The sequence below is a fragment of the Salvia splendens genome, chromosome 1 (assembly GCF_004379255.2).
Source record: "Salvia splendens isolate huo1 chromosome 1, SspV2, whole genome shotgun sequence".
NCBI classification, from domain to species: domain Eukaryota; kingdom Viridiplantae; phylum Streptophyta; class Magnoliopsida; order Lamiales; family Lamiaceae; genus Salvia; species Salvia splendens.
Genome location: NC_056032.1, coordinates 23,920,068 through 23,992,156, shown reverse-complemented (window position 1 = coordinate 23,992,156; position 72,089 = coordinate 23,920,068). Strand labels below are relative to the sequence as shown.

Below are 72,089 nucleotides of genomic sequence, written 5' to 3'. Positions count from 1 at the left end.
TCAACACGTTTAACATTTAGGCGCTTATTGAAACCAATTATATAAACAACATATTTACGTCACGTTTGATTTCTCGTTATTTTGATTTGCATGTACTCCCTCCGTGTATTAAGATATTTCTTTTGACCACATATTTTTAGGAGTGAAAAAATATAAAAAGAAAAAGTAGGAGATAAAATAAAATAAGAGAGAGATAGAATATTATTTTTTGCCTTAAAAGAAAATATCATATTTATAGTGAGACAACCTAAAAAGAATTACGTCCACTTATAATGGGACGGCGGGAGTATTTCTTAAATTTTATGCTCACAAGAAACACATCAATTATAGCGAAACGGAAATAATACTCCATTTGTGCTTCTATAGTAGAGTAGAGTAATGGAGTGAATAATACATAGAAGAGTCTTCTCTATATTATTCACTCCATAAAAGAAATTATAGAAAAGCCATGATAAAGAAGAAGAAAAGCTTTCCAAAAGTATATGTTGTATTTCACGTTTTGACATAAGTAAGACAGACCATTATATAGGTGCAAAGGAAGAGTCTAGAATGCATCCTATAATCCTAGCAGAGAGTACAAAAATAATAGGAAGATGATGAGCTGTTTGTAACGGAAAAATCTTCATAGCTCATCCTAAAGGTCTTCATCAATGTGTTGCTTCAACTGGAATGAAGGAATTTCATCCGATGACTTGCCCTTTATTTGTATCTTCTTGCTATTCTTTTTCTTATTTTAATGTAGATGAGATTGTTGAATAATTGCAGCTTCATTAAGATATGATAAGTTAACAATCCATTACCTAACTCTCTCTTCGTATAAACTATTTATTACTTCATCCGTCCCACAATAATATGCACTTTTGGTTGAGCACGAGTTTTAATACACAATTGGTAAAGTAAGATAGAAGTAGAAAGGGAAAGTAATTAAAGTATTGTTAGTGGAGAATGTGTCGCACCTCATTAGAGAGAAAAACGATTTCAAATTTAAAAAATACATATTCTTATGGGACGGACCAAAAAGGAAAGAGTGCATATAATTGTAGAACGAAGGGAGTATCATTTTATTAAAACAAGTACTCAAAATGAAACGTCACACAATAAAGGGACAAAGGGAGTACTCCCTCCGTCCCACTCAAAATATTTACATTTGGCTATGCCGTGATATATGAAATTAATATCGTTACCTTACCGAAATATTTCGATAAATTATTACACCATACCTTTAATTTACCGACACGTTTAAAATGCAATCTCTAAATCAACTTAAAGACACCGTTAAAATGAGTCCTAAATCAACTTCGAAACACTATTGTAAAACTTCTCCAAATGTAAACTAGATGTATGTAAAACTTCTCTAAATGTAACTTAGAGATACATCGAAGTGTGTTCAATTATAACATTAGTCTAGAATGATATTCATTATATCTAATAAATCTAAATTGACTTTTAAACAAACTACTATTAACACTTCTGCTATGCACGAGACATAAGACTTTCAAATAATAAATATAAAATATAATTAATATATCGAAAATAAGAATTCAAAGCAATGTGAAGATTTAAATAAACAAAAATGTACTTATATTGTCTCACTCTAAATGAAGAATTTACTACTACCTAATGAATGAAACAATTATACAATTTTAATTTATAATCTAAGTGAGTAAAAACAATAAAATTAATACGAAAAGAAGATGTGTGACTAATGATTAAAGAGTATGAATTAATTATAATAAGATATACAAATAAAGAAAATATGTGTGAGTGATGTTTATTGACAGTGCTATGCGAATCATTAATCCAAATAAAAGGTAAATTAATACTCCATTCGTCCCCAAAGAATATGCACTTTGAGTTTGATACGAGTTTTAATGTAAAATTGGTAAAGTAAGAAACAAGTAGAGAGAAAAAGTAATTAAAGTATTGTTAGTGGAGAATGAGTCTCACCTCATTAGAGAGAAAAGACTTTCCAAAATTTGAAAGTACATACTCTTGTAGGACGGGGGAGTATATAAATTTAATAGCTTAATTTAAAAAAAATTAATTTGAAAAATATATATGGAATATTAAACATATCCACATTAAATATTTGAATAATTTAAATCATTAAAATTTCAAACTTCTTAGAGATGTCAAGTTAGAAAATTTGTATTATCCAATAATCACATTTCAGTTGACTATTTATTTCTTATGTTTAATTTCAGACCATATCATAACTTGATATACATGGTCAATGACTAAACGAATTTTTTATATTGGAAAGAGTAATTTTCTTACATCCCGTCACATATACATGTAAAAAGTAAATTATCAATTAATAATGATAATATTTTATGCATCTTGTTTGTTTTGAATAATGTGAAAATTTACACTACTCTTTATATTAAGTAGTTATACAAACTTTATAAGTTAAATTTAATTTTAAATATATATAATTTTATCTTATTTCGTAATTTTATTTTATAAACTAAGTAGCATTGTTTAATTAATTAGAGGCTAATTAATATATAAAAACTTTAATTGAGTAAATATAGGATGAAAAATATTGCAATAAAGAATTAAATATCAATCTTAACCTAAATAAATGGAAGGCAAACTAAACTCTCTAGCACAATTCCAATTTTAACCCAAATAAAAGGCTAATTAATATATAAATTTAATAATTTAATTATAAAAAAATAATGGTAGTGCACTATTTAAATGTGTTTCAAAACTTCTTCAAGAAGCTAACTTATTTGTCCAATTGTTTTTACCTTAAAAAAATAATTAATTAATTATTTTCATGTTGAAAATATATTGGAAGACACAAAATAAAGTAAAGAAATAAAAGACACTCCATCTTTCTATTTTCCCTCCAAAAAGGGCATCAAAGTCTTTTCACCTAACTTGCACTTTATATTAGAATAGATAACCAAAAAATAATCTATATGTTCAACAAAAGCATAAAATTAATTAAATGTAATTCGAACAAATAATTCAAAATGCTCTCTATGTTCTAAAAAAACAAAAATACGTAAACATTAGTATGTCATAATGTCTTCATAGCCGGAAGGTGTCTCTATGCAGCGGCGGATGGAGGTGGGGTCGAGTGGGGTTGGCCGACCCCACCGCCGTCCCCGGAGAATAGCCAGAAAAATCCTCTTACTGGTTCCCGACCCCACGGTGATCGGAAATCGGCCCTTAATTTCGTGAATCTGTGTCTGGAATTCTGCCCTTGACTGTAAATTTGTAATACGCGTATGAGAAGGGGATAATTGGGGAAGAAGACTACAGTTGGGCTTGGGCCTTGTGTTCTACTTAATATAATTTGACTTCCGTTAAAAAATAGGGGGAAGAGGAGCATTTATCAAAAGAGATAAAATAAATTACTACTCCTGAATATCTTGAATATCTTATAAATATAATGCTATGCGACGCACTAAAAAGGAGTACATACAGTATGAGATTATATTTTATGTGAGCATTATTTATAATAATTTCTTATAAATTTCAGATTAAAGTAAAATTTTTGAAATTTTGTTCCACTGTTTTATTTTGTGAAATTGGAATTTTAAAAACCAAACATAACAATATATCAAATTATATTTGGTAATATTTTTTCCCTGATTTTAATTAATATGATCATTATTTTTATTTTTTTATTATTTGATTTGAATTACCTTTCCATTTAGATTGATGGATAAACTTTCTTGAAAAGACGTCAAATTATTATTAGTTGTTCTAGGTAATGTTGAACAAGAATTGCGACTAGAAGATCGTGAGATAGTTGATAATAATTCAAACAAGATTGAAATGATGAAAAAGAAATTAATTGTTATCTCAAATTACGAAAGTTTATTGATGTAAATATTCTGAATTGTTCATAAGAGCCAAATATCGCGTTTAACCTAAGATAAATATATTTCATTTATAATATATTTTTATTAAAAAAATATATTTCATTTATAATGTATTTTTAATAAAAAATATATTTAAATATTATATTTATTATCTCGTTCGACCCCACGATTTTTTATTCCTGGATCCGCCATTGTCTCCATGCACCAATTGTTGGTGTCATGCAGCGATGACTTGTTGCATTTTCAAATTATTTAGAAATAAGATACTATTTGGTCTATCATATGATTGATTCAGTTTATGTTAAAAACAATTAATCGCATGCTTGAACGCAGATGTTTCATGTAATAGGAATATAAAACCTAAATCATGTAATAGGAATATAAAACCTAAATCGTGAATTATGTGGTTTACATTAATATATCGATTGATTTTCTAAAGAACTGTTAATGGCTCAGGAATTCTTCACATATGGTGTTTATGTACTCTATCGCAAATTTTCTAATCAATTTTCCAAACTTGTTATCCGAACTTCGTGTTAGTAAAGCTTATTGAATAATACTCCCTCCGTCCGCGAATAGGAATCCCGATTTTTCATTTTAGTCCGTCCGCGAATAGGAGTCCCCCACTTTTACCATAAATGGAAATAGGGTCCCACCTTCAACTAACTCATTCCAACCACATTTTATTTCAAACTTTTCTTTCATCCACATTTCTTAACATTTTTTAAAATCCGTACCGCCAAAGAATGGGACTCCTAATGGCGGATGGAGGGAGTATAAACTAATAATAACAGAGACAAAACTTCATCTCTTACAAGGAACTAGAAATTTATATGTTCCCTGGAGAGGGAATATTTAAAATTTGAGAATGTAAGAGTAGTGTTTTTGTCTCATATCTAGTCTCCTATTTATAGAGTTGTAATTGTAATGGATCAGATCAAGGTTCATAGAGGCTGGACTGGGCCACCTATTAGGGCTATCTTTAACTAAATCAATTAAACTATAACTTAATTAATGCTCAAACAAAATATTATAACCAGAAGCGTCAGTAGAATAAATATTGACGGTCGTCCATAACCAAAATTATGAGTAATATGAGTTTACCTCTTTAATTAAATTATTTCTCGCATTTAACATAGCAATATATGTCAATTAATTTTAAGTAGCTGAAATATATGTTAATTAATTTTAAGTCTGCTACTAACTCTAATTAATTAACTTCATTTTACATAAGTGTTCTAATTCAAAAAATTCTAGTATTAATTATTCATTGAATACATTCTAATTGGTCATTTAAACTATATAATGACACAAAACTCTGAACACCTTATGGGAATATTATCAAACTAGGCTCATCGGGACGCGATTAGGTGCAATAACAAAACTAACATCACTAGATGTCAGTTATCACTTGATGCATTTTTTATTAGCATTAAAAATACCCGCACGTATACAGGATAGATCTAGCATAGCTAAATGTCAGTATCGGATATCGAACCGAGGGAATAAATTTACAGACTGTCTGCCACATACTCAGTCTCATTTACTATTTGGACACACGGTTGGGATTTGATTAAACAAAGAAAAACAGTAAATAAAAGCTAGCAAAGAAAGCAATTAAATGAAAACAGTTTCACAGTTTCACAGTTTGCAGTTAATTTGGTTTGAGAAAGTAGAAGAGACAAGGGAATCCTAGGGTAGTGATTTCATCAACTCAGTAGTAATTCTAATTATTTAGTTCTATGTTCATCCGACTTAAGCTGTACTAGTAGATATTCCTATCGTGTATCAATACTCATGTCACAAATATTGCATTGGCTTATAAAATATAAAATAATCAAAGTCATCACCGATAAAAAATTTACAATAATCAAGGTAACAACCAAGCAATTAATTAGTATAAACCAAAGAATAATTAAAGTAAAACGAATTATGAACATTAAACAAATAAAAAAACTACATAGAGTCAATTACTTTCATCCCCTAGGATTCTATAAATTTAGCTATCCATAGACAGATAAACTAAATAAATATAATCAAATAAGACATGTTCAATCTAACAAAAACTAGATAAAACCCAGAAGAATTAATCTTGCTCTTGCGTGATCTCCTTTAAATTCTTTGCTCCTTGTAGAAGATGGAGGAATGGAGGAATTTATGTGTAAGGTAGGAGGAGGAATGAGGCTTCTAAGATTGGGGAATATTATAAATTAGGTTATGGGGTATTTATAGGCTTAAAAAAGGTTTGGAGAAGGTAAATTTCGTGCCCCATGGGTTAAGGAAAAGATTTGGCTTCACAAGGTAATATCTTCTTTCCTTCATTGAATTTCGGTCTGTAGAACGCCCCGATTAGAATTCAGAATCGCTGGCATATTGGGTTTGAACTGAAGCTGTTGTGAGCAGAATTTCCAGCGACCGCTGGCATGGGCTCAGCGGGCCGCTGGAGAGAGTCAGAACGTTCTGGACTGTTTTTAGCGACCGTTGGCGTGCACCAGCGGTCCGCTGGGTTGCCCTCTGCTCCAGCTTCTGAATTTTGACCTTTTTATGCCCTTTTTAGCTCTATTCTGCACATTTCTTGTTGGGGTTTTGGTGCCCCTTACACAGCGGAAGACTTGTACAAAACAAATAAATCAGACGTAGGATCTATTTGACAGATTATGAGATTAATCAATTCACATGTTAACACAGAATTGCATGCTAGAACGCAAATAATTCATGCTTAAAGAATATAAATCCTAAATCATGAATTCTACAGTTTAGAGTTACCGATTTGATTCTCCAAAGATTCATCGATTGCTCGCGCCTTCTCCACGATGATCTTCAATACTAGACCACAGATCTTCTGACTGGTGTCCCGAACTGTATTCCGAAATCAGGGTGGGCTGATCTTATCGAAACACTAGGACTCGAATAAAGAAGACAGAACTTTCTCACGGAGGAGGAGCTAAGAGAAATTTTCGTCCCCTACACTGTAGAGAGAGGGACGGAATTTTTCTCATAAAAATTATTTTTTATGTCTCTTTTATTCTCCTATTTATAATAGTTCATATTTGGCCCAGTCAGGTATCTATGGAAGGTTTTGGATATGAGCTCCCCCAATTAGCTTTTTACTAATTAAATTGAACCCACAATTTAATACAAGCTTATATTGGAATATTACGAGCAGCCACTACAGAAGTAATATTGAACTCCCCATCCAAATCCGAATTATAAGTATTCCGGGTTTCCATTTTGTTTATTATTTATTTCTCGCGCTTAAGATATAAATGTCCATTAATTAATTAAAGTCTGCTATGAACTTAATTAATTAACATCTTATTAATTCAAAGAGTGGACTTAGCAAGAAACCCTTTTTTTTCCAAACACCATCATGGTGGAGGGTTCGTGGGTCCCTCATCCCTATATTTCAAATCGAAATAAGTACAGTTCGGGGCCACACCCAAAAGTGGTGTGCCAATAGAGACAATAGGAGTAGTAGGCGGTCCAAACCCACATGGGCGGACCTCATCATACTCCAACAAGAACAAAAACACGATCACCTATTCTAGGGAGGCTCTTCCCCTCGGACTCGAAGATTAGGGATTCCCACTTCCTCCATGCGGATCATGGCCTTCAAGAGCCGTGGAGCCGTGGATGTGGTCATGCGTTGGAATTCATCAATCTCGGATCCCATTTTGGCAAGGAAATCGGCCGCCTTATTTCCTTCGCGGTGTATGAAGGTAGTGCGGAGGGTGAGGCACCGCTTGTGTAGGGCGATATGTACCATGGCCTGTCGGATATTTGCGTGCCCCCAACCTTTTCCTTCCACCAATTTAATTGCTTGCTCGGAATCCGCTTTGAGCCATATTGATTTCGCAAATTCCTTAGCCATTGTCAAGCCATGGTGCATGGCTAATAACTCGGCCTCAAGAGCTGAGTGTGCGGTGAGCGGGAGCGCAAAGGCTACTAGCAACCTTCCCGAGTGATCCCGGATGAGGCCTCCGCCCCCGGCTTTCCCGGTTGCTTCGCAAAACGCACCATCCGTGTTAAGTTTCAGCCACGGTTGGTCCGGGGGGTTCCATTTGACCATCATGGCTAGTGGCTGCGGACTTCTTGGGGCGGCGTGACTCAGGATGTTGACTCCAAGCCGAACGCCCTTCCAATGCTTCGGCTTGAGGCTGCCGTTCGCCATGCTATTCCGGATGAAAGTGAGAGTCTGCCAAACCCCATTGTTCGCCTTGAATTGGACTTCTTGGTGCTTGCTTCTATTCCTTTCTGCCCAGACAAACCAGAAGATAACGTAAGGCATGAGGCGACTGAGATGTTTCCTACCCGGTTGCTATAATCTTGTCCCCCAGACTTCGAGCTTAGTTGGTATGGTATCGTTGATCCGAAGTGGTGGGGAGGAGCCTTCAAACCACCCACCAAATTCCCTCCACACCTTCGAAGCGCCCACTCCTTGGATGAAGAGGTGTTGTAGGGTCTCGGTGTGTGGTCTATGGGGGCAGCATTGACACTTGGATGCCAGCTCGATCTTCCGCCATTGGAGCTTCGAGTCGACTGGAATACGGTTAGACAAGAGTCTCCAAATAAAGATGGCAATGGTTGTAGTGAGGCCTGCCTTCCAAATATCTTCGAGTCCTTAGATGATGGGCCTTGTCACCCGGAGTGATTCCCAGGTTGAGGCTAGCAAAAACTCACCACGCCGGGATAAGGTCCATCTCGGTACGTTCGGCTCCCCGGAGAGAATCGGGGTGTTGAGGATATCGGTAACAATCTGTTGTGGGAGGCCGGCCTGGTCATGGAGTAACTGCAATTTAGGTTCATCCCAAGCACCTTCCGTGATGAACTTCGAGACTGTCGTAGCAGGGCTGCCCCTATCGTCAATGCAAAGCCTCCCTGAGTGGTTCGTTGCCCATCCAAATGTCATCCCAAAAATAGATCCTTCCAGCCCCAACAATTCATCGTATGTGCGGGTGCGCATGGCCCTAAGCTCTGGCCAGCCTCTTCCACGTTGGGCTACTCCTTCCCGAGGTTCTCGTGGTGAGAGGCAATGATGTTGAACAATACTTACACATCATGTAGCGTGCCCATAGAGAATTCTGTTCTCGGAATCGCCACCACAGTTTAATGTTGAAGGCTCGCAGCACCTCCTTGAACTTACGAATTCCACGCCCTCCTTCATTGGTGGGGAGGCACATCTGGTCCCAACTAATCCAATGGGTTCGTTTCCTTTCATTTGTCGAGCCCCAAAAGAAACGCGCCAACTGTTGGTCAAGGAGCTTAAGGGAGCCGATTGTTGGCTCAATAGCCTGAAAAATATGGATAGGGATCGCCTCCAGGGTACTCTTGATGAGAGTTAGCCTCCCTCTAAAGGATAGATGTCTATGCGCCCAACCGGAAATCCTTCTTGCAACCTTTTCCCGGATAAACATGAACATATCCGTGCGCTTGACTCCTCGATATAAGGGGACTCCCAAGTAGAGGAAGGGGAAGGTCCCCCGAGCAAAGCCACCTTCAGATTGGATTGCATGTGCCCATTGTTCATGAACTTCTGCGATGTAAAAGTTGCTTTTGGCGAGGTTGATCTGTTGCCCGGAGACTCCCTCATACCCATTAAGACATGCTCTAAGTTGGCGAAGAGGGGTCTCAGCCGCTTGTGTGAAGATAATGATATCATCGGCGTATGCTAAGTGGCTTATTTCCATACTTCGCCTCGAGGCTTTAAATGTCATCTCCCTCCGTCCGAGATTTAGCTTGTCAAGGCCCTCGACAAGTAATCCGCCGCCATTACAAACAAGGCAGGTGAGATGGGGTCTCCTTGTCGTAAACCTCGGGTTGATCTGAAAAAGCCAGCGGGGCCACCATTAATAAGAACAGAAAACCAACAGGAACCAACGCACCTTTCAATAAGGCTGATCCATGGCTCCGGGAAACCCATGCGTCGGAGTACTTTGTAAGGAAGCCCCACTGGACCCTGTCATAGGCCTTGGCCATGTCAATTTTGATCGCCACGTTTGGGGCCGGGGAACACCTAGCGATCTCATGGAACATCTCTTGGGCGAGGAGGACATTGCCGTTCAGGAGCCGTCCCTTCACAAAACCAGATTGATTGAGTGATATGACCTGTGGTAAAAAAGGAGCGAGTCTAGCCGTTAGTACTTTGGTGATGATCTTATTGAAGACATTACAGAGGCTAATAGGGCGGTAGTCGGCCCATGTCTCGGGCAAAGCCTTCTTTGGGATAAGAACGATGTTTGTGGCCGTGACACTCCGGGGGAGGTAAGCCGCTTTGAAGAATTGTGAGATTGCTTCCACGACATCTGTTTCAACAATCGGCCAACACGCTTGGTAGAACATGGCCGAGAAACCATCCGGCCCGGGTGCACTATCCTCGGAAATCTCAAAAACTACTCTCTTCACCTCGTCCAGACCCGGGGCCTTATGCATGTTCGTGAGGTCATTCGAAGGCGGTATTTGGTGGATCAAGTCTAGGTCCGGCTCCTCGAGCGCTGGAATGTCCGGAGCAAGAAGACCCTGGAAAAACTCAACTGCCGAATTGCAAATCTCAGCATCATCCGAAATCTCCCGGCCATTTGTCTGAATGGAGAGGATTTGCAACCTGACCCTCTTCTGTTTCACCCAGCTTTGATAAAATCTGGAATTCCTGTCTCCCTCCGCAAGCCACCTCAAGGCCACCTTTTGCCGCCAAAAATCCTCCTCCATCTTAAGTAAGAGGATGTATTCGGCGATGTTCTTGTTTATCTGGGTCCTGTTCCAGGGCGTGGGGTCAGCTTCAAAATTTGCTTGGGCCTTTCCTATCTCTTCTTCCATCCTCGTGAGATTAGCATGTATGTTCCCAAAGACTTCTTTGTTCCATGTCTTTAAGACTTTTTTGCTTTGTATCAACTTGATTTGGAGATTTAGGAGCCCGGCCGCCCCAGTGGGTTGCTCCCAACAGTCTTGGACTATCTCCATAAAGCTTTCATGTCGGATCCACATGTTTTGGAAGCGGAATCCACTTCCCCCGGTGTTAGGTCTCGTCATCTTGCACCGTGCGAGGATCGGGCCATGATCCGATGATACTCTCGGCAAGTTGGTCACCCTCGAAGCCTAAAAAATCTTGGTCCATGCCTCGCTCACAAACATCCTGTCCAGCCTTTCGAACAGCCCGTTTTTGGCCCACGTGTACTCCGCTCCATCGTAGCCCGGGTCAAGGAGGCGGCAATCTTCAATAGTTTCCACAAAATCAATCATCTCGCCCTGCCTATTGGTATCACTCCTAACCAGATCAGCATGTGAGAGAATCGTGTTGAAGTCCCCTCCAATTAACCATGGCATTCCATCCACTAGGTTCGAGATGTCCCTCATTTTGTCCCATAATGGGTATCGTTCCGATCTTGAGCACTTTGCATAGACGGTCGAGACAAAGATGGGGCAAGTCATGCGTTGGGAAGTTAACTTTCCATGTAGAATCTGATCTCCATCTTCTTCAATATCAAAATGAGCCCCTTCTTCGGTGAAGATCCAAACCTTGCCGTTTGTGTTAGCGCCTTTGAACTTTAGTCCGAGCGCCTTAGAGTATCGGTCCGGATTGGGGGTTGTGAGTGACTCCATTATTGCAAGAAACATAACATTGTGGCATTTAATTAATCTCTTTAAAACGTTTTGGGTCGACGCATTAGCGACTCCCCTAGCGTTCCAAAACATTAGATTGTAAGACATATTAACAAGTTAGGTTCGTACCCGGAAGGTATGAAGGCCCTCCTTGAAACAAGACAATCCGTCGATCTTCCTCCCTTGTGTGTTCCCCGGTGTCAATTTGCAAAGGGGAATCCTCGGCATGTTCCAAATGTGGTTGGATATCCATTGCCGCCACATTCTCCTCGCCACAGCCCTCAACATCGTACTCTCCATTGTCCATGAGAGTGTAGTATTTATTCGTACTCATGACATCTCTAGACATCTCGTCTCCATTCCATCCGTTCTCAATTGAGAATGGCCGAAATCCCCCACTCGAGCCTCCTCGTCCACCCTCGCGGGACTCCGGGGACATCCTTCGATGTGAGCCATCTCGATCCCATGTCCCGTCCCTAGGTCCATTAACCACCTTAGAATCTCGGTAGGGGCCTCTTGCATGCTTGGTTGCCGATCTCTCCAGTTGACCTCTTTTAGTGTTTTGCGGTTCCTTATCCAAGCCGCCCACTTCTCGGTCTTCTCCCACTATGTCCGGACCCTCCCACGCCGGGTCAAACCTCTTCTCCCCATCCGGTTTATTCCTTAGCGCTGCCCCTCTCCCCTTGTTTTTCTTTTGCCATTTCCACTCGTTGTTGTCATTGGATGTAACATTTGTGTTTGCTTGCTTTTCAGCCGGTCCATTTGCTCCTTGGGTTGTCTTTTGAAGAGTTGTATTGTTGTTGTAGTTTCTCTTGCTCGGCCTCTCGGTGTTACCCACCGCATAGCACATGCTACTTGAGTGCCCAACGTGCTTACATTCCCGGCAATAGGCAGGGATCTTATCCCATCGGACTTGTTGCACCACTTCTCTCCCACAAATGTCTAGAATAATTTCCTCGGGGGGCGGCTTTGTGATGTCAATCTCGACACAAATGCGAGCAAAGGACAGCCTTGTTTTGTTCGCGGTGGCTCGGTCCACTTGAATTGGCGTCCGTAGGAGCTTGCCGATGGCGAAGAGGGCTGATTGGTCAAACAAATGGATCAGGAGGCCAATAAGGTTACACCATATCGCTGCAATCGGGGACTCACAATAAGCGTCGAAGTCCGGAGACCATTTGAATACCCTCATTGGGTGGCGATCTATGAACCACACCGGCGTGCCCTTCGGGCCACCAAGGAGCCAAGCATAATCCGCCAAGTCCTCGCATTGGATAAGAATATGTTTGGCGTTAATGTATTTCCAAGTAAAACCACATTGAAATTTAATATTATTTAGAGCCTTTTGAATTTGTCCGGCTGCCGGGATAGAGTGTGAGAATTTACCTACAATGGCGTGCCCTACGGTTTCGGCAAGCTTTCGGATTTCCAGCCCCGAGAAGTAGATTGACGGTATTCCATTTGAAACTGATGTAGGTCCAATGTGTTGGATCTTGTCGAGCACGAACACTTGTGGTCCATTCGGGTCGGGAGCCCCCTTGATCATGTCCGCCATTGAGCGCCACGCGTTTGAAGTTTCCGGCCCCGCCTCGGCACCGTTGATTGATGTGTTGCCAATCGACCCAACCCCGGCTCCCTCATCTCTACGGATTTGTGGCCCATTCGTTGTGGCTGCTGGAGTGACCTTAAAAAGGTCAGCCATTACCCCGGACTTGGATGTTAATGACGGGCTCTCCCCATTTTTCGGGGACTCGGGCATACTATCCGGGACCGTGTTGTCTTTGCCCGCGCCCGACATGTTGTGCGTGTTAGGAGGTGCGTGCTGAGCCGAGAGCGAGCTCGGCACCGTCCCCGCACCTTTCGGCCAGCCGCGCTCAAAGGAATCCCGAATCTTCAAGGTCCGGCCTTTCTCCAAGGGTGGGAACTCCACTTGATAGGCTTTGAAGGCGGACGGGGGTGATATCAAGGGAGAGTTCGTACCGGATTGGGGTGCATGATTTGGCTCGGCCGCCAGTCGACCGCACTCCGCCGCGCCGGCGTTGAGAAGAGGTTGCGCCGCCAAGACATCTAGCATGTCCGCCGATTCCAAGGAGGCAACTTGGAGAAGAATGGTAGGCGTAGGCTGCAAGGAGGCTCCAACGGCTAGCGAATCATGTGACTCTCCATTGTGGCAAGGCACCAAACTACTTTCCAAAAGCAATTTTGTTCCCATACCCAAATCGGGTAAGTTGACTCTCTCTTCATCCAAGGCGTCTTTTGAATTTGCAGCACCTAGTGCCTTACTTTTGTCATGACCCGACTGGGTGTACATCATGCCGGGGCCCGCCAACTCCTCTCCGGCAACATGGTCGGGGTTATAGCCGGAAAATGGTAGGATGGCGGGGGGTTTGTCTAGTTTCACACACGGCCTTATCATTTCAAGCCCCTTGTTGATTCCATCTTGCTCTTGCTCCTCCGGTGGAGTGGTGGTCCCCGTACCATAGCTCGAGTTCACCGGAAAGATCCACTTGCACTTGGGACTTCCGGCCGAGGAGCCAACTTCCTCCCCAAAGTCGATCCTCTTTCGTAGTTGCTTGTCTTCGGGAAGTGGAGAGGGAACAAATCTCTTCCGGCCATTCCCTTTAGTAGGTGGCGCCGGGGTGCTCCGACGAGTCTTGACCTTTGCTCTCTTGACCTTCATAGCCAATTTCTTGGATAGTTGTTTCGGAGATGACTTCTCCTCCGACAAGAATACCATATGTTGATCTGATATGACTAAGGCCTCCTCGGGATCCGGTGGGTGACCCATTGAGCCTTCATTACGGAGTGGGGTCCAGTGGGTAGGCGTCTAGGTCGGCGGAGGGGGTGTTGTAAGACGAAGTGAGTGTCGTATTGTCGGGGGTGATGGGTAGGTGGTGTGAACGACCGGTGGGGGGGAAACCTTGGAGTTGAAGGGGGGAAACCGGCAAAGGTGGTGAACGGCGGGGTTGTAACAACGTGAGACAATAGGGGAAATCTAGAGAGAAGGAGGAGCGTCTCTCTCTACCTTTTTTTGCAGCTCCTCATACACCATCCCTCTCCTTTTCCGACTTAGAAACGGATTACCTCTCGGAGAAACTAGGGCTAGCCGTCGTTGGAAAATTCTCCCATTCGCTCCCAATTACTTACCAAATACAAAAGAGCCTCGACTTAGCAAGAAACATTTATTTATTATTCATGGAATAATTAAATTCCAACTGGCCAGTTTCCGAATAATAAAACCTTGTTCAAGCTCCTGTTGAGGACATTATCAAACGAGACTCACCTCGTGCACGATTCAACATAATAGCAATCCTAGCACCGTTAGATAATGATCACCACTACCCAATATACCTGGATCGTTGGGTGACGAAAAACCCGCACCTTTGGTAAGTCAAAGTAGTAGATAGTTAATGTCGTATGCTCAATGCTAACATATGTAGATTAAGAAATTAATTATCAAGACCTCGTCTTGCAGTAGATAGCATAAAGACTCGTCTTGCTGTTAGATCCATTCAGTGCTATACCACACCAACGTCATCTTATTTCAATAAGGCTTAGAAATAATCGGACTGACATTGCAACCTTTCAGGATAGGTAGCCAAAGCCTATCTAGGTTGTGAAATTCTTCTTTTCTTTTGCAAAGCATTGCTTATTACCGACTGTAGTACCTTAAAGTGAGCGCAGCCCACGACCAATCTACTAAGCAAAAGACATAGGCTTTGTTTACTTCTTATGTATTTAAATGTTTATAAAACATCTTATAAACGCACAAGCAAACACAATGTAATAATATATTGATTCTATTCGTGCAAACTGCTCGAATGATACTGAATCGGGTCCAAAGTGGATTGTAGAGTTTTTCCGTACACAAGCAAGATTCTATTCGTGCGAACTCGCTCGAAACATGCTTTTCAGTATACTAAACCTAACAATCTCCCACTTGTACTCAAAACATGCTTTCGAGTATACCCACTGCCAAAAACTCTCCCACTTATACACAAAGCAGGTCTTGGAGCTTGATATATCGAACTACCATTCATTTCACATCATGTTTGAAACATGTTGCCACAAAGGCATTTTCTGTGAAAAATCTGCTTGGTTGTTCTCTGATAATATCTTTTCCACTACTATGTCTATGCTGCGTACTAGATCTTTAATTAATTTCATCTCTCTATGTGAATTCTTAGCTTATGATCTTGTTTGTCCCTTGAGTTAGCCTTTGCTAGAGTAAAATTACTCATAGGCATACTCAAACTTACGATCAAAGCTACTAGGAGTATACTCCTAATGTAAACACATATAATGAGGATGACTTACTCGATCACTGATTAGTCATGAGACTTAGTCAGTGTAACCCCAAGGACATTACATGAATGACTGGTAAACTAGAATATAGCGATTAGTCTTTCTCAAGTACTATGGTATATCCATTACCTCAATCAAAGTCCTTTGCCATGGTTAAAATGATATGTACTTGCTATGCAAAAGCACAACTAATATCAAACTTAGTACACATCATAGCATACATGAGACAACTATCTGCAGAACTAGTCTCATAATTCTTGTTCTCACTAAGTGTCAAACGACACTTGACTAGAGACAAGACAATTCCATCTTGAATGGTAACAACCTTTTCATGGAATTTCCAATGCTAAAATGTTCCAGACAATGTATAGATATAGGATTCCTAAGAGAATCTCAACATTCTTTCTAGCAATCTTAAAGAATTAGATGCTTAGAATGTAATTAGTTTCTCTTAAATCCTTTATCTTAAACTGGGTAGACAACCAGTTTCCTACGCTAGATGTCAATCTTAGTTGTTTGCAACTTTTATAGATTTCATCATCGTAGAGTACCAATAATACCATATTAAATGCACTTTCAACTTCCTTGTGCTTACAACACGCTTAAGGGCACATGTCAAATTCCAAACATTTGACAATCTCGCTAAAACACATACTCTGATTTAGATGCATGCCTAAGACCATAAAGGTCTTCATTAGCTTTCAATCATGTGTTTCTTGCCCTTTATTACATACCCATTAGGATGTTCCATGTAGATGATTTCCTCAAGACTTCTATTAATAGAAAGCTATCTTGACAATCATAATACATACATTCTAATTTATGTAAGTTCTGATAGACATTAGGATCAAACAAATCTTGGCACAACGACAACGAGAAGATGATATTTCTCTTTGGGCATAGCCCATTGTCACGGTCTAGCCATTTGAGATCCATATTTACACTTGCAATTATACTAGCTCCCACTGACTGGCACAGCCTGTAGGTAGTATTGCAAGTCTTGTAAAACATGTTGTATATCTAAGATTGTAGTTTGGAATCTATCACCTTTTCAACGACGAATATCCAAATCAACCAATTCTACATTGTAGTTAAAGGGATTATGTTCATGTTAATCTAAGACAGAGTCTTGCGACACTCTTAGACACTCTTATAATCTTATATCATTTGGGAAAACCTTAAAACATGCCTGATCAATACTCAACTCCAATTACTTGGATACATTTCCAACATGCATTGGAACAACATTACACCTTGAGATGTGCTAGACTAGGGTCGCTCTAGTCCACAACTCATGTTTTGTAGAAGGTACTGATGATGGTAGTTTCTTTAAGGTGTATCTCGTTATATCTAACGCTTATCCCATCAATGATAAGATTTTCATGAGTAGAACTCATCACTTAATCAAACTTGTCTTAGAAAGACTTCGATTCCTTCTTACATAACTATCCCATTCTTCAGATGAACGCTTGGATTCGTCAATGGTGGTTAGGCTCCCACTACTGATCATAACCCATTGCTTGTTTCCTTATGGTGTAAACCATTGAGACTTGCTAGTCTTTCTATGTTGCACTTCTGTAAGCGATCTGAATCGAATGATTCTCACTTATAATGCATTAAACAGACATTCTCGACTTTCAAGCTATTTAACAAACAAATCGTTAAAATCTTGATGGTTTAGATCAGTCTGAACAATAGCTAAGTATTTTCATGGCCTTAAGACTAAGACCCTTAAATACTTTATCATTCATTGTTTAAGAAGTTGATGTGTTGTTTCATACCCAATCTTGTTGCATTTTTATCGTTTCAATACTATGATGCCTTAAACATCAACCATAAAACAATAATTGAGCAAAAATAGCTCACACTACAACAAAAACCTAACTGGATCAAGATCTCTTACTTAGAAGTTGCATTTCCATGTAAGTCATTGTCCTTCTTTAAAAGAGGTCAATCCAACTTACAAAACATCTTTACTCGCTTCAGACAAACTTTGATGACAATTCAGGCTCTCCCATTTCCATATCTAGTCTTTTGTTCAAATGAACTAGGACTTAGGAAAAATGCAGCCTTCATGAATTCGTCATCTATCATGTTACTTTCCTCTAACAGTAATATAACGACTAATATTCTGAAGATTTTCTACTTTTCAGTTAAACCTTATTGTAGTCATTTCTTATTACTTTAGGCGATGACTTGAGTCAGAAAACTATTTGAGTGATCAAAAGATTCCTCAAAACATTCTGTCCCTCTAGGATATTCCAATCGAATCATCTTGACAAATTCTATTGACATCCATCTTTCAATGTCACTAACCAAGACTTGTCGTGCTACTTAAAAGAAAATAGCTTGACCTTATTCCTCAAAGAACTTGTTAAGTACATGCAAGATGCATTCTCGAACAATCTTCGTGGAATTATGTCGAGGAAATGGAGGACATGAATCAGTGAGTATAAACTCTAAGTTTTAGCGATGAGAATCTTATCCATTTACGTTTCCAGTCTACATAATTTTGGCATTCGAGTTTATTTCTTTAAGGATCGCAGACAAGATACTGAATGACATAATGAAGATTTGGTAAATAAACTTATTATCACATACTTATGCTCAATACATAATCACAAATAACCACAAAACAATTATGTATCTTGCATCTGTAAAATTAAAATTTTGTATCCTCCAGAGGAGGTCAATACGCATTAAAATCTTACATTTTTACTGGTCACAATCATCGACGAATAGTCCAGAGACCACAATTGTGGCATGGCCGCCTAATGTTGCCTAAGCAAAACCACCGAATTTAGCATTACAGAGTCTCATTTCTACAACACACTCCCATAACAATGCTCATGTGCTGCTAGAAAGATCAAGCTATCTCATAAATCCTGTGTGAACTTCTGAATCTCGCAGTTTCTTAGGATTATTGTCCCCACAGAGCAGGTGACGATAATATTGGAAACCACATTCTAGTTCATACTATTTATTTTTGAGAAGTCCGCCCTCATCAACTCGCTATTTCTTAGGATTATTGTCCCCATAGAGCAGGTGGCGATAATATTAGAAAAAAAACTTCATAAATTGCAGACCAATTGATGGAGACCATATACAACGCACTTGTTGTAATTATCTCTTAGATATTTTGTATGGTTTTTGCATAATTATCACATAAGCAGATAAGACATATAATCCACTTATAAAGGTAAACACCAAATAAACAGATAAATCCATTTAATGCATGGCATTTAAACACACTGGATAATTAACGGCAATTATTTAATCTAGTCAAGGGAGAATCAACTAAATAATTAAGTTTTATCTTGGATAATGATTATCCAACTTCATTTAGGATTTATCAAGATAGTGTTAACTATCTAAATCCATTTAGGATCATTCTAGATTTTATTACGATAAAATCAAATCCTTTAATTCAAGATAACGTTGATCTAGGATTATCATTATTTAAATCGTTCTAGGATATTACTAGATAGAAACGATTCCATCATAATCCAAACGATAAATAAAATCAATCAATCAAGATTTATACAAATCTTAATTCTATTTAGAATAGACATCTAGAATATATCATATACTATTACTTAGGATTTCTTAGATAAATAAGTTTATCTAAATCCAATTAAATAAGAATTTTCTTATATATTATCTTTATCCTAATCTATCTAGGATATAAATCCAAAAGATAAGGATAACATGGATTAATATTTATTTTAATCCATCTAAGATTTGTCTTAATAGAATTAAATCTATTCAAATCAATAGGATAAAATAAATTAATATAAATATTTATCATAATCATCTAGGATTTATCTTGGAATAAATCCACATAAATCCATACAATTAGATAATATTATATTATAATTATTGAAATCTATCTAAGATTTACCTAGTAATAAATCCATATAAATCTATAAGATAAGAATAAAATATTATATTATCACTATCCAAATCCATCTAGAATTTATCTATGAATAAATTCATAGGATAAGAATAAAATAATATTATCATTATCTAAATCCAACTAGGATTTGTCTAGGAATAAATCCATATAAATCCACAGGATATAGATAAAAATTAGATTATTATTTTCCAAAATAATTAGGATTCATCTAGGAATAAAATCCATATAAATCCATTAAATAAGGAAAGAATCTAATTAATCCATGATTTGATATTAAATCAAATCTTATATAATATATAAAATCCAAAAAAGATATATTCAAATCTAATTTCATATTTATCTTGAATTATTTCCAAAATTGAATCCAAGGATTTGGAAACCCTAATCAAATTTGGAAAGCGAAGTCATGGAACGAGACATCTCGACGTAACGCATAGGGAAACCCTAATCTTGCGTCGTAGTACTCCCACTGAACCGCAACCGCTGCTTTCCATCTGCTCGCGAGGACGTACCTGGCGCTGCGTCGTCGCTACGTTGTAACGCTGCTGCGCCATCGCCCCCGAGCCGGATCACAGCTGTTGCCCGCAATCTGCTGTCTCGTTGCTGTTTCTGTCCGTCGACGACACAACTGCTGTCCGAAGACGAAGCAGTTGCTGCCGGAGCTGCTGTCCTTCGCCAACTCTCTCGCTTGCGTCGACTGTCGAGTCTGGGGACTGCCCACGAAGGACTCCCACTCGACTCGCGAGCTGGCCCAGCTCGACGTCTCCTACGCTGCTGCCCGAAACTCCACTGCCATCGCGCTTGCAGATCGCCGCTGCAATCGTGCTGCTGCGTCGCTGCTCTCGCTGCAGCGTTAGGGCTGTGGTTCTTATGGCAATAACCGCGAAATTCTCCACATACAAGTATGTCGAGCGGCAATTACATAGCAAATTCTCATGTAATTATATATAATTAAACTATTAGTCACAACATGTGACTACACCTTATAATTAATGCAATGATTACATGTATTCAAAGAAACGATTTGACAAGGAAATTAATGCCCAAAATATGCACCGCAAGACACACTTTTCTTTACATTCAAGCAACTCACGTAACATGAAATTAATCCACATAATCAGAGCCAAAAACCTGGCTCTGATACCAATTATTGGGGTTTTGGTGCCCCTTGCACAGCGGAAGACTTGTACAAAACAAATAAATCAGACGTAGGATCTATTTGACAGATTATGAGATTAATCAGCCCACGACCAGTCTACTAAGCAAAGGACATAGACTTTGTTTACTTTTTATGCATTTAAATGTTTATAAAACATCTTATAAACGCACAAGCAAACATAATGTAATAATATATTGATTCTATTCGTGCAAACTGCTCGAATGATACTGAATCGGGTCAAAAGTGGATTGTAGAGTTTTTCCGTACACAAGCAAGATTCTATTCGTGCGAACTCGCTCGAAACATGCTTTTCAGTATACTAAACCTTACATTTCTCACAAAACACGTCAAAATACCAAAATGGATAAAATATGCAAATAATGGACATGAAATGCAACTGTGACACTCAAAACAGACTTAATAATGGCCTTAAAACAGTGCAAAATCTGAGCGTATCACCACTACCTGACTTATCACGATTCTTGTCTTACGAAGAGTCTACACATTTTGATAAAACAAAGTAGTGCATAATTAAACATCGTATGTCCAATGTTATACACAAAGATTAAGAAGTAACAATTTCTTAGACATTTTATTTCAGTACATAGCAAGAAAAATTTATCTCTGTGTTAGATCCATTTAGTGATATACTAAACCATTATTCTCATATAGGTAAGACAACCTTGAGCTGACAATGTGATGAGTCTCGTTTTGTGCCTTGGTTACTGGACAATTTATCGTGTTTTAACAGATAATATGCGCATATTATTTGCTAAATGCGCAGGAAATAGTATAAATTAAGTGAAAAAAGCAACAAAAAATTGTGCAAGCAGGTCAAGAGGCTAGACTGGGGAGTTAGAATGAAAAAAAAGTTCCTAAAGGGAAAAATTATCAAAGACAAAGAAGGAGTAACCCTAGGGATTTGGATTATACCGCCTTATAAATAGGAGCATGAACATGAAGGAAGAGAGGATCCATCATTCACACACAGTTCTCAGTTCCGCCACCTTCCATTTTCACCATGTTTCGAGTTTCAGACCCCAAGTCTCGGCCACCTACCAAAGGCGACGTTAGTTAGCAGCTTCATTCCAGCCAACGTAACCATTTCTGCAGCAATTCACAGATCAGAAGCAAAGACACTTTGTTACTCGCTTTCATTTTTCGTTTCAGTCTTAGTCCTTGTTTAATTTAGCTTTCCAGATTTCTGTAGCTAAGAACTAAAGTTAATCTTGTTTCGTTTGTTGAATCACGTTTGATTTCATCTTTTTTTACTTTGTACCGTAGATCTCATTTTGTTTCAAGCAATGAAGTTTGTTCGTTCTTTTCGTACATCGATCTAGTTTAGATTTAGTTGTTTGTTTCGATTTCACTTAGTTAAAGTAGATCTAATGTTTCTTGGTGTTTTACATGTTGCGGTCGACGTAGTTACAAGCTATGCATGCTTTTAGTTCTGTTCTATTTCCGTCACCCTTGTCTGTTAGCCAATTTACCTAGATCTGAGTTTGTTTCAATTTGTGTTTTTCCGATTTAGATCTTGCATTCACATTTTCGATCTTTAAGGTTCATCCATGGAAGTGGTTGATTTTTGTTAGTTTTGCTTGTTGAAGAAGAAAATACACTGATCCACGAGTGGGACCAAAAATATGCTTTTATGCTTTTGTACCTGTCGCCTTTTCAACTTTTTTGCATTAGGTAGTGATACGCTCAGATTTTGCACTGTTTTAAGGCCATTATTTGGTCCGTTTAAAGTTCAAAGTTGCATTACATGTCCATTATTTGCATATTTTATCTACTTTCGTATTTTGACGAGTTTTGTGAGAAATGTGCAAAATAGAGCTGAAAAAGGGCATAAAAAGATCAAAATCAGGAAGCTGGAGCAGAAGCGCAACCCAGCGGGTGTCACTGAAAACCAATCCAGAGAGCTCGGAAGCTGTCCAGCAGCCCGTTGGGCCTATTGCACGCAGCAGCCCCAGTTCAAACCCATTTTTCTGCCGATTCTATAGTTCAATCAGAGTGTTCTACATACCATTATCTTCGTCTTTGAAAGAGCTTCGTGATGGTACCCTGGACATCTCAATCGGAGTTCTTTGGACAAAGTTATGACTATTCTACGAACGTCGTGCAATGCTGTTAAGTGCTGAATTTAGGCAGAAATTCAAGGAATGAAAATTTTACCTTGTGAAACCAAATCTTTTCCTTAACTGATGAGGCTCGTTTTGCTCAGGTGTTCTGTCATAAAACTATATCAAATTATGTGAACTAACGTCTAATTTTGAGTTGAGTGTATATGAAAGTCTGCCATTTTCATAAAACGAGTTCGTCAAGGTGTTGGACAAGGAAGACCCGACTCTAGAGTGAGAAGCTCCTCCTTCTCTCTAAAAATCCTACCCTCATTGTTCCACGCCAATTCTTCCTCTCCGACCACCACGCCCCTACGGCGACCTTTCATTTCCCACCTTACCTCACGTTCCCACCCCACCGCCGGTCATATCCCATTTCCCCGCCTATCGTGCGGCGTCCCCGACGGCACGGTCATTCGGGTGAGTCCACGCCCTATACCACCCCACCGACCCTTGCACCAAGCCGGGATGAATTCATTCACCTCGTCTCGGTTGGCCGAACCAATGGACAAGCCACCAGACCCCGAGAAGGTGGAGATCATCTCGGATCAAAACATGACGTTGAGCTCGAAAGAGGCGACGTCCCCAAAGCAACCCTCCAAGAAAATGGCCTTGAGAATGTCGAAGACAAAATTCAAAACGAGAAGAAGCACATCGGCACCTCCAACCAAAGGGGATGGTCGGAAGCGATTTTTCCACTCTCTACTTCCGGAGGACAAGCAACTCCGAAAGAAAATCGACTTTGGAGCGGAAGATGGCTCCCCCCGGAAGCCTCAAGTGCAAAGGCCCCATCTTTCCGGCAGCCCCGACGCGTGAAATGGGAGATAGAAAACATCCGGAAGACTATGACCAAGACCCGGTTGCTAAGGATAGCGGTCCGGCCATTCCTTGTGGAGACCTTGTTGACACTACCGCAAAAAACCAAATCTCCGACCAGGATTCCGGGCATGGCACCGGCGCCGAACCAACCACCGTCGAGGAGAAGGATGTCCAGCCGGATCATGACAACACAAAGGTACAAGATGCAGCAAAAGCAAAAGGAATCTTGGGGGAAGAGAGGGTCAACTTACTCGAAACGGACATAGGAACAAAAGAACTTTTGGAAAGTAGTTTGGTCCCTTGCCGCCTTGAGCCTTCACATGTTGGCCTAGCCGTTGGAGGGGTAATGCAGCCAAAAACGCCCAATCTCCTCCAACTAGCATCATTGGACGAGGCGGATATGCTCGACGTCGCGTCCGCACAGCCCCTACTCGTCGCCGGCCAGCCGGAATCCGCTCCGATGATTGCCGAAGTCTACTACACCCAAAGGCCGAAGGACGAACTCGTTACGCCCATACCCTCGGCTGTTTTTGCCCCTCTCTTGAGGAATTTCCCCCTCTTGGGAAAGGACGAACCTTAAAAATCCGAGACACATTCGAGAGTGGTATGCCGCAACCAAGGTCGTTCGTGGCCTGGTCTAGGCCGTCGCCGAGAGACCAAGCGCACCGTGCCGCTACCTCTAGTGCGAATCCGAACCTGGCCGGAGCCGACGCCATGTTAGGCGCAACCTACAACCATGGCGCCGACGGAAATGGGGAGGTCCTAACACCCAAATCCACACCACCGGCCATAGCCGACCGGCCTCGGTTGAACCCAACAACACCAACGATCGGCAATCTCGGCAAGCCAAGGGAGGGAGCCGAGATAGGCTCGGCTAGCAACAACCAGGCCGGGGGGGCCGAGACGGGTCCGAAGCACCCCAACACTCGCTAATCGTTGGCGGACATGCTTAAGGAGAACCCCGATCCCAACAGACCGCAAGCTTTCATGCCGGACAAGATTCAACACATTGGGTTCTCCTCAACTTCAAACGGCATTCCGGCCATATACTTCTCCGGTGCGGAAATTCAAAAGCTTGCTGAGAATGTTGGACACGCCATTGTAGGTAAATTTTCTCACTCGATCCCATCAGCCCTTCAAATTCAAAAGTCACTTGGCAATATTAAACTTAAGCGTGGCTTTACTTGGAAGTATATTAATGCCAAACACATTCTCATTCAATGCGAGGACTTGGCGGATTATGCTAAACTCCTAAGCGGCCCAAAAGGAACACCCGTGTGGTTGATCGCCATCCAATGAGGGTATTCAAATGGTCCCCGGACTTCGACGCCTATTGTGAATCCCTGATAGCGGCAATATGGTGCAATCTAATTGGCCTCCCAATTCATTTGTTAGATCAATCAACCCTTTTTGCTATTGGCAAACTCCTTGGGACGCCAATTCAAGTCGATAGAGCCACCGCCAACAAATCGAGGCTGTCCTTTGTGCGCCTTTGTGTTGAGGTCGACATAACCAAACCGCCCCCGAGTTCGGTGGGATAAGATCCCCGCTTATTGTCAGGAGTGCAAACATGTCGGGCATTCAAGTAAAGTATGTTATGCGGCGGGTAAGACCAAAAGGCCGCCAAAGAGAAACTACGACATTGCAACTCCACAAAGGGCAAATCAAGGGGTGAATGGTTCGGCCGAAAAGCAAGCAAACACAAGTGCAATACCTAGTGACAACAATGAATGGAAAGTGCAAATGAGAAACAAAGGAAAATGGGCACCACCAAGGGTTACACCGAATGGGGAGACAAGCTCCGACCCAGTGTGGGAGGGCCCGGACATCGTGGGTGATGTTCAAGATGTTGGTGAAATGGAATTGGACTCACAAAACCTTAAAAATGATCGATTCGAGGAAGTGGCTCACAAGCACAAAGTGGCCCGTCCCGGGATCCCATGCATGTAAAAGGGAATAGGGATGGGGCATGGGAACATGATCGCTCACACCGACGGATGGCTCCGAGCTCCTGCGGGGGCGCACGAGGGGGTTCGAGAGGAGGGTTTCGGCCGCTCTTGATTAAGGGCGGATGGAGTGGAGATGATGCGCCTAGAAATGTCATGAGTACGAATAAGTACTACACTCTCATGGCCAATGGAGAATATGATGTTGATGGGTGTGGTGAGGAGGATGTGGAGGCGATGGATACCCAACCACATCACGAACAAGCCGAAGACACCCCCTTGCAAATCGGCCCCGGGGAAAACACAAGGGAGGGAGACCGACAAATTGTCCTATTTCAAGGAGGGCCTTCAATCCTTCCGGGTATGAACCTCCCGTGTCAATATGTCTTACAATATAATGTTTTGGAACGCGAGAGGAGTCGCTAATGCGTCGAGCCAAAATGTTGTAAAAAGACTTATCAAATGTTACAATGTTATGTTTCTCGCAATAATGGAGCCACTGACAACCCTCAACCCGGATCGTTACTGTAAGGTGTTTGGGCTACAGTTCAAAGGCTCGAACGCTTCCGGCAAGATTTGGATATTCACCGAAGCTGATGCCCATTTTGATATCGAAGAAGATGGGAACCAAATTTTCCATGGAAGGCTAACCTCACACCGCATGGCTAGCCCCGTCTTCATCTCGGCCGTTTATGCAAAGTGCTCCCGATCGGAAAGACACCCATTAAGGGATAAAATGAGGGACATCTCGAACCAAGTGGAAGGGATGCCATGGCTGATCGGAGGGGACTTCAACACGATCCTCTCGCATGTCGATAGGGTAGGGAGTGACACCAATCGACAAGGTGAGATGATTGACTTTGCCGAAACAATAGAAGATTGTCGTCTCCTTGACCCAGGTTACGATGGAGCGGAGTTTACGTGGGCCTAAAATGGTCTGTTCGAGAGGCTGGACAGAATGTTTGTTAGCGAGGCATGGACCAAAGTGTTTGAGGCCTCGAGGGTGACCAACCTTCCGAGAGTCTCTTCGGACCACGGCCCGATCCTCGCAAGGTGCAAGTTGACGGGTCCTACCATAAGGGGTAGTGCCTTCCGGTTCCAAAACATGTGGATCCGACACGAAGGCTTTAAGAAGATTGTGCAAGATGCTTGGGAGCAACCAACCGGGGCGATCGGGTTACTAAATCTCCAAATCAAGTTGGTCAGAAGTAAAAAAGCCTTAAAGGCCTGGAATAAAGAGACCTTTGGGAGCATAGATGCTAACCTCAAGCGAATGGAAGAAGAGATTGCGAAGGCCCAAGCAAACTTTGAAGCCGATCCATCGCCCCAGAACAGAACCGAGATTAACAAGAACATTGCCGAATACATCCTCCTACATAAGATGGAGGAGGACTTCTGGAGGCAAAAGGCGGCCTTGAGGTGGCTCGCGGAGGGAGACAGAAACTCCAGATTCTATCAAAGCTGGGTGAAACAGAAGAGGGTTAGGCTGCGAATCCACTCCATTTGTGCAAATGGTCAGAAGATCACGGATGAAGCTGAAATTAGAAATTCGGCGGTTGAATTCTTCCAAGGTCTCCTTGCACCGGGGCATGGCTTGGGATACTGAAACACTTGATTAGTCAAGAGTGAGAAGCTCCTCCTTCTCTCTAAAAACCTCACTATATTGACCCACCGGAATTTCCCACCCGCCTCCACCTCAACATCCCGTCGACCAACAATCCACTTAGCCTCACGCCATAACAACCTTGCCGACCACCACCTTCACCGGCCGAGACAACCCCATAACTACCGCCCTCGATCCCAAGCCTTTCCCGAGCAACCCCATCGCCCTCCCGGCCATGCCGGACGACCCGACGAGCGAGCCACCCCCTCTTGAGGGAGAGCAAACCCCCTCGGACCAACAAATGAAGTTTTGCTCGAAGGAATCAAACTCCCCGAAGGAGCCGTCTAAGATAATGGCGTTGAAGGCTGCTAAAGCAAAGATCAAGGCTCGAAAGAGCACTCTGGCCCCGACTACTAAAGGGGATGGTCGGAAGAGGTACGTACTCTCCCCACTTCCCGAGGACAAGCAACTAAGGAAGAGAATCGACTTTGGGGAGGAAGATTGCGCCCCGGTTGTGAGCCCTAAATGCAAAAACTCGATTCTTCCGGTGCTTGTAAATCCCAACATGGCGGACGCATTGCAAGAGGGGGAGAATGTGCAAGGAGAAGTTGAAGAGGAGATAGAAATGGAAAGGCCACATGTGGTCCGAGGCGCAACTTCCGACCTGGTACTTTTCTCCGGCCAAGATTCCGTCCAAGTCGCCGGAGAGGAGACGGCCGACCACGACATGGAGCCTTCTCAACCGAGCCTTGACAAATCCATTGTACTTGGTGCTGCAAAAGTACAAGGAGCCTTGGGGGAGGAGATGGTCAACTTGCCCGATAAGGATATGGGAACAAAAATGCTTTTGGAAAGTAGGTTGGTCCCTTGCCAAAATGGAGAGTCACATGATGCACTAGCCGTTAGTGAGTTTTTGCAGCCTAACCCTACCAACCTTCTCCATGTTGCCTCCTTGGATGCGGCGGACATGTTAGACACCTTGGCGGCGCAGCCACTTCTCAACGCCGGCACGGCGGAGTCCGGCCGGCCGGCGGCCGAGCCAAACCATGCACCTCAATTTGGTATGAACTTCCCCTTGCTATCACCTTCAACCGCTTTCAAGGCCTACCAAACGGAGTTACCACCCTTGGAGAAAGGTCGAACTCTAAAGCTACGTGATTCCTTTGAGCGTGGCCGACCGAAAGGTGCCGAGTCCGTGCTCGAGCCAGCACGATCTCCCTTACACGCATGTCAAGCCGGGTGCGGGAGAAGGCCCCACGGTCTCGGCCAGCATGCCCGAGGCCCCGAAAATTGGGGCGAGCCCGTCATCATCTCCTAATTCCGGGGTAATGGCTGACCTCTTTAAGGTAACTCCATCAGCCACAATGAATGCACCACAGTGTAGTAGAGAGGAGGGAGCCGGGGTCGGTTCGAACGGCAACTTGCCGGCCAATGGTGCTGAGATGGGCTCGGTAACCACAAATGCATGGCGCTCAATGGCGGACCTGATCAAGGGAGCCCCCGATCCGAATGGACCGCAAGTGTTCGTGGCCGACAAGATCCAAACCATTGGATTAGCATCAGTCTCAAATGGGATACCATCAATCTACTTCTCCGGGCTGGAAATCCGGAAGCTTGCCGAAAACGTAGGGCACGCCATTGTAGGTAAATTCTCACACTCTATCCCGACAGCCGGACAAATTCAAAAGGCTCTTAATAACATGAAATTTCAATGTGGCTTTACTTGGAAATACATTAATGCCAAGCACATTCTTATTCAATGCGAGGACTTGGTGGATTACGCAAGGCTCCTTGGTGGCCCGAAGGGGACGCCGGTGTGGCTCATCGATCGGCATCCAATGAGGGTGTTCAAATGGTCTCCGGATTTTGACGCCTATTGTGAGTCCCCGATTGCAGCAATATGGTGTAACCTAATTGGCCTTCCGATCCACCTATTCGATCAATCAGCCCTCTTCGCCATTGGCAAGCTCCTAGGGACGCCAATACAAGTTGACCGAGCCACCGCGAACAAGACAAGGCTCTCCTTTGCGCGCATTTGCGTCGAGATTGATATCACGAAACCACCCCCCGAAGAAATCATACTTGATATTTGTGGAAGAGAGACGGCCCAACAAGTGCGGTGGGATAAAATTCCAGCCTATTGTCGGGAGTGTAAGCACGTCGGCCACTCGAGCAATGTTTGCTATGCTGTGGGAAAGACCGAGAGGCCAACATCCAAGCCCCTTGGCCTAGCGGTAAAGGGTGCTGGATACCGCGTTCATCCTGGAGGTCTTGAGTTCGAACCCTGGGTGGCGTAATTTGTCTTCCCTCCTTGTTATAGGAGTTGATTTGTAATTTCCTCCTTCATATATATGATATAAATATATGAAGTTAATTTAAAAAAAAAAAAAAAAAAAGACCGAGAGGCCACCGAAAAGAAACTACAACAATGCAGCCCCCCAAAAAGCAAATCAAGATGGAAACAGTCCCACGGAAAAGCAAGCCACGGAAAAGCAAGCCAATTTGGAGACCAAGCAAAATGATAACAATGAGTGGAGACGGCAAAGGAGAAAGAAAGGAAAGGGATCACCCCCGAAAGCTAGGCAGAGTGGAGAGGAGTCGGTCTGGGAGGGTCCGGACATTGTGGGCAACCTTCAAGAAGATGATGGGCTTGGGAAAGGTCAACTTAACACAAGGCCGGTCCAAGGTGAGGAAGCTGCTACTAAATACTCAATGGGGCCGAGTCGAATAAAATCGAAAGATGAGGAATCAACGGGTGTGCCGTGGGAACATGGAGACACAAGCCGTCGGATGGCTTTGAGCTCCCGAGGTGGGTCAAGAGGGGGCTCGAGAGGGCGAGGGCGACATCCCTCATCAAACCATGGAAGGAGTGAAGATGAGTGGACGGGCAATGTCATGAGCACAAACAAGTACTACTCGCTCATGGCTAACGGGGAATTTGACGTCGAAGCATGTGGCGAGATGGATGAGGTGGAAATGGATTTCCAAACCTTTGGTGCACAACCTAAGGATGCCTCGCAACAAGTTGATGCCGACAATCACTCGATGGATGATGACCATCAGATTGTCATATTCCAAGGAGGGCCTTCAAACCTTCCGGGTACGACCCTATCTTGTTAATCCTGTCTTACAACCTCATGTTTTGGAACGCTAGGGGAATCGCTAATGCGCCGACCCAAAACGTCCTTAAAAGACTAATCAAGTGTTATAATGTCATGTTTCTTGCAATAATGGAGCCACTCACTAATCCCGACCCGGATCGGTATTCCAAGGTGCTGGGACTAAATTTCAAAGGATCAAATACGTCTGGTAAGATATGGGTATTCGCCGAGGAGGGTGCCAACTTCATCATTGAGGAGGACTCGGACCAAGTCCTACACGGAAGGCTTACTTCGCACCGCATGGCGAATCATATCTCCATTTCGGCCATCTACGCTAAATGTAGTAGGTTGGAGCGACACCCTCTGTGGGATAAAATGAGGGAGATATCATTCAGGACGGAAGGAACCCCGTGGGTGATTGGAGGGGATTTTAATACGATCCTTGCACACGAAGACAGGGTTGGTAGTGAAACCAACCGGCAAGCAGAGATGATTGATTTTGCCAAAGCAATTGAAGATTGCCGGCTTTTGGACCCGGGATTCGATGGTGCGGAGTTCACTTGGGCTAAAAATGGCTTGTTTGAGAGGTTGGACAGGCTGCTTGTTAATGAGGCATGGTCTAATGCGTTTGAGGCAACAAGGGTGACTAATCTCCCTAGGGTTTCCTCGGATCATGGTCCGATTCTTGCAAGGTGTAAGATGCCGAGGCTTCCCTCCGGGGGCAGCGCCTTTCGCTTCCAAAACATGTGGGTCCGGCATGAAGGCTTCCTGCAGCTTGTGCAAAATATTTGGGCTCAACCAACAGAGGCGAGTGGGCTATTGAATCTCCAAACTAAGCTTGCTAGGAGCAAAAAGGCCCTCAAGGCGTGGAACAAGGAGGTTTTTGGCAACATTCACGCCAATCTCAAAGGAATGGAGGAAAGAATCGCGCAGGCTCAAGCCGACTTTGAGGCTGATCCAACGCCACACAATAGATCCGAGATCAACAAAAGCATTGCCGAGTACATCCTCCTTCTCCGGATGGAGGAGGACTTCTGGAGGCAAAAGGCGGCGCTTAGGTGGCTAGCAGATGGAGATAAGAATACCAGATTCTACCAAAGCTGGGTGAAGCAGAAGAGAGTTAGACTCCGAATTCACTCTATCAATGTGAATGGCCGGGAGATTGCAGATGAAACAGAGATACGACACTCGGCGGTCGAATTCTTTCGGAGCCTTTTCGCCCCGGACACCCCGGACCTTGAGGACCCGGACCTTGATCTTATTCAACAACTCCCCCCCTCAACGGATCTTGAGGAGCTACACTACCCACCGAACTCCGAGGAGGTGAAGAAAGCGGTTTTTGACATCTCCGGGGACAGTGCTCCAGGTCCGGATGGCTTCTCGGCCGTCTTCTACCAAACATGTTGGGGGATTCTTGGAACGGATGTGGTGGAAGCCATAAAACAGGTCTTTCTTGGGGCCTACCTCACTCGGAGCGTTACGGCCACAAACATTGTCCTTATCCCGAAGAAGGCCTCGCCCGAGACATGGGCCGATTATCACCCCATAAGCCTTTGCAACGTCCTCAACAAGATTATTACAAAAATTCTAACCGCACGCCTTGCGACTTTTTTGCCACAGGTTATCTCCCCGAACCAGAGTGGATTCGTGAAGGGGCGGCTCCTACATGACAACGCCCTCCTCGCCCAAGAGATGTTCCACGAATTAGCAAGGTGCTCCCCTGCACCGAATGTGGCCATTAAGATCGACATGGCCAAGGCGTATGATAGAGTGCAATGGAGCTTCTTGATCAAGGTGCTTCGGCGCATGGGTTTCTCGGATGCGTGGATCGACCTGATTGAAAGGTGCATTGGTTCTTGTTGGTTCTCGGTCCTTATTAACGGTGTCCCAACTGGATTCTTCAAATCTACTCTGGGGCTCAGACAAGGAGACCCCATCTCTCCGGCGTTGTTTGTGATTGCCGCAGAGTATCTCTCCAGGGCCCTCGACAAGCTCATCCATGGTAAAAAAGAGATGACCTTCAAAGCGGCCAGGAGGTGCATGGAAATCAGCCACTTAGCATATGCCGATGACATTATTATCTTCTCTCAAGCAGCTGCAACCCCATTGCGTCGGCTAAAAACACACACACACACACACACACACACACTCTCTCTCTCTCTCTCTCTCTCTCTCTCTTAACTTAATAAATCACACACACTTCTACACACAGTCAAGCAAATCCCGCGGCGGCAATGGCGGAGGAAGGCGGCGGCGAGGAGTACCTCTTCAAGATAGTCGTGATCGGAGATTCAGCCGTGGGGAAATCCAACCTGCTCTCGCGCTTCGCCAGGGACGAGTTCGACCACAACTCCAAAGGCACCATTGGAGTCGAGTTCCAGACGCAGGTCGTCCAGGTCGACGGCAAGGAGGTCAAGGCGCAGGTCTGGGACAGCGCCGGCCAGGAGCGCTTCCGCGCCGTCACCTCCGCCTACTACCGCGGCGCCGTCGGCGCTCTCATTGTCTACGATATCACCAGGAAGACCACTTTCGAAAGCACCAAACGCTGGCTCGATGAGCTCAATACTCACTGTGACACTGCAGTGGCAAGGATGCTAGTGGGGAACAAGTGCGATTTGGATGACATCAGGGAGGTGAGTGTGGAGGAGGGGAAGAGCCTTGCTGAAAAAGAAGGCTTGTTCTTTATAGAGACCTCTGCCCTCGATGCCACCAATGTGATGAAGGCGTTTGAGATTGTCATACATGAGATCTATGACAAGGTTAGCCGCAAGATACTCAGCTCGGACTCATACAAGGCCGACCTCTCGGTTAACCGGGTCAGCCTGGCCAACGGGGTTGACTTGTCGAAGCAGAACAACGAAGTGGTGTCTTGCTGCTCGAAATGAGATCCTGAGTACGTTTCTCTTACATCGGATCTCTTTCTTCTTTTGTCTCCCTCTTGAGCTGCTTCTTGCATTATTATTATTTTCGATTCTATGCTGTCGTGAAACATGGAAATGAAATTTATTTATGTTTATGAAATAATCATATGATGGATTTGTCCTAAAAAAAAAAAAAAAAAAAAAAAAAAAAAAAACCCCATTGCGTCGGCTAAGAGAGTGCCTTGACGGGTATGAGAGAGTCTCCGGGCAGCAGATCAATCTTGCAAAAAGCAATTTCTATATTGCTGAAGCGCACGAGCATTGGGCGCATGAAATCCAAAACGAAGGAGGCTTTGCTCGGGGGTCCTTCCCATTCCTCTATTTGGGAGTCCCTGTATACCGTGGAGTCAAGAAAACCGAAATGTTCATGTTCATTCGAGAGAAGATCGCTAGAAGGATTTACGGATGGGCGCATCGTCATCTTTCTTTTGGAGGAAGGCTAACTCTCATTAAGAGCACTCTTGAGGCAGTTCCTATCCACATCTTCCAAGCCATTGAGCCCACGGCCGGAACCCTTAAGCTACTCGATCAGCAATTGGCTCGCTTCTTTTCGGGCTCGACGACTGAGAAAAAACGGACACATTGGATCAGCTGGGACCAAATGTGCCTCCCCACCAAGGAGGGAGGGCTCGGGATCCGAAAGTTCACAGAAGTTCTAAGAGCATTCAACATTAAACTCTGGTGGCGGTTCAGAGAACATAACTCTTTATTGGCCCGGTACATGATGAGAAAGTATTGTGCCAATTCCTCGCCACTTTCGCCAAGGATCACGGGAAGGAATAGCCCGACGTGGAGGAGGCTGGCCAAAGCTTGGGCCCACGCTCACCCGCACATTCGTTGGATTGTTGGTCAAGGTAAGATCTACTTCTGGGATGATATATGGCTTGGCAACGTCCCTCTTAGGGGGCTATGTTTCGACGAGAGGGGCAGCCCTACAACGATTGTCTCGGATTTTATCACGGATGGTGAGTGGGACGCTCCAAAACTCCAAGTTCTCCATGAGCAGGCGGGCCTTCCCCAACAGATCATTGATCAAATTTGCAAAACCCTGATACTCCCCGGGGAGCCGGACATCCCACGATGGACGCTCACAAGGCGAGGAGATTTCTCGCTAGCCTCGACTTGGGAGACGGTCCGGTCGCCTCAACCCATCATCCAAGGGCTCGAGGAGATTTGGACGGCTGGCCTTACAACTACCATCGCTATCTTCAATTGGAGGCTCATATCTAACCGCATCCCTGTTGACGCAAAGCTGCAATGGCGCAAGATTGAACTCGCATCCAAATGCCAGTGCTGCCCACACAGGCCTAGTACCGAGTCCCTCCAACATCTCTTCATTCAAGGAGTAGGTGCAACAAGAGTGTGGAGGGAATTCGACGGGTGGTTCGAAGGCTCGGCCCCCACTCTCGTGGTCAATGACACGATCCCAACAAGAATTGAGGTATGGGCGAGAAGAGTGCAGCAGCCGGGAAGGAAGCACCTCAGCCGAGCCATGCCTTACCTTATCTTCTTGTTCCTCTGGGCAGAGAGAAATAGAAGCCGCCATCATGATGTTCAATTAAAACCGAGCAATGTGATTTGGCAAATCCTCACTTTCGTCCGAAACAGCATGGCCAATGGGAGGCTTAAGCCAAAGCATTGGAGAGGGGTTAGGCTCGGAGTCAGTATCCCAAGCCATGCCGAACCTCAACGGCTACCGCGACTCGCTATGATGGTTAAGTGGGAACCACCGGATCAGGCCTGGATCAAACTTAATACGGACGGGTCCTTTAATGAAGCAACAGGAAAAGCTGGGGGAGGCGGCCTCATTCGAGACCATTTGGGTAAGGCGCTCGTCGTCTATGCGCTCCCTCTCGAAGCACATTCACCACTCGAAGCCGAACTACTCGCCATGCACCACGGCTTGATGCTGGCCTCGGAGCTTGAGAAACCAATTTGGCTCGAATCGGACGCCGAGCAAGCACTCAATCTCATTAAAGGGCCAAGTTGGGGGCCTGCTCACACTCGCCAAGCCATGGCCCACATGACCTTACACAAGTGTCAACTCACACTCCGAACTACCTTCATCCACCGTGAAGGCAATAAGGCGGCTGACTTACTTGCGAAGATTGGTGTCGACTTGAGTCACAGTCGAGTCTTGGAGGCCCAAGACTTACCGAGAGCCGTCCAAGATGTCATTCGAATGGAACAAATGGGGATTCCGAACTTCCGGGTCCGTGCCGAGGAAGATGCTTAGGAGGACACCGTAGAGTAGGCGGGTGTCGAGCCATTTGTAACACGACCCCTACATACTCTTGTGGTGATTTGGCCTTTTGATTGTCCTTGTTTTGGTTGTAATAGTTAGCTGTAATAGCCGCTTGTAACCCTAAGCCTCGAGCTAGGCTAATTGTAACCGAGAAATATTTTGCTATATAGGGATGAGGGACCCACGAACCCTCCACCGTTAAGGTGTTTGACAAAAAAAAAAAAAAAAGGTCTCCTTGCACCGGCCAACCCAGCGCTCGAGGAGCCAGACCTAGACCTGATCCATCAAATACCCCCTTCGAATGACCTCGCGAATATGCATAAGGCCCCGGGTCCGGACGAGGTGAAGAGAGTAGTTTTTGAGATTTCCGAGGATAGTGCACCCGGGCCGGATGGTTTCTCGGCCATGTTCTACCAAGCGTGTTGGCCGATTGTTGAAACAGATGTCGTGGAAGCAATCTCACAATTCTTCAAAGCGGCTTACCTCCCCCGGAGTGTCACGGCCACAAACATCGTTCTTATCCCAAAGAAGGCTTCGCCCGAGACATGGGCCAACTACCGCCCTATTAGCCTCTGTAATGTCTTCAATAAGATCATCACCAAAGTACTAACGGCTAGACTCGCTCCTTTTTTGCCACAGGTCATATCACTCAATCAATCTGGTTTTGTGAAGGGACGGCTCCTGAACGGCAATGTCCTCCTCGCCCAAGAGATGTTCCATGAGATCGCTAGGTGTTCCCCGGCCCTAAACGGGGCGGTCAAAATTGACATGGCCAAGGCCTATGACAGGGTTCAATGGGGCTTCCTTACAAAAGTACTCCGACGCATGGGTTTCCCGGAGGCCTGGATCAGCCTTATTGAAAGGTGCATTGGTTCCTGTTGGTTTTCTGTTCTTATTAATGGTGCCCCCACCAGATTTTTCAAATCAACCCGAGGTTTACGACAAGGAGACCCCATTTCTCCTGCCTTGTTCGTAATGAGGGCCCTTGACAAGCTCATTCTAGGGCGGAGGGAGATGACATTCAAAGCCTCGAGGCAATGTATAGAAATCAGCCACTTAGCATACGCCGATGATATCATTATCTTCACACAAGCGGCCGAGACCCCACTACGCCAACTTAGAGCATGTCTTAATGGGTATGAGGGAGTCTCCGGGAAACAAATCAACCTCGCCAAAAGCAACTTTTACATAGCTGAAGTTCATGAGCAATGGGCACATGCAATCAAATCAGAAGGTAGCTTTGCTCGGGGGACTTTTCCCTTCCTCTACCTGGGAGTCCCCATATACCGAGGAGTCAAGCGCATGGATATGTTCATGTTTCTCCGGGAAAAGGTAGCTAGAAGGATTTCCGGATGGGCGCATAGACACTTATCTTTTGGAGGGAGGCTAACCCTCATTAAGAGTACCCTGGAGGCGATCCCAATTCACAATTTTCAAGCTATTGAACCAACAGGTGGCTCCCTTAAACTCCTTGATCAACAGTTGGCGCGGTTCTTTTGGGGCTCAACCAATGAAAGGAAAAAAACCCATTGGATTAGCTGGGATCAATTGTGCCTACCCACCAATGAAGGAGGGCTTGGAATTCACAAGTTCAAGGAGGTGCTGCGAGCCTTCAACATTAAATTGTGGTGGCGCTTTCGAGAACAGACTTCTCTATGGGCTCGCTACATGATGAATAAATATTGTTCCACATCCTCGCCTCTCACCACGAGAACCTCGGGAAGAAGTAGCCCAACGTGGAAGAGGCTGGTCAGAGCTTGGGCCCATGAACACCCTCACATTCGATGGATAGTCGGCTCAGGAAGGATCTACTGTTGGGATGATATTTGGCTGGGCAATTCACCACTCAGGGGGCTCTGCATGGATGAGAGAGGTAGCCCTGCAACGACCATTTCGGAGTTTATCAGGGAAGGAGCCTAGGATGAACCTAAATTGCAGCTATTACATGACCAGGCAGGCCTCCCACAACGGATCATCGATGATATCCTCAACACACAGATTCTCTCCGGGGAGCCGGATTTACCGAGATGGACTCTATCCCGACGCGGTGAGTTCTTGCTAGCCTCGACATGGGAAACAGTCCGGACGCCAAGGCCCATCATCCAAGGCCTCGAAGATATATGGAAGGCAGGCCTCACCACAACCATTGACATCTTTAATTGCAGGTTCCTATCGAATCGAATTCCAGTCGACTCAAAGCTCCAATGGGAATATTGAGCTTGCGTCCAAGTGTCAATGCTGCCCTTATAGGCCACAAACTGAGTCCCTACAGGACCTTTTCATCCAAGGAGTAGGTGCGTCTAAGGTGTGGAGGGAAGTTGATGGGTGGTTCGAAGGCTCTTCCCCCCCACTTCGTATCAATGATACCATACCAACTAGGCTCGAAGTATGGGCGACAAGACTGCAGCAACCGAGTAGGAAACACCTCAGTCGACACTCATGCCATACCTCATATTTTGGTTTATCTGGGCAGAAAGGAATAGAAGCAGACACCAAGAAGTCCAATTCAAGGCGAACAACGTGGTATGACAGACCCTCACTTTCATTCGGAATAGCATGTCCAACGGCAACCTCAAGCCGAAGCATTGGAAGGGTGTTAGGCTTGGAGTCACCATCTCGAGTCATGCCGCACCAAATAGGCCCCAGCCACTAGCCATGATGATCAAATGGAACCCACCAGATCAACCGTGGCTGAAACTGAACACGGATGGTTCATTTTGCGAGGCAACCGGAAAAGCCGGGGGAGGAGGCCTCATACGGGACCATTCGGGAAGGTTGCTTGTAGCCTTTGCGCTACCGCTCACTGCACAATCAGCTCTTGAGGCCGAGTTAATAGCCATGCATCATGGCTTGACAATGGCTAAGGTATTTGTGAAACCAATCTGGCTCGAAGCGGATTCTGAGCAAGCAATCAATTTAGTGGAAGGAAAAGGATGGGGGCATGCACACATTCGCCAGGCCATGGTGCATATCGCACTTCACAAGCGTCATCTAACTCTTCGCACTACCTTCATCCATCGCGAAGGAAATAAGGCGGCCGACTGTTTGGCGAAAATGGGATTGGGGTTGAGTAGTGGCCAAGTTTTGAATGCCCAAGCCATGCCGAGAGGCCTCAACGATATCATTCTAATGGAGCAAATGGGGATCCCCAATATTCGAGTCTGGGAACAGGATGGAGAGCGTGGGTAGGAAAGGTTACTAAGGAAGGATTCCACCGATCTCGTCCTCAAACGCCAAAGAGTATGTAGGTGTCGAGCCATCATCGGCATGTCCCTTACCTACTCTTAGGGTGTAAATGTTCTAGAGTTTTGTACATGTTTTTTTACCTTCTAGGCATAGATAGGGTGATCGGTTGTCTTGTAATCCTAATTTGTATCCTGTGTTTTTGGAAATATAGGGATGAGGGACCCACGAACCCTCCACCGTGAAGGTGTTTGATTTAAAAAAATTTCATAAAACGAGTTGATCAACTGGGTGGACAAATGGATCAAGAGAAGGAATCAAATTTGCTGCACAAACGGATCAAGTTGGATCAAATGGCAGGCAGCAGAAGCATCTAATTAGAAGAATGATGCGTCACATAAGAAAGATCCCCAAGGGTAAAGGGTAAAACAGACTTTTCAGAGAACAAATGCCTTAAGGATCAAGACCTCTTGCCTTCCTATAAATGGAAATAGAGAAGGATGAAGGAGGCAGCTTCCAACCCGTGACGTTCATTAGTTTTTCAGCTCTTTTCCAGAGCTGAAATGGGGGTTCCCGACACTCTACACTCCTAAATTCCTTCACATACACGCTTGGTTCCTGTTTTAGTTTAGTTTAGAAGGTGTTTGGTGTTGGTTTTTGTCATCTTCATCTTTTAGTTCTGTGATTCCGCTTCGAGAATAGGCGATGAAATAATTTCTCTTTTGTTTTGTCTATTTTCCGTTTATGCTTGATGTTACCAACTCTTGATGCTTTTGATATAGTTAATTTAGTGTTATGATTTTGAATCTCGTTGATCCGTTCTATTTACCATGCATGATATTTCTGATCTACTTTCGATTTCTGATTTATGATACATATCTTAGCTCCAGTGTTCTGTTTTGATTTGGTCCGATCTGAGTATTAAACGTATGTTTTGTTCAGTTGCGAAGGGAATTATGGATGAAGTGTGTTAGGATGTTTAGATCTGATAGCTGTTTGTGATTTCTGCATGGTTATGGCTCGATTTCTTAATTCCGTAGGTGTAGTTTAGAACTTAGGAGTAGAATTAAGTTTATAAGTTGTTATGATGTGTCGTTGTTCGTAATTGTTCAGATATACTTTTACTCTGCTTTTCATGTTGATTTTGTGAAAAGATAAAGTTATTAGAAAAGTTTTATTTTATCGTAAGTTTTGCCGGTGACTGACAGTCGTCCACTTTATTCTGTTTGTCCATTTCAGGAAAGTTTTAGTATGAGTTGATCAAGTAGATTTCAGTTAAACCTTAGCAAGTGGATCAGTTTAAATAGTTTAGTCTTTCAAGTCAAGTAGTTTAACTTAACCACCCTGGAAAGCGTGGTCGCAGCCATTCCCATTCGTGTCCGCAAACAAATTTAAAACACATCATCTCTATGGGATCGATCCTTACTTCCCTATACTGTTGGGGTTTGGTGCCTCTTGCACAAAGGAAGACTTGTACAAAACAAATAAATCAGATACGGATCTATTTTGACTGATTATGTGATTATTCAATTCAAATGTTAAACTGATAATTGCATGCTAGAACACAAATAATTCATGCTCAGAGAAAGTAAATCCTAAAATATGAATTCTATGTTTTAGAGTTACCGATTTGATTCTCCAAAGAATCGTCGATTGCTTGCGCCTTCTCCACGTGATGATCTTCAATACTAGACCATGGATCTTCTGACTGTTTCCCGAACTGTATCTCGATATCAGGGTGGGCTGATCTTATTAAAATACTAGGACTCGAATAAAGAGGAGACAGAAATCCCACAGATTGTGGGAAGAGGAAAACCACGTCCCCTAAGAGAGAGAGAGGGATGATTTTTCTAGTAGAGAAAATAATAATAACAATTATGTCTCTCCTTTATTCTCCTATTTATATTAAGTTGCACATTGGACCCAGTTAGGGATCTATGGAGGGTTTTGGATATGACCTCACCCAATTAGCTTTTTACTAATTAAACTGAACCCACAATTTAATATAAGCTTATATTGGAATATTACGAGCAACCAATACAGAAGTAATATTGCACTGCCCATCCAAATCCGAAATTACAAGTAATCCGGGTTTATATTTTGTTTATTGTTTATTTACTGCGTTTAAGATATAAATGTCCATTAATTAATTAATCTCTGCTATGAACGTAATTAATCAACATCTTATTTATTCCAAGAGTGGACTCAACAAGAAACACTTATTTATTATTCATGGAATAATTAAATTCCAATAGGCCAGTTTCCAAATAATAAAACCTTGTTCAAGCTCCTCTTGAGGACATTATCAAACGAGATTCATCACGCGCGAATCAACATAATAGAAATCCTAGCACCGCTAGATATTAATCACCACTACCCAATATATCAGGATTATTGGGTTGCGAAAAACCGCACCATTTGATAAGTCAAAGTAGTGCATAATTAATACCGTATGCTCAATGCTAACGTATGTAGATTAAGAAATAGTTATTTATCAAGACCTAGTATTTCAGTAGATAGCATAAAGATGCGTCTTGTTGTTAGATCCATTCAATGCTATACCACACCAATGTCATCTTATTTTAGTAAGACTTAGAAATAATCAGACTGACATTGCAACCTTTCACGATAGGTAGTCTAAGCCTATCTAGGTTCTGAAATTCTTCTTTTTCTTTTGCAAAGCATTGCATAGAACCGACTATGTTACCTTAAAGTGGACGTTGCCCACAACCAGTCTACTAAGCAAAAGACTTAGAATTTGTTTGCTTCTTATACATTTATATGTTTAAACAACATCTTATAAATGCACAAGCAAACATAATGTAATAATATATTGATTCTATTCGTGCAAACTGCTCGAATAATACTGAATCGGGTTAAAAGTGGATTGTAGAGTTTTTCGTATACAAGCAAGATTCTATTAGTGCTCGAAACATGCTTTTCAGTATACCAAACCTAACATATACTAGTTAATAGTATTGTGGGTTAATGTTTTGAAAACGCTTCTGAGCTTTTCTATTCATCTCACTCGAGTAGGATTAAGTTGAGTTGATCAGCCTCAGTCTCCACTGGATCCATTCACCGGCAATTACAGGTTGAAGGCGTATATAAGCCCGATGGATCAGCTTGACAATCCAATTTGAGCAGTTCACAACGATAAGAAGAGAAGAAAGAAAGCATGCAAAAGAGAATCCAGTTTTCATTAACCTATGGAGCACAAAATTTACATCTCTCCTACTACTTGGAGGAAACTTTTTACCAAGTTTAAACCTTTTTCAAGCCTATTTATACCCCATAACCTAATTCATAATATTCACACATACATAGCCTCCAAAATTTGGGAGTCCCCAAGGCTCCTCCTCCACTCTTCAACCCTAATTCCTCCATCCACCATTCTTGGAGATTGGAGCAAGGCAAGAGAAGACTAAAGATTTCACGACAATCCATCCTTGGTGTTTTTTGCTTTTTCTTTATGTTTTGTACTTTAATTTGTAGCTTTTGCTATTTATCTTTGAGTAGCTAAAATATACGAATTATTGGGATGTATATTAGTAACTTTTATTGATTTATATAATTCCAGTTTTTTGTATCTGTTTTGTTCATTGCATGCTTCTATTCTAAGTGTTGGATAATTGCTTCTTGTTTGAGTGACACATTCTATGATGATTTATTGACTTGCAACATAATCGTGAGAGGAGGTTTGCAAGTTAGAAGAGCTTAGTTGACACTACAATTAATTCCCCTTAAAACGGTACTGTTAATTGAGAGTGAGGATATCTTGAAGGTCTAATTAAGCTTTTGGGAGTTGATAATCTAAGATTGATGACCTTAGTGTGTAACCTACTTTGTGTCGCATGGACAATACTTATGTGACTTTTTTTTTATCAAAAGCAACACGAGGGTGGAGGGTTAAGGCGGACCCACACCTGTGCATTACTAGGGACAATTGCAACGGACAACCAAGATCACCGAGCCGCCCAAAAGTGGCGACTCGCCATAACCAATTAGAGTACAACGAGGGCCTCCCTACCAAAAGTGGTCATCAATGTACTCTTCACTATTCTATTACAATTGACATGGTGCAACCTTAACAACACAAAATCCAAGGGCCGTCACTTAATTGAGGCCCGCAATAAGGATTCCCCCTCGATGAACGATCCCTCCCGGATCAAGTTCCTCAATGAAGCCTTCCTTCTCCCGGTTTGGGAGCTCACATGAGACATTCATTGCGCAAGTTCTCGGCTCGTTCGCACTATAGTCATTTCGATCGAATGACACCGTTGCGACATTGTCTTTCAAACGCAAATTGTCGATGTGTAGAGCTTTGGAGTGCATGTCTCCCTTATGTGCCTTGCCTTTCCTCTTCCTTGACGCCAATTGGAATCCGTCCTTGTCCATGCTTGGTTGACTCCCAATGGTCGCTCAAGGAGCCAACGGATCGACATCCACTGCGCCCTCCTTGTTCTTCTCTTGGTTGCCACTATCATTTTCCTTGTTCGTGTGATCAATGTTCGGTAAGGTGCCAATCCTAATCGCCGCCTTCGGACGCCATTCTCGACGGAAGATCTTGTGGGCTAGGATAGAACTTCTTGATTGGTGTTCGGTAATCCTTGCCTCCAACACGGCCCTTCCTTCCCAACGCATGACACTCATCAATGGCAAAACAATGGGATACGGTCCCAAGCTACTTTGTGTCTTGATTTTTTTCCTAGGATGTTTAGCATGATATCCTCCGTCGGGGGGTTGGAGATATCAATCTCAACACATATCCTAGCAAAAAGAGAGTCGGGTTTGATTGAATGTGGCATGGTCCGCTTGTAACGGCTTGCCTAGTAGCTTGCCAATCGCCATGAGGGTCGATTCCTCAAAAAGGTGAGCCGGTAGTCCCATGATATTGCACCAAACTGCAACGATCGGCGACTCGAAGAATGTGTCAAAGTCCGGAGCCCACTTGAACACCCTCATCGGGTGAATGTCAATAAGCCACACCGGATTCCCATAAGGGCCGCTTAAGACCTTAGCATTCAAGTATTTCCAAGTAAATGAGCCCACTAGCCCCATACACCCTAAGCTTTTTAGAATTTGGAATGTAGACGGGAGTGAGTGGGAAAACTTCCCAACTATGGCTAGCCCTAGTTTCTCCAATAGATATTTCGTTTCTAAATCAGTAAAGGAGAGACATGGGGTACCTTCAATGTTTTCGGCTGTCCCCAAAGGTGTGACCTTGCCGGCGTCAAGTGTGATTGGCTCGGCCTTTCCGGAATTAAGCGGATTTGGGGCTGCCTCCAAGGGTCTCGTTCCTCCATGTGGGAAGAGGTCTTTAGCCTATTTCCAAGCATTCGCCGATAGAATCAGGTTTTCCGGCGAGCACTCCGGCGGCGGAGCCACGGTCTTGCCCATGCAAAGTGTCCTTTGTGTTTTCCTTCTTTCGTGGGTCACATGTATCCCCATCCTCCCATGCCAATCCATCCTCAATCCTAGGCTTCACGTGGGGGGATGTACCCGTCGGCGGCACCGCCTTTTCCGGCGAGGATTCCGGCGACCGAGCACCGGGTGGTCGGCCCCCTTTGTGTTCACTATTGACGAGAGGAAGGGGGAAGGGTTGTGTTGCACATGGGGCTGAATTTGAATTCAAGTTGTCATTTACCAAGAATGGACCAACATTTCCTTCCCCATGCAAAGTAGGTTTTGGCATTTCCTTCTTTTGTGAGGCACATGTATCCACCTCCACACTTGTCACCCCATCACCTAGCTTAGAGATAACGTGAGGGCTTGTACCAGCCATGACCGGTTGGTTGACCAACTCCATCTCCATGCGTGGTTCAACATGATCCCGGCCAGCCGGCGCCGGCAAAATTCCGGCCACCCCCTCGCAATCGGGTCCAGCCATTTCGCACTCTGGGGCATTCCCCTTTTTAGCCATTTAAGCTAAAGAGCTCAGCATCTCCCCAACCAAAGCTTGCTCGTTTCCCGGCGACCCCTTTCCCTCTCCATGGAGTTCGGCGTGAAGGTTGTCCACCAATTCGAAGACCATCCTCTTCTTGGCCTTACAAACCTCCGAACCAGATTCGAGGCCGGCGCGTTTGAGGGCTCGTTGTGCTTTCTCCGGGTGCGGCGTGCCCACCCTCTTTGCTTTTGGCTTTGCAATCGACGAGAAGTTCCATTCCGGTGAGGAGAGGGGCTGCCTTGTTTGTACCCAGGTCAAGCCCTCCCCCTCCGGCATCATTCCACCGGACTTCACCATGTTTCGGATGCAACAATCATATTTCACCTCCCTCAAAGGGGAGGGAGGGAGAGAGGGCGAATTCTAGAGAGAAGGGAGAGCTTTTCTCTCTATCACAAAAATAACTGTATGGAGAATCTTAATACTTATGTGACTTGTTCTAGTAATGCATGTACTGTGCTAGGGTATCATAACTATGTTTTGTGTAAACTATAATTGTGAAAGCTCTATCCTTGGAATTCACTCTTTTCCTGATTTACTTTGGTTGGTTGAATGTTTTATTTTATTAGCTGTATTTATTCTGTATAGTTAATTAATCCAACCAAAACTTTTATTTCTCTAGATAGTATATGACGTTGAGTACATCATTGCCAGTTGCATTTATATTCCCCGTGTTCGATATCCCGGTACTGACTTTTAGCTATACAATTTTTGCCTTGTATACTTGCAAGTATTTGTAGTGATAAAAAATAGTACATCAGGCAGTTAGTTAGGATATGTGTTAGGATTAGTATACTGAAAAGCATATTTCGAGCATGTTGCACGGATAGAAATGCTTATATACAATAAACTCTACAATTCACTTTTAACCCAGGATGAGAAGAAGTTATTTTATCGTATTGGAGTTTGCTTATGCATTTATAAGATGTTTCTTGAACATTAAATGTATAAGAAGCAAACAAGTCTAATTCTTCTGCATAGTAGATCGGTCGTGAACGACGTTCACACAAGGTGACGCAGTCGGTTCTTTGTAGAAGAGAATTTCACAGAAGGACCCGTTGGATATATTGATCCAAGAACCCCACGTATAAGGTTTGGCAGCGGACTCCCTTGATTGGTAATCTAGTTTGATCCACTTCCAGAGCTTAGTAAACCTCGACCCGTTGGCTATATGATCAGCCAAGAACCTCGGTATAGTTTAACGCCACAAAATAGACCCTTCATTGCGGCTGCTCCAACTTGGACGAAAATGCATCATGTATCATCAATTTGGGGTTCCAAAATGTGATATGTAGTGACTCCAAACTTCAAGCCTTGGGCTGCCCACAAACTTGAATAATATTCACCACTTGGCCCAATGTAGAATGATCTTGTAATTGGGCTTTTATTTCAACAAATAAAAGCAACATGGACTCTCTTATCTTCTTAGCTCTAGCTCTTGTAATTGGCCCACTTAGAATGATCAATGGATCCATCTTCTTGTCCTTGTAGATCAGCTTGGGTGTGTCTCCATCATTCCCTTCTTCTTCAAGAGGATTCGTCCTCGAATCTAATTCACCAACATAAGGAGATAAATCAGAACCATTGAAAGTAGCACTTACATTAAACTCACCAGGTAAGTCTAGTTTGTAAGCATTATCATTGACTTTTGCAATCACTTGGAATGGTCCATCTCCTCTTGGCTGCAACTTGGACTTTCTTTTCCAAGGAAATCTCTCCTTTCTCATATGCAACCAAACCCAATCTCCCGGCTCAAAGATGACTTATTTCCGACCCTTGTTGGCTTGCTTTGCATATTGTTCTGTCCTCTTTTCAATGTTGAGTCTTACCCTTTCATGCAATCTTTTCACCATTTCAGCCTTAGCTTTTCCATCAAGACTTGCACGTTCTTCAATAGGTATTGGAATCAAATCTAGTGGACTCAATGGATTAAAACCATACACAACTTCAAATGGAGAAAAGTTAGTAGCAGAATGAACACTTCGATTATAAGCAAATTCAGCAAAAGGTAAGCATTCCTCCCAACTTTTCAAGTTCTTTTTAACTAAAGTTCGTAGTAATTGAGACAAAGTCCTATTAACTATTTCAGTTTGTCCATCAGTTTGTGGATGACAAGTAGTAGAAAACAAGAGTTTAGTTCCCAACTTATTCCACAACACACGCCAAAAATGACTCACAAATTTAGCATCTCGATCACTCACAATTGATCTAGGAACACCATGCAAACGGACAATTTCTTTAAAGAACAAATCAGCAATATGAGATGCATCATCAGTTTTGTGACATGGAATAAAATGTGCCATTTTTGAAAACCTATCAACAACCACAAAAACGGAATCTCTACCTCTTTTTGTTCCTGGCAAACCAATGACAAAGTCCATTGAAATATCCTCCCAAGGTGCACTAGGAATTGGTAACGGTTTGTACAAACCATGTGGGTGTGATTTAGACTTGGCTTGCATGCAAGTTATGCATCTTTTACAAATTCTTTCAACATCCACACGCATTTTAGGCCAAAAGAAATGTTCATGCAAAACATCCATTGTCTTATGGACTCCAAAATGCCCCATTAAACCACCACCATGAGCTTCACGCACAAGCAATTCACGCATATAACCTTTAGGAATGCACAGTTTATTTTCTCTAAACAAATAGCCATCATGCCTATAGAACTTGTCAAATGCAGCATGCTCACAAGCTAAATAGATAGAAGAAAAGTCCGGGTCATTTTCATACATTTCCTTAATCAACTCAAAACCAAGCAACTTAGAACTCAAAGTAGTGATCAAAATGTACCTCCGAGACAATGCATTAGCCACAATGTTTTCTTTTCCCTTTTTGTATTTGATTACATAGGGAAATGATTCAATGAATTCCACCCACTTAACATGTCTCTTGCTAAGCTTACCTTGACCTTTCAAGTACTTGAGAGATTCATGATCCGTATGAATTACAAACTTCTGTAGGCCACAAGTAATGCTGCCATGTTTCCAAAGCTCTAACCAAAGCATATAACTCCTTGTCATACGTTGGATAGTTCTTTTTTTTTAATCAAACACACCCCAAAGGGCGGAGGGTTGAGGCGGACCCACACCTGTGCATTACCAAAACCATTGGTTACAAACAAACATACACCGAGTCGCCCAAAAGTGACGACTCGCCAAGGCATGACAAATTAGAGTATAACGAGGGCCTCCCTAACAACTAGAGGTGGTCATTTATATACTCTCAAAATCCAATTACCATATGATACAACCTTTGTATCCCCAACACTTCTATCCATCACCTAGCTAAGGCCCGCAATAGGGATACCTCCGCTAGGTACATGCCCTCCTGGATCAAGGTCCTCGATGTGGCCCTCTATCTCCCGGTTGGGGCGCCCACATGCGACACTCATGGAGCTAAAGCTCGCGTCATTCGCACCCGATGGGACACTCCCAAATGTCACCGTAGCAACATTCTCCTTCAAATGCCAATCATCCAAGTGTGGAGCCTTGGTGTGCATATCGCCCTCATGCACTTTTCCTTTCCTCCTCCTCGACACCAATTGGAAGCCATCCTCATCCACATTTGGGTGACTCCTACTAGCCACTCTTGACTTCGACGATCCCGCACCCGATGTACCCTCGATGTACTCCGCGTGATTGTTACAATCTTTGGACTTCTCCAACTGTCCAATGGACGATGGAGGGCCATTCGCCTTTGGGCGCCACTCACGGTGTATGATCTTGGCGGCATGGCTTGAAAGGTTCTCCTTGTATGATGCTCGGCGCCTTGTCTCTACCCCGATACTTCCTTCCCGCTGCATGGCAATCCTCTTTCTCATGCCCAACATGTTTACAATTATCACAAAATAATGGAATACGGTCCCATGCGACTTTGTACCTCGAGTCTTTGCCTCGGATATTAAGGATGATCTCTTCCGTCGGGGGAGTAGAGATGTCAATCTCTACGCAAATCCTTGCGAAGGAGAGTCGGCTTTGATGAATTGTGGCATGATCGGCTTGTAGTGGCTTGCCAAGGAGCTTACCGATTGCCAAGAGGGCCGATTCCTCATAGAGATGAGTCGGTATACCTAATATGTTACACCACACGGCAACAATTGGCGACTCAAAGAACGTGTCAAAATCCGGCACCCACTTGAACACCCTCATCGGATGGCAATCAACATACCAATTTGGACTCCCATTAGGGCCATTTAGCACCTTAGCATAATCGGCCACCTCTTGAAATTGGAGTAAAATATGCTTAGCATTCAAGTATTTCCATGTGAATGCTCCAACTAGCCCCATGCCACTAAGACTTTTTTGAATTTGGGTTGTGGACGGGAGTGAATGGGAGAACTTCCCGACAATAGCTAGCCCTAGCTTCTCCGAGAGAAAATCCGTTTCAAAATCGGAAAAGGAGAGCGATGGCGTACCTTCAAAAGAGCCGGCTGTACCCAAAGGCTTGGTCTTGCCGTCGTCCAAGGGGATTGACCCCGGTCCCCCCGCGGTTGGAATGATTCGTTGCCGCCTTCCACACATTCGCCGGCGGTGCCAGCGTTTCCGGCGAAGATTCCGGCGGTGCCAGCTTTTCCGGTGATGGCTCCGGCGGTTGTCCCATGGGGGCACGGTCTTCCATGCGTGCATCAGCCTCAAGGTGGAGGTAAGTAGCACATGGTATTGCTTGTGAGTACAAATTGTCATTTTCCCCATTTGGAGCAACACCTTCTTCCCCATGCAAAGTGGTCTTTGTCTCTACCTCTTTTTGCAAGTCACATGATTCCAACACATCACATGCCACCCCATCATCTAGCCTAGGACCCATGTGATGTATTGTACTTGCACCGGTTGGGTGGTGGTCCAGCTCACTCCGGCTCGCCGGCGCCGGTGAAATTCCGGCCACCTCCTCGGAGTTGAGCATTTCCATTGCAATCTTCTTCTTCTTTTCTTCCATCTTTGCTGTCGACTCCTTCATCAGCTCAACTACCTCCCGGAAAACGGATTTGACTGGTGGGTCCACTAGGTCATCGTCCGAGATTCCGGCAGCAAAATACCGTTCATGGTCGAGAAGGAGTAAGTGACCCGTAGCTGCTTCGAAGGGGCCCGGCCTCACCATTTGAGCAAACGTTCTCATCGTATGCCCATCGGAAGGCTGCTCTCCTTCCGGCGACGCCGTCTCCTCATCATTTTTCCCGGCGAGTAGCTCCTCGGCCATTTCGAAGATCATTTTTTTCTTGATTCGACTAACCCCCGAAATAGTCTCAAGGCCTGTGCGTTTCAGCTCACGTCGGCCTCTCTCAGGGAAAGGAGTCCCGGCCCTCTTCGTCTTTGGCCGTGGGATGAAAGGGAGACTCCGTTCCGGCGAGCGGGGTGATTGGATCGTGTGAGATGAAACCGTAGCAGCCTCAACCGCCGGTTCTCCGCCGGCCTTCACCATAGTCGTGGCTGAAGATTACATTTCACCTCCCTCAAAGGGGAGGGAGGGAGAGTGGACGAAATCTAGAGAGAAGGGAGAGCTTCTCTCTCTTAAGATTGACGTGGATGTAATAAGTGGTCCTTTGTTCTTCGAAGGTGCAGCAATTGTACTAAAATCCTTGACAAACCTCCTATAAAAACTTGCAAGACCATGAAAACTTCTAACTTGTGCTACATTTTGAAGAATTGGCCATTCTAAAATAGCTTTCACCTTCTCCTTTTCCATTTCAATCCCATTAGCACTTATAACAAAACCCAAAAAAACAACTTTATCCATGCAAAAAGAACACTTATTGAGATTTGCGTACAATGATTCTTTTCGTAAGGTATCTAAAACTGCACGCACATGGTTAAGATGTTCATCCACATTTTTGCTATAGACAAGAATATCATCAAAATAAACAACCATAAATTTTCCAATGAATTTTCTCAAAACATGGTGCATCAATCTCATGAAAGTACTTGGTGCATTAGTTAAACCAAAAGGCATTACTAACCACTCATATAGACCAAATTTTGTTTTAAAGGTTGTTTTCCATTCGTCTCCTTCTCTAATTCGAATTTGATGATAACCACTTTTCAAATCGATCTTACTAAACACAACAGATCCATGCAATTCATCAAGCATATCATCTAGCCTAGGAATAGGATAGCGATACTTTACCGTGATTTTGTTGATTGCTCGGCAGTCGATGCACATCCTCCATGATTCATCTTTCTTAGAAACAACAATTACCGGAACAGCACATGGACTCATGCTCTCACTGATTTTTCCTTTGTCCAATAACTCTTGCACTTGCCTTTGAATTTCCTTAGTATCTTCAGGATTGGCTCTATAGGCTGGTCGGTTTGGTAGAACTGCCCCGGGAACAAGGTCAATTTGGTGTTCAATACCTCTTAATGGAGGTAATCCACTTGATTCTTCCACTGGAAAAATATCTTCGAATTCCTGTAAAAGAGACACAAAAGTACTTGGCAAAGAAGTGGTTAATTCGTTAGTGGTAAACAAAGACTGTTTGTACACTAAGATGAAAACACTCTCTTTTTCAACTATTGCACTCTTTATTTCTTTTGCTCCCACATAAAAATTCTTTTTTCCATTCGGACTCTTTTCACTTGACTCTTTTTCAATGCCCTCACCTTTTTTTCTCTCATTCTTACTTTTCTCTCGACTCTTTTTCAATGCCCTCACTTTTTTTTCTCTCAACCTCACGAGCTCTCCTTGCTTGTGACAATTTCTGTTGGTCCTCTTGAACTTGTTGGGGTGTCAATGAGACAAGCATAATAGACTTGTTGTTGTGCTTGAAGGTGTAGTGGTTGTGAAATCCATCATAAATCACCCTACGATCAAACTGCCATGGCCTTCCCAAAAGAATGTGACTTGCATGCATTGGCACAACATCACAAAGAACATCATCTTTATAATTGCCAATTGAAAACGAAATTAGAACTCGCTTAGTCACTCGAATTTCTCCACATTCATTAACCCATTGTAGCTTGTATGGATTAGGATGTTTTTCCGTTGTTAAGCTCAACTTTTCCACCATTTTAGAACATGCAACATTTGCACAACTACCACCATCAATAATCATTATGCAAAGTTTACCTTGGACCAAACACCTTGTGTGGAATATGTTTTCCCTTTGTTGATCATCGTTTCTATTTTGCATGTTTAGAACCCTTCGAACCACCAAAAGTTCTCCATGTTCTGGTCCAATCTCCTCCAATTGTTTATCCTCCTCCTCATCATCATCATCTTCACGTTCACTTTCAGATTCTATCTCTCCATTTGGCTTCAAAATCATCACCCTTTTGTTTGGACATTGAGATGCAATGTGTCCAACACCTTGACAACGAAAACATTTGATATCTCTATATCGAGTAGAAGTAGAAGTAGAAATACCTTTACCCTTCTCAAATTCTTTGGACTTGGATGTCAATGCTTCATTTTGGGGTTTAGAAGCTGCCCCAAAATTGGATTTGGATGAAGTCCACTCTTTTGTCCTTGAAGAATGTGAACTTGTTGAAAAATTCTTTTGGATTGTTCCCTTCTTCTTCAATTGTCCGTCCACCTTCATGGCCATATGAACCATGTCTTCCAACTTCACATAGTGTTGAAGCTCCACAATGTTTGCAATCTCCCTATTCAGCCACATAAGAATCGAGCCATGGTTGCTTCTCTATCTTCTTCAACATTTGCCCTAATCATAGCAATCTCCATCTCTTTGTAGTACTCATCAACAGATTTAGTACCTTGTTTCATAGATTGTAATTTTTGATACAATTCACGAAAATAATGAGAAGGTACAAATCTCTTACGCATTATGCCTTTCATTTCTTCCCAAGTCGAAACTGGTCTTCTTCCATATCGCCTTGTAGTAGTTGTCAATTGGTCCCACCAAACTATACCATAGTCAGTGAATTCAATAGCAGCAAGTCTAACCTTTTTCTCCTCGGAATAGTTGTGACATTCAAATATGACATCCATCTTTCTCTCCCACTCCAAATAAGCTTCGGGGTCACTCCTTCCTTGAAATGTTGGGATCTTCAGTTTGATACTTCTCAAATCACCATCAACTTCATTTGTACGCCATCTTCTACCGTTTCCATGCCTCTCATTTCGATGCCTATGAGAAACATTATCCTCTCCTCCACTCTCTTCTTCCGCGTTATTGTTTGCATTTGCTTGAAGTTCCAGCCTCTCCAAGCGCTCTTAAACACTTTCCAGAACACGTCCAAGCCTTCTAAAATGTTGTTGGATGGCTTGCAACGTAGGATCAATTTGATTTTCATCAGTAGAATCCATCCTCACAGTTCACTCGTGTATCACACAAAAATAAACCTCACAAAACACTCGTGTATATCACTCGTTGGCTTTTACCTCCCCTCAAATAATCTCACCACTCAAGCCTTTTACCACTCTTTCTTTTTTGCAAAGATAACACAAGTAAAAAACAAATCAAGAACAAACAAGAACTAATAACGACACAAGTAAAAAACAAATCAAGAACAAACAAGTCCTCTCCAACGATAAACTCTAGAGAGAGACGCTTTTCCTTCTCTCTAGCAATCCCCCACCTTGATTCATCCCGCCGCCCCCCACACCTACACGACCAGCCGCCGCAACCCACTCCACGCCGCCCTCCACATCCCGCCTCTAACCCCTCATAACCCGTCGCACACAACCCTTCGGCCACCGCACCAATCCTCCCAATCCCGACGAGTCGTTATCCTTGCTCGACTTTATCATCCCCAACACACGACCTTGGCCGCCGAACCAACCTTGAGCTCCCATGCCCAGCCACGAGGTGAGAGCCTCGACCGGTCATGCCGGACCCACCTCCAAACCCCGCCCCGGCACCTCCGGACCCCGAGGAGGCTAGATCTATCCCGGACCAACTCATGGTCTTCCGTTCTAGTGAGGAGCAAACACCGAAGATCTCAGCCAAAGAAATGAAAATGCCAAGCAAGAAGAATAAGATAACGGCTAGGAAGAGCACGCAGGCACCCCTCACCAAAGGCCATGGCCGGAAAAGATTCGTACCCTCCCCTCTCCCGGAGGACAAACAACTCACGAAGAAGCTCGACTTTGGGGAGGGCACCTCCGAGCTAGAGATCTCCGGCTCGTCCTCCGCCCTTGACAGCCTTAAATGCAAGGTAACACTCTTCCCGCCTTACTCCATGGATAACAAAGAAGCACAAGCTATGGAATCTCACCCTAAGGACCTTACCGACGAGGATGGACCCCATATGGAGATGGTGGTATACGGAAAAGCTCCGGCCGCCGACGCCATACCACCGTCATACCTTGAACCCGTCATGGGTGAGAAGACCGTTGGAGGTGAGGAAGATGGGCCCCTAGGCGTATCTCATGAGGATTTGGACGTTGCATGTGTGACAAAAAGTACATTGGGGAGTGAGAAAGTCAACTTACCCGAAATGGGTATGGGAACAAATTGCCTTTCGAAAAGCGCTTTTGTCCCTTACCAAAAACGGGAGTCACATGTGGAGCCTTGCTCACCCTCACCAATGCAGCAAGTAGAGCCAAAAAGAATGGAGATCCTCCAAATCATTGACTGGACCATGGCGGAGGTGCTTGATACGACGGCGGCGCAACCCCTCTTCGCCGGATCCTCGCCGGCCAAGGTCGATATGCCAAGAGTCAACCTTGTTACAAATGGGAAAGACAAAGATACAGAAACATGCATGCCTCGCATTGGGATTGGCCCATCCTTGGAAGATTTTCCACCTCTAGAAAAGGGAAGGACTCGGAAAACCGAGCATCATTCGAATCCGGAGCAACCCTAACGAAGCTGGGTTGGCCGACGACCAAGCCTACCCAAAACTCCCTCCGAGACTTGACCACACCCTCGGCCTCGGGCATGCATGCGAAGGACCCGGCGAGGACCGAGATGGAGATGGAAGCGCCCCGGCCTCCCGATGAAGCCATGAACGAGAAGGATCCGACCAAAGGACCACATACCGAAACAAACCTTGGGGCTAAATCTAAAGACAACCCGACACACAACCCTTTGGGAGATGACACTGAGCCAAACGTGAGGAACCCCAACAAGAAGAAATCCATGGCCGACATGGTAAGGGGGGCATCGTCTATTGAGGATCCACAAGTCTTTGTCCCGGAGAACATCCAAAATATTGGTTTTGCGTCCACGGCAAACGGAATTCCATCCATCTACTTCTCCGGATCAGAAATCCAAAGGTTGGCATCATCCCTTGGCCATGCCATAGTAGGTAAGTTCTCGCACTCAATCCTGACTTCCTACCAAATCCAAAAGGCCATAGATAATATTAAATTTTGCCGCGGTTATACTTGGAATTATATTAACGCCAAACATATTCTTGTTCAATTTGAGGATATGGCGGATTATGCTCGGCTCCTTAGTGGACCCAAAGGGACGCCGGTATGGTTCATTGATCGACATCCGATGAGAGTATTCAAATGGTCCCCCGACTTTGATGCCTATTGTGAATCTCCAATTGCGGCGATATGGTGCAACTTAATTGGGCTCCCGATCCACCTATACGATCAATCGGCCCTTTATGCCATCGAAAAACTTCTTGGCAACCCGATCCAAATAGATAGAGCCACGGCCAACAAATCGAGACTCTCCTTCGCGCGTCTTTGTATCGAGATTGACATAACAAAGGCTCCACCCGAGGAGATCATCCTGAATATTTGTGGGCGCCCCTTGGTGCAGCAAGTAAAGTGGGATAAGATCCCGCCTTATTGTGTAGATTGCAAACATGTTGGACACAAAAGTGAAGTGTGTTATGCTTTCGGGAAGACGGCTCGACCTCCAAAGCGAAATTACAACATAGCAACACCAAAACAGTCACAACATGGAGAAATAGGAACAAAAGAGAGTAATGTTGAGTCAAGGAAATCCGATAGTAACATGGAATGGCAGCAACAAGGGAAGCACAAGGGGAAAGAAAGAAATGCTCGGATGAACCCGAAGGCCAAGGCACAATCGGGGACGGAATGGCCGGGACCGGACTTCTTGGGTGACATGCAAGGACCGGGGTGTAAGGAAATAGTCATCGTCCACGATGAGCGATATGACAACCAATCTAGAGAACCATCCGCCAAATGGCCTTCATTTGGTGGTGGGCGTGGGGGTAAGCCGAGAGGTGCGGACTTAGCGCGGCCCGCAGCGAACCCGACTTCGGGTAACCTTGTTCATCCGAAAGGCCATTTCAAACCCTTTGTTTTAACAAACACCGAAGCACAAGAATCACCAAATCACATGAGCACTAATCGGTATTTCTCCCTCATGGAGCGAGAGAACTTCATGGAGAATGATATGGAAGAAGAGGAGAATTGGGAGGACTCCACCGCTCACAATGAAAACGATGATGGAGCCAACCCCACCCATATGGAAGCCGTGACATGTCATTAAATCCCACCGCAAATGCGTCAACCCAAAATAATTGAATTTCAAGGGGGGACGTCAATCCCACCGGGTACGAACTCCTCTAGTTAATCATGTCATTAAATCTTCTGTTTTGGAATGTTAGGGGGATCGCAAATGCGTCAACCCAAAACGTCCTAAAAAGACTAATTAGTTCTCATAATATTTGTTTTCTTGCAATAATGGATCCGTTTATTCCCCCCAATCCGGACAAGTTTTCGAAGTTGTTGGGGCTGTCCTTCAAGGGCTCGAACATCAATGGGAAAATTTGGATCTTTGTGAAAGAAGGGATGGATTATGATGTGTTGGATGACTCGGAACAGCTGCTACATGGGAGGTTCACTTGCCCTTGGATCTCAACCCCTATTATGCTATCGGCCGTATATGCTAAATGCACGAGAGGGGAGCGACATGTCCTATGGGAAAAGTTGAGGGATATCACACAACTCTCGGATGGGATGCCGTGGTTTATTGGAGGGGACTTCAACACAATCCTCTCTTCTCAAGACAGGATGGGGAGCGACAGAAATCGTCAAGCGGAAATGGTTGATTTTGCTGAAGCCATTGAGGATTGTGGTCTTATGGACCCAGGCTATGATGGATCAGATTTCACCTGGGCTAAGAATGGCCTTATGGAAAGGTTGGGTAGGGTGCTGATTAGCGAGACGACGGCTCAAACGTTTGACGCAATAAGAGTCACAAATCTCCCACGCATCGCGTCTGACCACGGACCTCTCCTTGTTAGATGCAGGCCGACTAACATCTTTACGGGTGGGAAAGCGTTCCGGTTCCAAAACATGTGGGTCCGGCATGAGGGATTCGGTGACTTGGTAAAAGATTGGATGGCTTAAAAGGCGGAACAAAGAGGTGTTTGGGAATATTCACTCCAACTTGAAAACCTGTGAAGAAAACATTGCAGAGGCACAAGTGGAGTTTGAAGGTGACCCCTCGGCCCGGAATAGAACGGAGGTCAACAAACAAATTGCCGAGTACATATTACTTCTTAAAATGGAGGAAGATTTTTGGCGGCAGAAGGCGGCCCTCCGTTGGCTAGAAGAAGGGGATAAAAATACTAAGTTCTACCAAAGCTGGGTGAAGCAGAAGAAGATCCGGCTACGCATCCACAAGATTAACACTAATGGGTGTGAACTCACGGATGACAAGGCCATCAAAGAATCGGCGGTTGAGTTCTTTCAGAACCTCCTAGCCCCGAGCTATCCGGAACTTACGGATCCGGACCTAAGCCTCCTACAACGCCTCCCCCCTCGGAGCTTTTGATGGACCTCTCGAAGCCTCCGGATGCGGATGAGGTGAAACGAGCGGTATTCGACATCTCGGCCAATAGTGCTCCGGGCCGGGATGGATTCTCGGCATTATTCTTCCAAGCTTGTTGGGGCATTGTGGGTCCAGATGTCGTGGATGCGGTTAGGCAATTTTTCGGTGGGACCTTCCTCCCTCGAAGCTTCACGGCGACGAGTATAGTTCTCATCCCCAAGAAGCCGATACCCGAGACTTGGGGAGACTACAGACCAATTAGCTTGTGCAACGTGATCAATAAGGTGATTACCAAAGTCCTCACGAAGCGACTTGCCCCACTTCTCCCTTGTGTTGTCGCACCGAATCAAAGTGGGTTCGTCAAAGGGAGGCTTCTTAATGATAATGTGCTCCTTGCACAGGAGATGTTCCATGAGCTCCAACGAAGCACCCCGGCCCCTAATGTTGCAATTAAGATTGATATGGCTAAGGCCTATGATCGAGTCCAATGGCCGTTCCTCCTAAAAGTCCTTAAGCACATGGGCTTCCCCGAACAATGGGTGACGCTCATTGAAAGGTGCATTGGATCTTGTTGGTTTTTGATTCTTATTAATGGGGCGCCGGCAGGCTTCTTCAAATCCACCCGTGGACTAAGGCAAGGGGATCCCATCTCCCCCGCCCTCTTCGTTCTAGCGGCGGACTATCTCTCGAGACTACTTGATAAACTCATCCTTGGCAACAAAGAGATGACATTCAAAGCAACCCGGGGAAGTATTGAGATCAGCCACCTTGCCTATGCAGATGACATCATCATCTTCACGCAAGCGGCCGTGAACCCCCTTCGGAGGCTTCGTGGCTGTCTGGATCACTATGCCGAGGTGTCTGGTCAGCAAATCAACCTCGACAAGAGTAATTTCTATATAGCCGACGCTAATGAAGGCTGGACAAACACAATACAAAGCGAAGGAGGTTTCTCACGAGGTTCGTTTCCCTTCCTTTACCTTGGAGTCCCTATTTACCGGGGGGTGAAGCGCACAAGTATGTTCTTGTTCCTCCGGGAGAAAATCTCAGCTAGGATCTCTGGGTGGGCCCATCGTCACCTCTCCTTTGGGGAGAGACTCACTTTGATTAAAAGCACACTAGAAGCGACCCCCCTACACATTTTTCAAGTTATTGAGCCTAGGGGTGGTGCCCTCATGCAATTGGATCAGCAGATCGCTCGGTTCTTTTGGGGGTCAACTAATGAGAAGAAAAGGACACACTGGATAAGTTGGGACCAGGTTTGCCTACCCACGGCCGAAGGAGGCTTGGGCATTCGGAAGATCAAGGAAGTCTTACGAGCTTTTAGTATCAAGTTGTGGTGGCGGTTTAGGGAACAAAACTCCCTTTGGGCTACGTACATGATGGCCAAATATTGCCATAAGGCTTCTCCACTCACAGCTAAAGCCATGGGGAGGGGCAACCTTACTTGGAAGAGGATTTTGAAGGCCCGGGCCTAGGCTCAACCGCACATTCGATGGGTGGAGGGAGAAGGAAAGATGCTATTCTGGGACGACTTATGGCTCGGAGAACTTCCCTTAAGAGAACTTAGCCTTGACGATAAAGGAGGGCCTCTTGAGCGCGTGGCGGATTATATTACTGATGGTGCATGGGATGAGACTAAGTTATGGATCCTTCAAGCACAAGCTGGCCTAGCACAACATATCGTCCAGAGGATTCTCGATACACCAATCATCTCGGACGGGCCGAATGTGCCAAGATGGAAGTTATCACCTAATGGAGAGTTCTCGCTAGCTACTACATGGGAGACCTTGAGAAGCCAAGGGCCGATTGTTCAGGGCATGAATGACATTTGGAGAGCGGGCCTCACATCATCTATTGCCATCTTTATATGGCGACTACTCTCCAACCGCATTCCTGTCACGACCGCACTTCCTAAGGATAGGAAGCACGGGGAATCGTGACCAGTGGGGGAATTAAGGAGCGGGGAAGAAGGGGAAACAATCAATTCAAGGCAATACAGCTTAACAGTCAAAGGCGAAATGCCATTTAAGTTAACTAACGTTTCAATCCCGAAGTTTACAAAATGAAAGATAACAGAGTTCGACAATAAAGAAGATAACAGAGTTTCTTAGGACATTAAATAGCGGAAACAATTTGAGAGTTTAGCTACTACTACGTATGATGACATAATAGTAACCGGACCAGTTCTTGAATCATCACTCAACATCCTCCGCCTCCCGACCTCGCCCAACCTGCACATAGGGAGAACATATGCAGGGGCTGAGTACTTGATGCACCCAGTGAACTCACGCCCAAAAACATTCATCGTTAAGATATGTCAAGCCATCATCGTGTGAATCCCGGGTTTTACTTTAAAAAAAACCGAGAAGCACAAAAATTCATTTCCATAAAACAGTGTCCGCGCGGACAAACATCATCCACCATGAGTTCTATGTTCAAGCAAGATTGTGAAATTTCTATAAGGCCTCCTACCGGTGAGTTCACATTCATCTTATGTTCAAGTTCATCAACAGGCAGTCTTAAAGCATTCACGCAGGAGTGCGATATAAAAGAGTGCGACGCACCCGTATCAAACAGAACAGCAACAGGCATGTCAAGTAATGTTCCCATACCTGCCAGAATTTCTTGTTTTGGCTCCCCCTGTGGGGCATTCGCTTGCTTGCGTCCCAAGGCATAGGCCATAGCTTGAGTCGGGTATGGCTGGCGACGCTGCTGCTGCTGCGGAGGTGGTGTAGGATTCCCTCGAGGTCCGTTCGGTGTTCCCCCACCTCCAGTATTGTTGTTGCTCGGGCACTCTTTGGCGAAGTGTCCGACTCCACCACACTTGTAGCACACGTTGGTCCCGACTCTGCACTCTCCCATGTGGTTCTTCTGACATTTGGCACAAGGAGGTGCTCTCTGACGGAAATCTCCACTTTGGAATGGAGCAGCTTGCTTTCCTTTTCCCTGGGAAGAGTTTGGGGTACTCTGGAACCTCTTGTTGTCGAAGGGTGCGCGGTTCCCGTCCCATTTCCTCTTATCCCGGAAATTCTGCTGTGAGGTCGGCGGTGTTGGAGTAGTGGATATAACCGTCCTTTCCCGTGGCATCGCTTCCTCCACGTCCAATGCACGAGATAATGACTCGACATACGAGAGTCTACCACGGCATGCCAACGCCATCCTGATTTCGTGCCTCAGACCGGCATAAAACTTCTCCGCCATCTTCTCGTCGGTGTTTACTTGCTCGGGTGCATATCGAGACATGTCACATAGGGCACGGTCATATTCTGTCACAGTCATCCGCCCCTTTTTAAATTGTAAAACTCGGCCTCCTTTGCCTTACGGTAGCTCCTTGGAATGTATTTGTCATACAGTTCCTCCTTAAAGTCTTCCCACGTCAGGGGTGTCTAACTGTTCCTGCGTCATTATCCGCTGCTTCGTCTCCCACCAGAATTCTGCGGACCCGGTGAGCTGATAAGTCACGCACGATAGGCGCTCCTCAGTGCACCTCAAGAACTTAAAGATGCGTTCTATGGCCCGAATCCAGGTCTCGGCCTTGGTTGGATCTCCCATTCCATCGAACACGGGAGGACGTTCCTTTCAGAACTCTTTCTCGATGTTCCGTTCCGGCTGTGGCGGTGGTGGAGGTGGTGGTGGTGGTTGTCCTTCAGGACCCACACTGCTTTGGGTCTCGTTGCTTGCCCCATTCTCGTGGTGAACTGCGGCACGTCGGGGAGGCATTTTGTTCAACACATGCATTAGTATAAAATCCAACTTTACCATCACCACTCCACACAACCTTTCCAAAGCGATAACACAACTTTCCATACACAACGAGGTAAAACGAACACAACGATAAAACAACGGAAACTTAATTATCTTAAAACCAACAAGTACGTGTTTCCACAAGGTCTTTGAAACAGGGAGGGAAAAACAAACGGCAAAAGAAACTACTACATAGTTCGTCAAAGCAAAACATTCGAAACTAACAAAACAGCAATAGAAGCACTACTCATCGGGAGCTCTCTCGTAATTCGCCCCTTCCTCGCTTTCAACTTCAACCTCTCTCGCAAGGGGCTCTTCTTCAGGGTCTTCCTCATCCTCCATGGGATCCTCCTCGTCTTCTAGGGGTTCTTCCTCATTTTCAAGAGGATTTTCCTCCTCTTCCTCGTCGTTCTCCCGAACATAAGTAGCGACGTCGATATGCTTATCGACCACAAGAACTTCCGTCGCGGGAGGTGCGGAGGTGCGCATCCCAAGCCTCCTTCTCTTGGGGCAGTTTGGTTGCGGCGTCTCACTCTCGTACCGACCCCCGCTGTAGGGGCTGCGGCTCGATGAGGACGCCTCCTTCCTAGGAGGAGCATAGGGTGGCGGTCCATCACGAGCATCGACCAGTGCTTCCAAGAGAACCTTCACAAAACCATGCATGTCTCCCTGCATGCTGTAGTCGGGAAGCTTATGCCAGATGTATGACCGTGAAGCCTCGTCGGCCCACCTATTCCAAGGTGCCGGTAGTCCATCAATCAATCTCTTGATTCCCTCATAGTGCCTCACTCCACAGCCATGAGCATCCCGCCATAAGGTCAAGTAATCGGCGACATAAGATATCAAGGGGGCCCTCGCGTCCCTCTCGAACCCGCGATACATTTCCACCGCCCGCAATCCATTCTTGACGTACCTTCCCCTTAGCGGTGCGTGGATCGTGATCGCCATCTACATAAAAGTAAGTTCCCTTAGCAACTAATCATAGAAAAAGAATAAACGAGGTAGAAAGAGATAAAAACGCGTAGAGAACGTCATACGTACTACCGTGCATATACCTGTCGATTTCCATAAGGAAAAGTCATAACAATTCTTTTCTTGTTAAGTTATCATCTAAGGATAGATGTTTCGTATTTTATAAACGTGGTACTTTTACAATTTCGTCTATCCTTCAATCTAACGCTAATCGCGCTTCACAAGGTTTTCCTCGTCTCGTCATCTCATCATTCCTTGGAATTCGCGCCTTTCTGCGCCCCATTCATTCTTTTACTTCAAATATGCTTCGTTTCAAACTTTTGCCTTCTTTCATGTTGAGCGCGGCGAGACGGAGTGTTGAGCTTTAAACGGATACTCTTTTAGTCTAGCGAAACGAGTCTAGACTAGATTGAATAAACGACTCTCGGTCCAGAGCGGAAGGAAAAACGGCTCTGATACCATTCTGTCACGACCGCACTTCCTAAGGATAGGAAGCACGGGGAATCGTGACCAGTGGAGGAATTAAGGAGCGGGGAAGAAGGGGAAACAATCAATTCAAGGCAATACAACTTAACAGTCAAAGGCGAAATGCCATTTAAGTTAACTAACGTTTCAATCCCGAAGTTTACAAAATGAAAGATAACAGAGTTCGACAATAAAGAAGATAACAGAGTTTCTTAGGACATTAAATAGCGGAAGCAATTTGAGAGTTTAGCTACTACTACGTATGATGACATAATAGTAACCGGACCAGTTCTTGAATCATCACTCAACATCCTCCGCCTCCCGACCTCGCCCAACCTGCTCATAGGGAGAACATATGCAGGGGCTGAGTACTTGATGCACCCAGTGAACTCACGCCCGAAAACATTCATCGTTAAGATATGTCAAGCCATCATCGTGTGAATCCCGGGTTTTACTTTAAAAAAAACCGAGAAGCACAAAAATTCATTTCCACAAAACAGTGTCCGCGCGGACTAACATCATCCTCCATCATATACCATATCTGAACCATCATGTGAAACGAGACTGTGGCCACAATCTCGATCACTGGACCGGCCGACCTAGGGGACGGCTCACGATCCCCATCAGTGCACTAGTCTAAGTAGGGCGTAGACCCTAGTTAGACCCGAATTCATTAACCATCAAAGTCTAGTAGAGTTTTATTCTAGTAGACAATCAGATAGGCAGTTTCAAAACATAAACACGGCATGACATACTTATAGAAACATCCTTATAACACCGTAAACATATTGATTCAAAATAAACGTTAAAGAATAAAGCCCACCTCAATAGCTTAGAAATTTCCTTTTATAACTTCTCGATACGACTTTAACGAGCGTGCGAACCACCTTTTCGAAAAACAATTAAAGTACACATCAATCTCAATTACGAAAACATTTAGAATGCATGCACTCTAATTAAAGTCTTTTATTTCCTTTTTCTCAGTTTTCGTGCATTATCGATTATTCGGCGGCCGCCCAAGGCGTCGCGTGTGGCGCCGGTCGGCCGTTTACGCTTATAACTCCTTCGCTGACTCCTCATAATTTTCCTCCATGATATAGGATTTAATCCCAAGATTTTGATTAAGCGCTTAACTCACTTTCACCAATTTCTTTCCTTCGAATTAATTATTTCGGACTTGAGATAAATTATTCATCCTTGACATTAATCAAGAATAAATTAAGATTTCCCACGATTAAATTAAATCATTCTTTACGATTAAAACATCTGCCCAAGACTTAATTTATTTGATCCAAGTTAACTAGCATCTTAACCCACCTTATTTCTCCCATTTATTTAGCTAGGTCCAAAAAGATTAAATTGAAGAGGCCCAAACTCTTCTCCCTTTTCCCTTTTTTTTACACAAGGCCAAGGGCCCAAATTCTCAAATTACCACCAAAGCCCAATTTTGACTTTCAATTCCCACAACTCTCGGTCAACATCTCTCTCCCTCTATCCTCTTTTCAAACTTCTCTCTACTCGTCTCTCTCTCTCGACACAACGCAGCAGCCGCTCCGCCATGAAGCGTCGACACAGCCGCTGGAGTCGCCCGCCGTCGCCGCTGGAGTCGCCGCCGTCGCGGCTGAGGTCGCCTGCCGTCGCAGCCGTCGCTGCTGAAGTCGCCGGGAGCCGCCGTGACGCTGCTGCTGTCGCGAGGCCGCAGCCACTTCACCACGACGCCGCCACTGCTGCTACGGGGAAGGGAGCTACTGCCGTCGCGTCGGGAGACGCTGTCCGCACCGGGGAACGCCGAGCACGGCTGTCCGCCGCTGCCCATCGCCGGCGACGGCTTCCCCTTCTTCGAAACCACCCCGAACGACCCCGATTCAACCCGCAACACGCATTATTATTATAGAGTTAAGTTCTTTCTAAGCTTCAGCTACGTACGGCGATCGTTCGGTTGGTTCTACGTTGGTTTCTACTTAATTGACTGCGGAAGAAGATTAAGACTACATGAATCATGCAAGGCTACATTAAACTCATGCTTTGAGGGTGGAAAAGAATTATACCTCCAAGATGGTTGAAAATGGTAGAAGAAAACACAAAGTGGTGGCTCAAGCTTCATCCTTCTCTCTCGGCACTCTCTCTCGGTGCTTCTCCTTCTCTCTTCTCTCTTTTTTTTTGCTAAGTGAAAGCGGTGAGTGGGTTAGAGGGTTTTAAGGAGGGTGTAGATATTGATGGGGGAAGTGGAGAGGTGGAACAAAGAGGAGTCTCCTCCTTGAAGAGGAGAAAACCGTCGAACATCATGGGGGGAGAAGGAACCGTCGGACGTGGGGGGGGAAGAATTAATTTTGGCTTAGATAATATAAATCCATACTTGGGCTTCCATGATTTAATTTCAATTGGGCTAAAATCAACAAATAAATTACAAGCCCAAGTTAAAAACTATCACTTGATGGATTTAAAGAGTGATTAGAATTCAAATTATCTTATATTTAATTGGACTTCAATTTTATTTTGGAAAGTCCAAAATAATTTCATACATTTTTATATTTTTCGCATTTTCCTTCGTTAAATAAAATTCACGGGCCTTTATTAAATTTTGTTATCTCGTTCTTCATAACCAAAAATTAAAGTACGAGAAGTCGTACATAATTTATATTTGGTGTTGTTCCAAATATAATATTCATTCAACCGTTCCTCAAATTACGCGCGTCGTTATCCATAAAACATACATTCCTTTCCACTTAATGCATTCGTCTTGCTAAAGAATAGCAATTTCATCACTGACCTTTCATCGAGACCTTAAACGTGCCCCCCATCGTTCACAATTAAAAAAAAACATAAACACATTCCTTTTCACACCACACACATAAACCTCAATTTTTCCCTTATCACATTTATCGAGAAGCATAGCATTTCGAAATAATTTTATCAATTATTCCGTTACATAAAATAAATTTCAAACTTAAGGTACGGGTGTTACAATTCCGGTGGATACAAAGCTACAATGGAGACGAATGGAATTGGCGTCCAAATGCCAATGCTGCCCACATAGACCAAGGATCGAATCTCTCCAACATCTGTTCATACAAGAGGACGGGGCTCGCGGGATATGGAGGGAATTTGATGCATGGTTTGAGGTCTCTTCATCACCTCTACGGATCAATGACACTATACCGGATTGGCTTGAAGTCTGGGCAAAGAGAGTTCGTCAATCGGGTAGGAAACACTTAAGCCGGGCCTTGCCGTATCTCATATTATGGTTCATTTGGGCAGAACGGAATAGAAGTCGCCATCAGTCGGTACAATTTAAGCCATTTAATGTAGTCTGGCAAGTGCAAGTCTTCATCAGAAATAGTATGGCTAACCTTAAATCTCATGATCTTCATACAAGAATTGTATCTTTGAAGATTACAGAACTCATAATCTTACATCATTTGGAACAACCTTAAACATACCTCAGTACTCAACTCCAATTACTTGGATACCTTTTCCAACATGCGTTGGAACAACATTACACTTTGAGATGTGCTAGACTAAAGTCGCTCTAGTCCACAATTCGTGTTTTGTAGAAGGTACTGATGCTGGTAGTTTCTTTAAGGTGTATCTCGTTATATCTAACGTTTATCCCATCAATGATAAGATTTTCATGAGTACAACTCATCACTTAATCAAACTTGTCTTAGAAAGACTTCGATTCCTTCTTACATAACTATCCGATTCGTTAATAGAGATTAGACTCCCACTACTGATCATAAAGCTTTGCTCGTCTTCTTATTGGTGTAAACCATTGAGACTTGCTTGTCTTTCTATGTCGCACTTCTATAAGTATCCTGAATCAAATGATCCTAACTCATAGTGCATCAGACAGACATTTTCTACTTTCAAGCTATTTAACAAATTGTTAAAATCTTGATAGTCTTAGATCAGTTTGAACAATAACTAAGTATTTTCTTGGCCTTAAGACTAAGAGTCATAAATACTTTATCATTCATTGTTTAAGAAGTTGATGTGTTGTTTAATACTCAATCTTGTTGCATCTATATTGTTTCAATACTATGATGCCTTAAACATCAACCATAAAACAATAATTGAGCATTAACAGCTCCCACTGCAACAATGAGCCTATATGGATCAAGATCTCTTACTTAGAAGTGCATTTTCAAGTAAGTCATTGTCCTTCTTGTAAAGAGGTCAATCTAACTTACAAAGCATCTTCACTCGCTTTAAACAAACTTTGATGACAATTCAGGCTCTCCCATTTCCATATCTAGTCTTTTGTTCAAATGAACTAGGACATAGGGAAAATATAGCCTATACGAATTTGTCATCTACCATGTTACTTTCCTCTAACAGTAATATAATGACTAATATTCTGAAGGTTTTCTACTTTTCGGTTAAACCTTCTTTTAGTCATTTCTTATTACTCAAGGCGATGACTTGAGTCAGAAACTATTTGAGTGATCAAAAGATTCCTCAAAATATTCTGTCCATTTAGGATATTCCAATCGAATCATCTTGACAGATTCTATTGATATCCATCTTTCATCGTCACTAACCAAGACTTGTCATGCTACTTAAAAGAAAATAGCTTGACCTTATTCCTCAAAGAACTTGTCAAGTACATGCAAAAAGCATTCTCGAACAATCTTCGTAGAATTATGTCGAGGAAATGGAGGACATGAATTATTGAGTATAAACTCCCAGTTTTAGCGATGAGAATCTTATCCATTTACATTTCCAGTCCACATAATTTTGGCATTCGAGTTTATTCCATTAAGATCGCAGACAAAATATGAATGACATAATGAAGATTTGGCAAATAAACTTATTATCACATACTTATGCTCAATACATAATCGCAAATAACCACAAAACAATTATGTATTTTGCAACTGTAAAATTAAAATTTTGTACCCTCCAGAGGAAGTCAATACGCATTAAAATCTTACAATTTTACTGGTCACAACACCGACGAATAGTCCAGAGACCACAGAGTGGCATGGCCGCCTAATGTTGCCTAAGCAAGACCACCGAATTTAGCATTACAGAGTCTCATTTCTACAACACACTCCCATAACAATGCTCATGTGCTGCTAACAAGATCAAGCTCTCTCATAAATTCTGTGTGAACTTCTGAATCTCGCAGTTTCTTAGGATTATTGTCCCCACAGAGCAGGTGGCGATAATATTGGAAACCACATTCTAGGTCACACTATTTATTTTTGAGAAGTCCGCCCTCATGAACTCGCTATTTCTTAGGATTATTATCCCCACAGAGCAGGTGGCGATAATATTAGAAAAAAGCTTCATAAATTGCAGACCAATTGATGGAGACCATATACAACGCACTTGTTGTAATTATCGCTTAGATATTTTATATGGTTTTTGCATAATTATCACATAAGCAGATAAGACAGATAATCCACTTAAAATAATAAACACCAAATAAACAGATAATTCCATTTAATGCATGGCATTTAAACACACTGGATAATTAACGACATTATTTAATCTATTCAAGGGAGATTCAATTAGGATTTATCAAGATAGTGTTGACTATCTAAATCCACTTAGGATTATTCTAGATTTTATTTCGATAAAATCTAATCCTTCAACTCAAGATAATGTTGATCTAGGATTATCTTTATTTAAATCGTTCTAGGATATTACTAGATAGAAATGATTCCATCATAATCCATACGACGAATAAAATCCAATCAACCTAGATTTATACAAATCTTTAATTATATTTAGAATAGATGTCTAGAATATATCAAACATTACTTAGGATTTCTTAGATAAATAAGTTTATCTAAATCCAATTAAATAAGGATTTTCTCATATATTATCTTTATCCCAATCTATCTAGGATATAATCCATAAGATAAGGATAACTTGGATTAATGTTTATTTTAATCCATCTAAGATTTGTCTTAATAGAATTATATCTATTCAAATCTATAAGATAAAATAAATTAATATAAATATTAATCCTAATCCATCTAGGATTTATTCTTGGAGTTAATCCATATAAATCCAAAGAATTAGATAATATTATATTATAATTATTCATATCTATCTTAGATTTATCTAGGAACAAATCCATACAAATCTATAAGATAAGAATAAAATATTATATTATCACTATCAAAATCCAACTAGAATTTATCTATGAGTAAATTCATATAAATTCACAGGATAAGAATAAAATAATATTATCATTATCTAAATCCATCTAGGAAATATCTAGGAATAAATCCATATTAATCCATAGGATATAGATAAATGATTAGATTATTATTTTCCAAATATAACTAGGATTTTATCCAGGAATAAAATCCATATAAATCCAATAAATAAGGAAAAAATCTAATTAATCCATGATTTGATATTAAATCAAATCTCATATAATATATATAATTCACAAAAGATATATTCAAATCTTATCACCATATTTATCTTGAATCTAGATGAATATTAGGAAACTATTAAATTATTCTCATCCATATCATCTAGCAATAAAATAATATTATTTATTTCCATAGATATAGATAATAATATAAATATTCCTAAAATCTAGGCAAATCTTCCAAAAAGATTTTATTTCCCTTAAATAATAATATTTTAATGATATCTTTTAATAAAATAATTAAATAATCGTTAAAATAATCCTCCATCGTTATCTCATCGTACGTGGTTCGCACGAACGATGAACGACGAAAGTCCGACGAGTTCGTCGTCGGATCACGACGCACCCAGCGTCTCGGCACCAACGCGCAGGGGGCGCTAGCGTCTCGGCCAGGTGACGCGTCGGGTGGCTCGGTTCCTCGGCCAGCCCGTCGCGCACAAGGCGCAGATGCTCTCGGTCGTCTCGACCATCGAGTGCCGACGTATCTAGCCAGGCGTCTCGACGGATGGCGCTGGCTCTCGGCCAGCGCCTCGCTACCCGTCTCGGCCTATCTGGCTCGTCGGGCGACGCGTGCTCTCGGCCAGGAGCTTGCGCGGTGGCGCAACTCCTCTCGGCCATCAGCTTGTCGCCGTCTCGGCTCTCCCGAGCCACGATGCTCCCACTCATACGGCACACGTCGCGCCAGTCGGCGCGCACGTCTCGACCAGTGGCTTGGAGCTTCGTCTCGGTCCTTCCGCCTAGGGTTTGGGCTCTCGGCGCCTCGGTGTCTCAGCCAGTTCTCGGTCAAACCGCCACACCGTGCCAGCCTCCGTGTCGATCTCGACGCGGGTTCGTCTGGGGCGTGCGGTCTCGGCCGGCGGCGCACACGAGCCCTCACTCGTCTGCGCGTCGTCCCGTGATCGTAGCTCCCCTGCTCCCACTGTCTCGACATCCCTATTTCAATCGTGCATGGCGCGATCCGCCTCGGCGCGAACGCCGACGGATCGCACGTCTCGTACGATCGAAAAATTCAAGTTCCTTGGTTCGATAGTTCTTGAGTTCATCATGCATAAAAATTAAACAAAACACCAAGAACATGCTTCGCAATCAATTAACGCATGCATACATGAATTTCGCGAAATTTAAATCCAAATAATCAGAGCCAAAGACTGGCTCTGATACCAATTGTAGGGGTTGGTAGCGGAAGCGTGCAAACAAACGGATCACATAATACGGATCTATTTAGCAGATTGTTTAGACAAAATCTATTCGCGTAATTATCACATGTATCATGCTCATAACTTGAATTACATACATGCTTTAGAACAAATAAATCCTAAAACATGCATACTACGGAGTTAGCCAATTTACCTCGTTGATTCTCCAAAGAATCGTCGATTGCTTGCGCCTTCTCCACGATGATCTTCAATACTAGACCACGAATCTTCTGACTGGTGTCCCGAACTGTATTCCGACATCAGGGTGGGCTGATCTTATCGAAACACTAGGACTCGAATAAAGAAGACAGAACTTTCTCACGGAGGAGGAGCTGAAGAACTCACGGAGGAAAATTCTTCAAGAAAATCGTTCCTCACTCAAAATATGAGGATGGACGAAAATTTCATAATGAAATTCATCATCAATTTCTGTCTCATTTATTCTCCTATTTATAATAGTTCATATTGGGCCCAATCAGGGATCTATGGAAGGTTTTGGATATGGGCTCACCCAATTAGCTTTTTCCTAATTAAATTGAACCCACAATTTAATACAAGCTTATATTGGAATATTACGAGCAGCCACTACAGACGTAATATTGAACTCCCCATCCAAATCCGAAATTACAAGTAATTCGGGTTTCCACTTTATTTATTATTTATTTCCCGCGCTTGAGATAGAAATGTCCATTAATTAATTAAAGTCTGCTATGGACTTAATTAATTAACATCTTATTAATTCCAAGAGTGGACTTAGCAAGAAACACTTATTTATTATTCATAGAGTAATAAAACTCCAACTGGCCAGTTTCCGAATAATAAAACCTTGTTCAAGCTCCTCTTGAGGACAATATCAAACGAGACTCACCTCGCGCACGATTCATCATAATAGCAATCCTAGCACCGCTAGATAATGATCACCACTACCCAATATACCTGGATCGTTGGGTGACGAAAAACCCGCACCTTTGGTAAGTCAAAGTAGTAGATACTCAATATCGTATGCTCAAAGCTAACGTACATTGATTAAGAAATTGATATTTATCAAGACCTCGTCTTTCAGTAGATAGCATAAAGACACGTCTTGCTGTTAGATCCATTCAGTGCTATACCACACCAACGTCATCTTATTTCAATAAGGCTTAGAAATAATCGGACTGACATTGCAACCTTTCACGATAGGTAGTCAAAACCTATCTAGGTTGTGAAATTCTTCTTTTTCTTTTGCAAAGCATTGCATAGAACCGACTGTAGTTACCTTAAAGTGGACGACGCCCACAACCAGTCTACTAAGCAAAAGACTTAGGCTTTATTTACTTCTTATGCATTTAAATGTTTATAAAACATCTTATAAACGCAAAAGTAAACACAATGTAATAATATACTGATTCTATTCGTGCAAACTGCTCGAATAATACTGAATCGGGTTAAAAGTGGATTGTAGAGTTTTTCCGTATACAAGCAAAATTCCTATTCATGCGAATGTGCTCGAAACATGCTTTTCAGTATACTAAACCCTAACAGAGGAAGCATTGGAAGGGAGTTCGCCTCAAAATCACCATCCCAAGCAATGCTGAATCACGGAGCCATAGGCCGCTAGTGGTGGCAATTAAATGGCACCCACCGGATGACCCCTGGATCAAGCTTAACACCGATGGTGCGTATGTGGAAGTGTCCGATAAAGCCGGGGGAGGTGGTATCATCCGAGACCATACCGGAAAAGTGCTTGCAGCGTTTGCTTCCCCGCTTGCGGCTCACTCAGCCCTGGAGGCGGAGCTCCATGCCGTTCATCTCGGATTGGACCTTGCCTTAGAATTCAATCGACCTATCTGGGTGGAGTCGGATGCACAACAAGTGGTCCAGCTCCTAAATGGTACAAGTTGGGGTCCGGCACACACTAGCCGGGTGTTGGCACAAATTTCACTCCTCAAGCGCCATCAAGACGTGCGAGCCA

The 72,089-nt window shown here is 43.7% G+C and overlaps 3 protein-coding genes across 3 annotated transcripts; all 3 read left to right on the top strand.

The window, feature by feature from the left end:
• Positions 1 to 26,655: 26,655 nt before the first annotated feature.
• Positions 26,656 to 27,303, top strand: LOC121753430. The gene has a single exon (XM_042148722.1). The coding sequence runs from the start codon at positions 26,656 to 26,658 to the stop codon at positions 27,301 to 27,303; it is 648 nt and encodes a 215-aa protein (XP_042004656.1).
• A 5,276-nt stretch (positions 27,304 to 32,579) lies between these two features.
• LOC121753264 (ras-related protein RABA5b-like) lies at positions 32,580 to 33,286 on the top strand. The gene has a single exon (XM_042148536.1). The coding sequence runs from the start codon at positions 32,636 to 32,638 to the stop codon at positions 33,284 to 33,286; it is 651 nt and encodes a 216-aa protein (XP_042004470.1). The 5' UTR covers positions 32,580 to 32,635.
• A 24,593-nt stretch (positions 33,287 to 57,879) lies between these two features.
• Positions 57,880 to 58,839, top strand: LOC121752872. Its single transcript, XM_042147976.1, has one exon. The coding sequence runs from the start codon at positions 57,880 to 57,882 to the stop codon at positions 58,837 to 58,839; it is 960 nt and encodes a 319-aa protein (XP_042003910.1).
• Positions 58,840 to 72,089: the final 13,250 nt, after the last annotated feature.

Coding starts and splice junctions, on each gene's coding strand:
- LOC121753430 (XM_042148722.1), top strand. CDS start 26,656: ATGTTTGTTAGCGAGGCATGGACCAAAGTGTTTGAGGCCTCGAGGGTG.
- LOC121753264 (XM_042148536.1), top strand. CDS start 32,636: ATGGCGGAGGAAGGCGGCGGCGAGGAGTACCTCTTCAAGATAGTCGTG.
- LOC121752872 (XM_042147976.1), top strand. CDS start 57,880: ATGGGCTTCCCCGAACAATGGGTGACGCTCATTGAAAGGTGCATTGGA.